The sequence below is a fragment of the Hordeum vulgare genome, chromosome 4H (assembly GCF_904849725.1).
Source record: "Hordeum vulgare subsp. vulgare chromosome 4H, MorexV3_pseudomolecules_assembly, whole genome shotgun sequence".
NCBI classification, from domain to species: domain Eukaryota; kingdom Viridiplantae; phylum Streptophyta; class Magnoliopsida; order Poales; family Poaceae; genus Hordeum; species Hordeum vulgare.
Window position 1 is genome coordinate 126700008 of NC_058521.1, and position 72089 is coordinate 126772096.

The 72089-nt window shown below is 44.8% G+C and overlaps 2 protein-coding genes across 3 annotated transcripts; one reads left to right on the plus strand and one right to left on the minus strand.

Annotated features, from left to right (window-relative positions):
• The first annotated feature begins 35833 nt into the window (after positions 1-35833).
• Positions 35834-36613, plus strand: LOC123448114. The gene has a single exon (XM_045124889.1). It carries the CDS (start codon positions 35996-35998, stop codon positions 36401-36403), a length of 408 nt encoding a protein of 135 aa, XP_044980824.1. The 5' UTR covers positions 35834-35995; the 3' UTR covers positions 36404-36613.
• Positions 36614-36880: 267 nt separating this feature from the next.
• On the minus strand, positions 36881-40454 carry LOC123448113 (bifunctional bis(5'-adenosyl)-triphosphatase/adenylylsulfatase FHIT). 2 transcript variants are annotated; one of them, XM_045124888.1, is made up of 4 exons: positions 40144-40454; positions 37779-37925; positions 37360-37446; positions 36881-37263 (listed from the first exon to the last, which is right to left on the minus strand). In XM_045124888.1, the coding sequence occupies exons 1-4, from the start codon at positions 40255-40257 to the stop codon at positions 37147-37149; spliced, it is 465 nt and encodes a 154-aa protein (XP_044980823.1). In that variant the 5' UTR covers positions 40258-40454; the 3' UTR covers positions 36881-37146. The 2 variants fall into 2 exon arrangements, with proteins under 2 accessions (XP_044980823.1, XP_044980822.1); XM_045124887.1 differs by having other exon boundaries at positions 37360-37458; positions 40144-40447.
• Between the last annotated feature and the right edge of the window lie 31635 nt (positions 40455-72089).

Genomic DNA, 72089 nt, shown 5'->3' on the forward strand with positions numbered 1-72089 from the left:
GTGTGTCCTAAAGAAGACACTCTGAAGACTTTGAAGCATGAAGATTTACTCTTTCTGTTTCATTCTCTTTACTCTTGAGTCATAGGAACACCGTACTCTTAAAGGGAGTCGAGGTAAAACTACGAAACGAATTTCCTCATGATGCTCAACCCAAGCCTAAATCTACCAAAGCCTCAAAGTGAGGAATATAAGAGACATGAGGACTTTCACAGTTGAAAGTTTCGACCTTTGCTGCACCAGGCGCCACCTGTCACAGATCTTATCCACCCAACGGTCATATTATTAAAGGTCATTTATGTCAAATCATGTCGGGATGCTCCCAGGCTAAAAATAGCCCCCCCCCCACAACCACTTGCTGGTTGGCTACTCAGAGAGAAACTAACACTTGTCATTTAGAGCAACCCAAATTCCTCGAAGCCTTTAAGAGAAAATCATCAAGTGAGGAAATACCCCAAACACAGAAACCCAATCCAAAACCCAAGTGATTGAGCATCACTGAAGAAATTTTTACTGTGTGGAACCGACGCTTGTTACCTTTGAGGATTGTGTTTCCTCCACACTACTAGGCGTCATGGTCTAGAGCATCTAACAGTCAATTGTGGATCGCCGGGTGACCAAGTTTGTGAGGGTTTGGAAGTCTGCCCTGAAGACTTACCACGAGTGTTGGCCGAGGACTGTGTGTTCTTAGCCCAAGGAGACTTACCACGAGTGTTGGGCGAGGATTTCCTGCGAAGTAAAAAAAGCAAAAAACAACAGTTGACACTGGGTACTATGTCAATAGGTTAGTCCCAAAAAAATGATATAAAGTTGCTATAAAATGATTCTAAAACATCCAAGAATTATAACATAATAGCGTGGAACAATCAAAAAATATAGATATGTTGGAGAGGTATCAGCATCCCCAAGCTGAATTCCTGCTCGTCCTCGAGTAGGTAAATGATAAAAACAGAATTTTGGATGTGCAATGTTGCCTAACATGTTCATCTCATAATCTCTTTTATGTAGCATGGACATATGGACTTCTATATTGTTCAGAGCAATAGTCTAGTTTTGACATGAAGACTTTAATACTCAAGCATATCAACAAGCAACCATGCCATTCAAAATATCAACACTAAAGAAAGTTATCCCTAGCCCATCATGATCGATCATTGATCTACTCATGAAACACACTCGCATATTAGCTACACCCAATGCCCCCTAGTTGGTGCTTGTAATGAGAAAACTAGAGACACAAAATAAATATTGCATAAAGTAAATAGAAAGGCCCTTCGCAAAGGGAAGTAGGGATTTGTAGAGGTGTCAGAGCTCAGAGCAAAAAATTGCGAGATAAAATATTTCGGGAGGTATTCTTTTCCCGTCAATGAGAACGACTTAGAGTTCCTCATACTTTCCATGCTAGATACATCATAGGCGGTTCCAACCAGAAAATGCAGTTTATTACTTTTCCATCAATCTTTTCACACTCCAGGCTAGCCGTATCCACGGGTACCGTCCATACCAACACTTTCCAAGGAGTTTATTATTTGACAACATAAAGTAAATATATTTTTTCTTTTCCCTTCAGGACTGGGAATCCCTATTACCGCCATACTCTCGTGCAGTGACAAGTGAATAAACACTCATCTTGAGAATAACATATCTAGCATGAAAATATATAAGCCAGCCGTCACCGCCTCCTGAGCTAGTACGGGTACACAAAACAGAAATTTATTTTGAAAATTAGAGATGGCACATACAAATTTTCTTGGAACGGCAAGGGAATACCACATATAGGTAGGTATGGTGGATTCATGTGGCAAAACTGGCTTACTGATTTTGGATGCACAAGTAGTATTTCTACTTAGTACAAGTGAAGGCTAGCAAAAGATTGGGAAGCGTCCAACTAAGAAACAAAAAATCACGTAAACAAGCATTGAGCATAACTAACACTGAATAATGCACCATAAGAAAGATGTAACTTCATTGCACAACTACTTACTTTCGTGCTTACATAGGGAATCACAAACCTTAACACCAATATTCTTACTAAGCATACTTAGTCATTAACATGACTCACATATCACTATCATCATGTCACAAAACTATTACAAGGAATCAAGTTTAATTTGTCCAATGATCTTCATGAAAGTTTTTCATTATCCCTCTTGAATATCTATCACTTTGGGGACTAGTTTGATATGTTGCTTTTGCTTTTGACAAGCTCAAATAATTGAAGTGAAGATCATGAAAATAAAGTTTTTCATCTCTCAAAATAATCTAAGTGGAGCATGATTTCTTCAAAATTACTAACTCTCAAATAGATCTAGGTGAAGCATGAGAGCATTTCTTCAAACATGATGAAGCACACCTTGCTAAAAATTTATAAGTGAAGCACTAGAGAAATTCCATAGCTCTAAAAAATTTAAGTGAAGCACATAGAGCAGTTCTAACAAAGCATATGTCACACCCTGTTTTCACTACCACTTTCTCTGTATGCAAAAATCTGAGCTTGTTAAAACTTTTTCAAAACTAATGGTGTGAGTGCCATGATTGTCATTGTATGCTTGTGTGTTTGATAATGTTGTGATAAAAACCCCATTTCACAATATTGAATTATTTCCAAAAACCTTTACTTGTTTCTGATCAAGGAAAAACCCTACTTTGAGTTGCACTACATGCCCTTGATGGCAAGGAGTGTTTCTACCCAAAGTTGGTGATATGGTTTTAACTTTATTTTAGTGCTCCAAAACCACAAAATAATTATTTTATGAATTATTTTCCTAATTTAATTGCATGTCCATTTTTGAGTCCAGAATTGGTATTCCTACATGGAAAAATACTTTTCTGCCTTAGAAAAATCTGATTAAATTTGGAGATAATCAAAATGACATATATTTGCCATACATAAGATTTTAAACCCTATTCATATTATAATTATTGGAGTAAAACCCTGAAAACCATTTCTAACTGTTTTGACCTTTTGAAAAATTTCCAAAGGAAATATTCTCAATAAAATCCTAGAAAATTTCAGTGGTATTCCTAAGCCATACATGGTGTCCACATAAAGTTTCACTTTGATCCAAGGTGATTAAGGACCCCAAATAACCCTAAAACCCCTTATGTCAAGATTGAAGTTAGAGCAACTCTACATAGCAAAGTTTGTCCAATGATGCTGAAACTTTGCAGGAGTGTCTAATACCTCAAATGAGGGTTCCACACCAAAAATAGGATTTTTGGGAGTTAGTTTGCCCACACTCTCTATGGAAGGGGTAGATCTGGTCAAATGGTGGTGTTTTCAAGTTTACAAAGCTAAACTTGTCCAATGGAGCTCAAACTTGGTGAAACCCCATGTTTTAGCACCAAACCCAAACTTGTTAAGTTGCAATACCAGTGGTGGGGTGCAACTACCCCAAACCACTGTCGAGCACCTTTTGGCAGATGGGTAAAAGCCCCTTTAACCCATAGCTAAACCCAACCCCTTTGCTCCAAACTCTCAGATTAGGTGGCCGGTATCATTGCCCAACCCCAGTCAACTGGCCCCTCTCTAGTTCAAAGTAGAAATGCCTAAAACCCCAATCTAAGCTTCAGTTCAAAGCTGACAGCACCAGTATTCCTTGTATCCCTTAACCAGCTGAAGCTCCCACGGGACCCCAACGGCTAGACTCACTCCTAGCCAGTGCCAGGACATGCTAGACACGACCAAAGTGCCCCAGAGGGCACCAGCATGCCGTGGCATGCCAAAACTGCGCTCTGGGCACGCTACAGGAAGCCACCTAGGTGGGGGCGACGCCCTCGGCCAGTTCCAGCCTCCCCCGAGGTGTCCAACCTCTTCCCCGACAACCCCTCTACATCGAGGGACCATCAGGGCCCCTCCTCTCCTGCGCTAGAGCTCGTGCGACGCGTGCCCGCGCGCACTAGAACCGGCCAAGGTTGCGTGGCCACTGATGCTCGACTCCTCTCTCTCTCTCTATCCCTCTGTTGCAGATGGTTCTGGCAGTCCAAAACCACGTCTTGATACCGTGGTTTCGACCGCAGCTCCTCTCTGCACCCCCATGCGCGCCACGGTGAGACACCGGCGCTCCCGAATCGGCTCACCGTCGCGGGCCTAAAAATAGCCTCCCCCTTGCTCTAGCACCCCTCAGATAGCCTCTCCACGACCACTAGCACCTCCCTAGCCACCCCAACAAGCCAGCAGAGCCCCGGTGCTCGAGATCGACTGAGGCACATCTGCCTCGTAGCTCCGATCATTCTCCGGCTACACGACGACTCTTGCGTCCCTCGACCCACCAAACTGGTCCCCTCGACCTTAGGAAGCTTTCCCCCAACTTTCCCAAGCATTTCCGTGCCCCTAGCTACCCTCTCGACCACCTCCTGAAACTCCTCCGCCGCGGCCTCCTCGTCGCTGGCGAACCCATGCCTCTCTGTCGTTGTTCCGACCATCAGGAGGTAGGCGCCGTCGAGCCAAACCCATTTCTGTCCTCGTTGGGGCTTGAGAACGTCCGCAACCTCGCCGACGTGCTCCTCCTCCTGTCTGGCCAGAGGTAGGAGACGACCCCGACAGGTGTGCCCCACCTGTCGGTGGCCCAGCTCTCTCCCCCTCGCTGCCCGCAGCCGCTAACCGCAGGGCCCCACAGGTCAGGTTCAAACCTGACGGCGCACGCGCGTGGGCAGGGTGTCGGCTGGCCTTGGGCCGGCCCAGTTCCAAGCCGAATCAGGCCAGGGACTTAGCCCATTTTTCTTTTGTTTTTAAAATCTGATTTCAAAGATTTTTATAAAAATATTTAACCAGTGTAAAAATATAATTTTTCCACTGATATTCTTCTAGAAAATATGTAGTATTTAATGAGGCCATTGGATGAATTCTTCAGCAACTATTCTATTTTACAATAATAAAAAGGACTAAATTGGAATAGTTTTGCTTCTGTTTGGTTGATTTTAAAAATGTTCCTTCATTCGAATCAGAGGCAAATATTTTTCAAAATAACCACTTAGATTTATCAGTAATAAAGAACATTTTTAAAAGGACTTTGTGATCTGTTTTTGAGTGAGCTATTTCTTATTTATTCTTTTGACGACGATAGAAAATCCATGTGACGAGGGAATCAGAGCGGTAGACCTCGAAGACCCCGGATACCTAGCTGACCAAGGCAAGCAGCCCTTTGACATTGGCTGAGCATATGTTATATTGCATGATAAGATAGCAAATATTTCCATTGCATATGATCATAAGTGTCGGTAAATCATTGATGTGATGTTACCGATGGCTCCTCTGGAGCACATGCATAGAGCTTGATCCTACCACCTATGAGGGTCATGCTAGTATCATGTTGACAAGTAAAGCTAGAGTAATATTAGCATGAGCATGTTGTTGGTATAAATCAAAGACTTAAGAAAACCCCATCGGGTGCCACTAATGCCCGAGGGTGATGATGAGTTAGGTGGCCACTTTCGGTGAAGTGGTGCACCGGTATTTGTGTGAGTATGGTTTTGGAAATGGGAATAGATTTATGATGTGTCGACCGTCCCAACCTTACATGTACGACCACGTTACCCCTTTATGGGACGGGGTTGTGTTGATTACTCTGGTTGGTGCTAGAAAAGAGCCACATTACTAGTGGTGGGAGTGATGTGTGGTCACTCTCGTGATGGGGTCATGCCAGGTAGGGCGACTATGCCATTTTTATGAGTTCCAGGCACACCGTTGGTCCCCGCATGGTTGATATTGTCCAGAGTCGGTGCTCGTAAGACGTACAACATGTGGGCTGGGTACCAATCGAGTGGACCTCTTTGTCTAGTATCGTCAGGGGAAAGGCATTGATCGGGTACTTACCTCGGGTATGTTATATACCGCGAGTCGTGGATGACACGGAAGTTTATCGGATCTCGTGGGTCCAGCGTACTACCTCTATAGAGTGTAAAACTATTCGAATAGACATGTCCACGGTCAAGGACAATTGGATGGTGCTGCTTAAACTACGTCCGGTTGTTTCCGCATAAACCAAGTGTGTGTGCATATGAGTTACATGGAATTATTATGAAAGTAATGATATGACCAAGTTTGGTGACTTGGCATATAGGGTGAACCCGGATGGTTCAGCCCTCAACAAATATATTGATATCTGTAACCTATTCTTCAAAAGTAGTTCTTAACTTATGATGCATACCTGTGATCATGTTTATTTACCACCAAGAGATATCCACCAAAGATGCATGTTATTGTTATCCTTCACTTTCATTGTTCATATCATGGGCTGTTTGCGGGTACATTCAAAGTACTCATTGGCTTGCCACTGGTTATATTATTGACCAGACATGGAAGGACCGGAGTTTGGAGATGAGTATGTCTTCGGAGACACCCCTGCGAACTAGGACGCTCCGAGTCAGAATGTCTGTCGGTGTAGGCTTGATGGTATGGGCACCCGCTTAGCATGATTTCCGCTATTAGTTGTATCAGTATGATTTGGCCTTAGGCCCAACCTTGTGAACTTGACCATTCGGTCATGTGATGTAATAACTCGATACTTGGATGTAAGCCTCTTATTATTCAGTATTTGTGTGTTCGGTGAGCATTGATCTCTGGGATCACTGAGCACGTACATTCGGCGATCTCGACTTGTCAGTCGGGGTCCCCACGGCATAGCATAATTTGAATCTCTCAAATAGGTGTGTCCAGAAAAGATACAAATGACAAACTAGGAAGAAAAATAAGCAAAGACACATATCATACAAGACTCTCCAAGTAAAACACATAATATGTGACGAATAAAAATATAGTTTCAAGTAGAATACCGATGGTCGTTAGAAGAAAGAGGGGATGGCACTCGGGGCATCTCCAAGCTTAGTTGCTTGATACTTCTTGAATATTATCTTGGGGTGGAGCAATCATCCCCGAGCTTAGGCTTTTGTACTCCTTATTCCTTCATCCATCATGATCTCACCCGAAACTCGGAAACTTCAATCACACAAAACTCAACAAAACCTTCGTGAGATCCGTTAGTATAACAAAACCAATCCTTACTATAAGTAATATTGAAAACCCATTATTATTTTATTATTTCATCATATCTACTGTACTCCAACTTTTCTATGGCAAAAACACATCAAAGAAAACCATAGATGCATCAGAACAAGCACATAACACAACGAAAACAGAATCTGTCGAAAACAGAACAGTCTGCAAAGATGCGAATTTTAGTCATACTTGTATAACTCTAAAAATTCTGAACAATTAGAACAATGTAGGCAACATATATATATATATATCAATATTATCAAAAAAATCAGAAGTTTTCGTTGCTTCTGTGAATTTTCAAAATTCTGCTACTGGACGCAAAAGATTCTGTTTTCAGACAAGATCAAATCAACAACCACCTAGCATGATCCTAAAGGCTTTACTTGGCACAAACACTAATCGAAACATAAAAACACAATCATAACATGAGTATAATTGTGTTAACACACAAAAATTGGAAGAAAAAGGCAAAAATAAATTTTATTCACTAGGTTGCCTCCCAACAAGCGCTATCGTTTCACGCCCCAAGCTAGGCATATAGCATGGATTTCAAGTGTTGTCATCCTTGGAGGGTGATCCATAGGTTGCCCTCTTTATAGATTCATATCTCAATTTTATCTTGGTTCGAGGGAAGTGTTCCATACCCTTTCTTAGTGGAAACTGAAATTTAATATTGCCTTCTTTCATATCAATCACGACACCTATAGTACGTAAAAACCGTCTACCAAGTATAATGGGACAAGACGGATTGCATTCGATATCAAGAAAAATAAAGTCAATGGGCACATAATTCGTATTTGCAAGAATAAGAACATAATTGATTCTTCCCAAAGGCTTTTTAATAGTGGAATCCGCCAAGTGCAAATTAAGAGAGCATTCTTCAATATCGGTAAGACAAAGCACATCACAAAGAGACTTAGGAATTGTGGAAACACTAGCACCCAAATCACATAAAGCATAGCAAATATAATTTTTTATCTTGCTTTTTATAGTAGGTTCCCATTCATCGTGCAACTTTCTAGGAATAGAGACTTCTAGATCCAACTTTTCTTGAAAAGCTTTCATCATGGCATCAATAATATGTTTAGTAAAAGCTTTATTTTGTTCATATGCATGAGGTGAATTTATCATGTATTGCAACAAAGAAATACAAACAATCAAAGAGAAACTATCATAATTAAAGTTTGTGTAATCCAAAATAGTTTGCACATCACTAGTTAAAATCTTGACCTCTCCAAACCCACTTTTATCAAAAATTTCAACAAGATTTTCACCCTCCGAGTTATTGGGACGCCTTCTAGCTAAAGTTGACTCATCTACAGTCCCTTTTTCATCAATCTTAAAATTATTAAACAAGGAATCAATAGAAAAACACCAATTGTTTTAAGATCTTCATCATTTATATTTTCTAGCGAGATTGGTTTTGCGGCCATTTGATTCACTAAAGTGGCTTGCGCATCGGATATTTTGTCCAACAAGTTTTCAGCGAAAGCATACTTAGATTGGAGTTTGCAAACTTACCTACTAATATCATCAAGTTGTCTCGTTATAGCATCTAGCACGACAGAGTGTTCTTTAAGTTCTTCAGTAAAATGTTTATTATGCTCAAATTGTGTATTCATATATTCCTTAGTAGTTTGTTCGCTATCAAGCAAGATGTTGTGGTAAGGAACATCATAAGATTTACGTTCATGCATCATGACCATGCAAACAAAATGGAAAAAAATTTGAAGTGGGGGAGATGAAAATGAGAGGCAAAAGGCAAATAATGTAAATTGAAAGGAGATGAGATTATGATTAGGAACTTGATATTGTTGATGATGTCTCCCTCGCAATGGTGCCAGAAATTCCTTTTGATGTCGCTTGAACTACGTCGGTATTTTCCCCAAAGAGGAAGGCATGATGCAGCACAACAACAATAGGTATTTCCCTCAGATGAGACCAAGGTTATCCAACCAGTAGGAGAATCACCCAAACACTATGTAGACGGCGCCTGCACACAAATCACGAAACACTTGCAACCCGACGTAAGAGAGGGGTTGTCAACCCTCACGGGTAAAAAGATAGATAGATTGATGATAGTGTTGATGTATAGATCTCTCGATAAATGCAAAATAAAAGAAGTAACAAAAAAGTGCAGCAAGTATTTTTGTGTTTTTGATAATATAGATCAGAAAATAAAAGTAGCAAGGAAAGGAAAAAAGCAAATAGCAATATAGATTTGAAAGTATATGATGATAAAATAGACCCGGGGGTCATAGATTTCACTAGTGGCTTCTCTCAAGAAAATAGCAACGGTGGGTAGACACATTACTATTGGGCAATTAATAGAACAACAAATAATCAAGACGATATCCAAGACAATGATCATGTATATGGGCATCACGTCCAAGATTAGTAGACCGACTCCTGCCTGCATCTACTACTATTACTCCACACATCGACCACTATCTAGCATGCATCTAGTATATTAAGTTCATGGACAAACGGAGTAATGCAATAAGAACGATGACATGATGTAGAAAAGATCTATTCATGTAGGAATACACCCCATCTTTTTATTCTTAATGGTAGCGATACATGTGTGCCTTGCTGCCCCTTCTGTCACTAGGAAAGGACACCGCAAGATCGAACCCATCACAAAGCACCTCTTCACAAGGAAAGATAAATACATCAAGATGGCCAATCAAAACCCAAATATCGAAGAAGAAATATGAGGCTATAATAATCAAGATTGGATATAAAACTCAAGGCAAAATCAGATCATAAACTCATTCTTCCTCATATCCCAACAAACACACCGCACAAAAGCATTACATCAAATAGATCTCCAAGAGACCATTGTATTGAGAAACATAGAGAAAAGAAGCCATCTAGATACTGCCTACGTGCCCGTAGGTCTTATATGAACTTCTCACGCATCATCGGAGAGGCGCCAATGAGGATGATAAACCCCTCGGTGATCGTGCTCCCCTCCGGTAGATTGACGGAATAGGGCTCTAGATTGGATCTCGTGGTTCTGGAACTTGCGGCGGCTAGAATTGTTTTTTGTCAACTCCCCTAGGGTTTCTAGAATTTGGGGGTATTTATAGAGCGAAGAGGCGGTGCAGGGGGCATCGAGGAGGGCACCAGGCACCAAGGCGCACCTGGGCCTCCAGGCGCGCCCTGGTGGCTGGTTCCCACCTCGGGCGGCCCCTCTGGTATATTTTTGGCCCATCGGATGTCTTTTGGGCTAGAAAAAATCACCAAAAAGTTTTGCTGCATTTGGACTCCATTTGGTACAGATTTCCTTCGAAGTAAAAAAACAAGCAAAAATAGCAACTGACACTGGCACTATATCAATAGGTTAGTCCCAGAAAATGATATAAAGATGTTATAAAATGATTCTAGAACATCCAAGAACGATAACATAACAGCATGGAACCACAAAAAATTATAGATACGTTGGAGACGTATCAATGTGCAAGAAGTTGATGATGATGAAGCTACACCATCCAACAAGAAGAAGTTGTCACGAGTTCGAGCAAGAGTGGACAAATATCACCCGCTGAATCAAATCTTCGATGACATACAAACCGGGAGAATCACTCGCTCTAAATCTTGTTTAGATAACTTTTGCAAGCATTATTCTTTCATCTCTAGAATTGAGCCTTTGAAGGTAGAAGAAGCCCTTCAAGACCCGGATTGGGTGAATGCCATGCACGAAGAGCTACACAACTTCGAGAGGAGTCAAGTGTGGACACTTGTTAAAAAGCCCGAAGGCGAGCAACTCATCGTTGGTACAAGATGGGTGTTTTTGAACAATCAAGATGAATATGGACAAGTTGTGTGCAACAAGGTGCGTCTCATAGCCCAAGGATACACGCAAGTCAAAGGTATGGACTATGGTGAGACTTATGCCCCCGTTGCTAGACTTGAAGCCGTTCGCATTCTTCTCGCTTATGCCAATCACCATGATATTACTCTTTACCAAATGGATACCAAAAGTGCCTTTCTAAATGGTGAAATTGAGGAGTATGTTTATGTAAAACAACCTCCAGGATTGGTCAACCCTAAAAAACCTAATCATGTTTACAAACTTTGTAAAGCTTTATATGGTCTTAAGCAAGCCCCTACAGCTTGGTACAAATGTCTAACGAAGTTTCTCATTGAAAAGGGTTTTGAAATTGGAAAAATTGATGCAACCTTATTGACTAAAAGAGTTAATGGCGAACTATTTGCATGACAAGTTTATGTGGATGATTTTATCTTTGGTTCTACTAACCCACATTTTAGTAAAAAGTTTGGAAAGTTGATGTGAGATAAATATGAGATGTCAATGATGTGCGAGCTGAAATTCTTCGTTGGATTGCAAATCAAACAATCGAGAGAAGGTATGTTTATCTCTCAAACCAAGTAAACCAATGACTTAAGCAGGAAATTCAATATGCAAGAGTGCAAAGGTATGAGAACCCCCATGCCTACTAGTGGAAACATTGACCTCACTAAGGAGGACATATCGATCACTGATTGGTTCATTGCTATATCTATGTGCTTCCCGTCCTGACATCATGTTGAGTGTTTGCATGTGTGCCCGATACCAAGCGGCACATAATGAGTGTCATCTATTGGCTGTTAAAAGAATGGTGAGATACCTACTACATACACCAAACTTTGGCATATGGTATCCCAAGGGGTCTTCTTTTAATCTTGTTGGCTATTCCGACTCAGAATATGCCGGAGACAAGGTTGATAGAAAATCCACCTCGGGTGCATGTCAATTTCTTGGGAGATCTCTTGTGTCTTGGTCATCCAAGAAACAAAACTCGGTATCTTTATGTACTGCCGAAGCTGAATATATAGCCGTCGGATCATGATGTGATTAATTACTGTGGATGACTCATACTCTTAAGTATTATGGCATTCATATTAGAAATGTTCCATTGTTGTGTGATAATGAAAGTTCTATTAAAATTGCCTATAATATTGTGCAACATTTCGAACAAAACATACTCAAGTGCGACATCATTTCATTCGTGATCAAGTTGGTAAAGGAGATATAGATCTTAAGCATGTTCGTACCGAGAAAACATTAGTTGATATCTTTACCAAACCACTTGATGAGAAAGTATTTTGTCATTTGAGGAGTGAGTTGAACATCATTGATGCTTAAAACTTGAGCTAGACTCACTCGGGTGCATGCAAGGGCATGAGCTTGATTGACTGTTCCTTGATGCTATTGATTTGACACTATCTTATATCTTGGAAAACCATGCTCCCTTGTATTGGATCTAACCTTTTGTAGGTACTTGGAAGCACTACACTTCACTAGATTGCCATCAACTCACATCAAAAGCAATATTAACATAGCCAAGTATCAACAATCCTTTCGTCGGAGACGGGGGAAGAAGACAACAAAATCATATCCTTGACAATAATATGATAGTGAAATTCACTCATGTCATTTGGATATATTATGTTCTTCTTTGCACGACTAACCGTTGCAGGCGGAAAGAGAACCAAAAAACAAGGATAGCTCCCAACTCAAGATAATCATCATCAACGTTGAGCATCCACGACAAGTTCACCTACATGTCATGTCATCAACATCATTCGAAGGTATGTACTCATATTCTTGATAAAGCTTTGCACCAAGTTATGAGTTAAAGCAAATCAAGTGATATGAAGACATTAAAAAGCTTAATCGAAAAATGGTCACCCAATTTTTGTGCTTAACGATGGTATGACCTATGATCAAGCATTCTCGCGTGACTCCTCAAGTAAAATACTCTAATATAGATGACCTAGTCACCGCCCCACATCTAGATGGAGACTCATGTATGGTTCACAATTTTCATTGCATATCTTCTTGGAACCATTCAACTCGCATCTAAATGTACGTGTGTGTGTGTGTGTCTATATATATATATATATATATATATATATAGTATTGTTTCTTGTCTTGATTTCATTTCTCAATTGGTATCTTATACCGATCCTTAGATTTTCTTTCTGTCATTTTTTCAGTTCACGAGTTGATTTTCTTTGCAACTCGGTCTCACCGATGTGGGAAACTCAGTCCAACCGATTTCTCCCACAAGCCTGATTTTCATTCTCGGTTCTACCGAACCACTTTGCCTTGGTGACTCCGATATTATCACTGCCTTTGGTTTTTCTGATATATTCTGGACTTTTGCCTTAGGGGGAGAAAGCTTATCAATGATCCCATGTTTCATTTCCTTCTAAGATCTTATTGAAAATTTTGAGAAACAAAATCAGTTTTACCATTATTCTTCTAGGGGAGAAAATTTCTCTAGGGGGAGAAAACCTCAGTGATCCCATACAATATAAGAGGGAGAATCATCTAGGATCCCAAAAAATAGGGGGAGATAGTTCAAGGAACTCTTATCCATATCAAAGGGGGAGAACATTCAATGAACCCTTACCTACCATCTAAGGGGGAGAAATTAAAATGAACTCTTATTTCATGTTCAAGGAACCCTTATCAAAGAGAGAAGTATCAAGGATCCCTTTCTCTCAATGAGCCCTAACCCTGTGACCTTTTTGGAAATTAATGCCAAAGGGGGAGAAATATCATACCTTCCAATGAACCTATATAAAGGGGGAGAAATATCACCAATAAGCTTATACAAAAGGGGGAGAAATATCAAATGGGGGAGATATATGTTCCAAAAGGAAGGTCTACCTAAGGGGAGATCTACCTCAGGGAAGATGTATCAAACCTTACACATTAATGGGGAGAGAGATAAAAATTGTTTCTATCATTTCTATACATAGTTGTTCGATCAAAAGATAAAATTGTTGAGAGATTTAACTTGTCTTTCCCTACCTACTCCCAATATCTACATGCTATGACTGAGGGGGAGAGGAAATTCTTATATATTCATCCTTAGGGGAGAAAGTTCTAAATTCTCTTGGAGTCATATTATCATCAAATCCTATTTTCAATATGTCTTCAATATCTTGGTATTTTTGAAGCTCTTTGAATCTTTACAATAGAGTACTCTTGTGTTATCTAACATTTTATTCCCAAGTGTACTTCTACTTCTAAGACGGTTAAGAACCACAAGGTAAGTATATGCATCATATACTTGTTCATGATGATCTCTTGTCTCTTGCACATATTGTTTGGAAGAGTGAGTCATTAACATGGAACTTTTTCATTCACATATGTTTGATGCATATAGCCAATATCTATGACGTGTCTTGTCCTTCTACCTTGCGTGTGCCCATGCAGTCCAAAGCAATTATCCTTTAAACGGTATTGCACACATTTAGGGGGAGCTTGCACTAGTCATGTTTCTTTCAAAGTTGTCATATTATAATGCCTATGTTTATTTGAAGCTTTGATTGTATGTTTGCATCAATTACCAAAAAGGGGGAGATTGAAAGCACATATGCTCCCTTGGTGGTTTTGATAATTCATGACAACATACATTGTCTCTTGGACTAACACTTTTACCTAGTATATTTCAGGTTTAGTCCACAGAGAGCTTTGGCTAAAGGACTGAGTGGAGATTCCCCTTGATGAAGGAAGGAAGAGGATTGGCTAAAGCTTCAAGCAAGAAGAATCTACATTTTATATTTGTGAGAAATCACTTTGAGTCCATAGGAAAGCAAATACTATTAAAAGGGGATGAGGTGTTATGATGAATTGGTTACTCAAGTGCTTAGAGTTCGCCACCAAAATACTGAGCCACTCTTCCACAAAATATATCTGTCTGAAGCCAAATATCCAAAATCGGTGCCACCAACAATTTCTACTCGACCCTATCAATTTCAGGCTTAGACAGATCCCAGCCAAACCCTACCACTTCGGTGCGTACAAAACTGCGTCGGTGCTACAGAGTTCATGTGACCAACTTTATGTTGCCTCGGTACACAAAATCAGAATTTTTGAGTTTGAGTATCCGTGTCACCGAGTTGTGTCATCGGACCGTTAGTCACCTTTTCGGTGCCACCGAATTGTGTATATCTGTTCCGCCGAGATTCAAAGTTACTACCTTTTGAGCAAGTCGGTACCATCGAGTTTGTAACTTCGGTGTCACCGAGTTGGTTAATCATGGTGTAACGGTTGGATTTTGTGTGCTGCCTATATATACCCCTCCACCTACCTCTCATTCATAGAGGAAGCACTCAGAACACACACTTCATTGACAAATTCATTTTCCTGAGAGAGAGCCACCTACTCATGTGTTGAGATCAAGAGATTCCATTCCAATAATTTGAACCTTGATTTCTAGCCTCCCCAAGTTGCATTCCACAAGATCAATCTCTCCTACCCCTGCCATATCTGAGAGAGAGTGATTGAGTGTTGAGGAGACTATCTTTAGAAGCACAAGAGCAAGGAGTTCATCATGCTACCACATCTATTATCTTTTGGAGGGCGGTGCCTCCTAGATTGGTTAGGTGTCGCTTGGGAGCTTCCTACTTTGTGTTTTTGAGTTGAACCAAGATGTTTGTAAGGTCAAGGAGATCGCCTACTTCGTGAAGATATACCGTGAGTGAGGCTAGTCCTGTGTCGACGGAAGCCGTGGTGGAATAGACAAGGCCGCTTCTTCGTGGACCCCTTGTGGGTGGAGCCCTCTATGGACCGAAGTCTCCACTAACATGGACGTACGATAGCGCCACCTATTGGAACCATGCCAAAAAAATTCGTGTCAACTTCTTCCCGTTTGATCTTCCTAAACTCTACTCCTTACTACATGTGCAAAGTATTTACTTTTCCGCTGCCATACTTGTTGACTAGCATGTGTAGGGTGCACTAGACTTGTTAGAGTTGCTAAAATCTGCCAACCATTAAATTGGGAAAATGCTAGGATTTTAATTATGCAAGTAGTCTATTCACCCCCCCCCCCTCTAGGCACCTCCTCTATCAATCTCACGGTGTTAGATTCATTACCTTGTAATACTAGTTACTGACTCTAGTGTAAGTGGGAGAATGTTGGAAATATGCCCTAGAGGCAATAATAAAGTGGTTATTATTATATTTACTTGTTCATGATAATCATTTATTATCCATTCTATAATTGTACTAATCAGAAACTCAAATACATGTGTGGATACATAGACAACAAAGTGTCCGTAATAAGCCTCCAATGGACTAGCTCATTGTTCAAAGATGGCTAAGGTTTCCTAGCCATAGACATGAATTGTCATTTGATAATGGCACCAGATCATTAGGAGAATTATGTGATGAACAAGACCCAAGCCGTAAGCACAGTGTTTGATCATATTAAGTTTAATGCTATTGTCACATCCCTGAATCCCTAATAGAGTTTAGCAAGATTGTGCTCTTGTCTTCTTCATTGCATCGAAGAAAATGAAATGAAATCAAAATCAAAGAAAGAAAACAAAAGAAAACCCTAGCAACTCCATATTCAAAAGCAATTCAAATTTGGTGGCAAATTAAAGAATCCAAAATGGCCATTAGAAAAGTTCATCATTCTGATAAATGTTGAAAACAAAACATCAGGGGTGAAATGTACTTTCAAAATGTTTTTGGCATTTTATTTTAAATTTAAAAGTTACTGAAATCAACTATACAATTGATTTCAAATATTCCAAACTTTCCAAAAATGTTGAAAACTTTATATGTGTTTGGAAATATTCTAACTAACACCCCAGCATGTCTCAAACTATTTTAGGAATAGTTTGGAGCCAAAAATAAAATGAAACAAAGTTAGAAATGCTTTAACAGAAAACAGAACTGAAAAAAATAGAAATAGCTTACCTGTCACTCACCCCTGGCCCGGCCCAGCTCCTAACTGTCGTCTTCCTCCTGCGAGTCGGCAGCAGGAAGTGGCTGCCGCTCCCTCCGGCACGACCACGCCCCTGCGTGCTTGCCTGGTCGCCGCTTCGCGCTCGCAAGGAGGGCATAAGCCTCCCGCAGCTGTCCCCGAGCTCATCCTCTCCTCATTCCTCCCCCTGTTCTCTCCTCTCTCGGCCGCTATTAGAGCCCGAGCCGAGCTCGAGCTCGCCATCGTTCTAGCCCCTCTCCCTCTCACTTGAGCTGCGCGAAAGTATCGCCATGGTCTCCTGAAGCTCTCCAGCTAGCTGCTCGATGCCGAGGACCCCTGAGACGTCGTGGCGCCGCCATCTTCCACCTCGGATCCCCGAAGCTCACCGCCGTCGTTCTCTCTCCTCAGATCGTCCCCAAGCCCACTCTCGTCACCTCTGCGCTCCCCGTAAGCCCAGGGTGTTTTCCCCATCATTTTCCCCTTTGACCCTGTGCTCTACGCCCCGATTCCACCGAAGCCCGACGAGATCCGCCGTGAGAGCTCGTTGCCGGCAGCTCTCCAGTGATCAGCTGGTCATTCTAACGCCACCAGCAGCATCAGTGCATCACGTAGAAGCTCTAGGAGCCCAATCCCGCGTGATTTGCCCTCGGATTCGATGACTTCGTCATAGCCCGAACTCTGGCAGCCACTGAGCTCGTCGCCGGCGTCATCTCCGGCCATCTTAGCCCCTGTTCCTGGCAAAAATGGAACCGCGCTCGAACAACCGTTCCTCTGGTGCCTTCCGCCTTGCGTTTGGTCGCCGGAATAGAAAATCTGAGGCCTCCGTCATTCTGGTGGTCAACGGAGCCTCGCCGCCGGTGGGTTTGACCCCATCGCCGGAGGGGTTGACTCCCCTGCATCACTGTCAAGTGGGGCCAGCCCCCTGGATAATTAAGTTTAATAAAAATAAAAATAAAGAATTTGTTAAACCCTAATCAGTTAGTGACATGTGGGTCCACATCTGTTAAATACCTAATTAAGTTTAAACTTAATCTAAAACTGGCCAGATTCACTGACCAGTGGGTCCCACTGGTTAGGTTTGACTTTCAAACGGTCAGCTCGCCTGCTCATCTCATGCTGTTGCAATAAGTCCAATTCTGGTTTTAAAATAATTCCTGAATAATTGCAAAACTTTGGAAATTCATAGAAAATTGATTATAACTCCAAATCAGACAAATAATATATGCAAATTGATCAAAAAAATTCAATAAACACAATGGTGCTATTTTCATGCATGAAAAAAAAGTTATGAAACAGCATCAGGTCAAATCAATTAAACGATTAAGATAAATATGCCATTTCAAATGATATTTGAATTGGATTTCAAACCAGATGCAAACTAAGGTTTCACCAACCACATTGAATCATATCACCCTTCATTTCATGCCATGTTCATGCATCATGATTGTTGCAAATGATTGTTATTAATTGTATGTTGTTAAGCGGTAGGCCCCGCCCCTCCGGATACGACTGATTATCCGACTGACGGATATCACCCCTCTGCCGAGCAACAAGGCAAGCAACAATTTTGATCATCCCGATAAATCCCATGTTCTCGCTCCTACTCTTATTTATTGCATTAGGTCAAAATGCCTCAAATTCTTTTACCACGTTAGTCGAACCCACTCCTTTGCATGACATGTCTTTGTCACAGTAATTAGCTAAACCTTGCAACCTAGCATACCTGGTAGATGCTTGAGCCATGATGTGTCTTATCCTGCTATGCATGCTATGCTTAGAGTTGTGTTTGGTCTCTCATCTGGGTGACGAATAGGATCATGACAATGTGTTCTATTAATAAAGGTCGTGTGTTGAACCTGATTTGGTAAAGGTACCGATGAAAGGCTATGTAGGAGTACATGGCGGGTTGTTTCATTGGAACCGTCCTTAGGAACTGAGTTCCGTGTATGTAATCCAAGACTAGATACTACCACACGTTGGGATACTTAATTGACCCTCTCGGCTTATTAATCACCTAGTACTCGATCCAGGAGTTGCAAGTAGTTTCTGGTGTTTATAGTCATGCTGCAGGCCGTGCATAGTGCTGACCTTAGAGGTGGGCTATGATGTGGTAGGCAGTGGCACTCGGATGGTGATCTTGGGAACCCTTTGCACATCGTTTGGGGCCGTGGCGAAAACCTCGGCCGGACTTCCATGCGGGTTACTCTCAAATAGGCGATAAACCTGGACTGGGTATTAGCATGGTTAACGGTCATGGCCGACTCCCTCGCTAGGCTTCCGCTTGAAGGTTGCCGAGGTGCATGACGTGCACATGGCAATAAGTGGAGAGAGCGTGTGTGAAGAAGTACACCCCTGCAGGGTTATGATCTATTCGAATAGCCGCGTCCGCGGATATGGACTACTTGGAGACATATGTTGTTCATAGATAACTTTAATGGCTACTCATAAAAGTATCAAGATAAGTGTGAGTGTCATGGATGGCATTTCCGTTGGAAGACGGGAATGATTCCACGATGGTGTATTATTGTGGTGATAGTGGACTCGTGTGCGAGAAAACAAAGTTGTCAAAACTATTTTAAAACATAGTTTTGTCTAGCCAAGAGTCAGAGCTAGCTTTCTGCGTGAAACCCCACAACCCCTTGTTGATACATTGCATGAGTAGATAGATTTGTTATAAAGTCTTGGTGAGTACTTTTGTACTCACGTTTGCCTAATAAATTGTTGCAGAGGATGTTAACGACCCTAATGGTGGGTTCTATCTAGACGTTGACGACGACGAGTAGCTGGTGTCCCAGCTACGATCTGGCCCTAGGTTGGGTCTGTAGATAGTCTCGCCATGTGCCTTTTACCTTTCCATTTGTCTGTACTCAGATAGTTTTAATCTTCCGCTGGCTTGTAAGACTTGTTTGAATGACCTGTGATGATGGGTCGTGAAACCCCTATCTGTGTAATATTATGTGTGAGGCTCTTCCGAGCCTTCTAAATAAAGTTTGTATGTTTATGGTTATGTTGTGATGCCATCGATGTATCTATGCATATCGGGTATGCCATCCGTACGTGTGTTGTACTTGATATGTATGGGGTTCGAACACCTAGTCGTATGCCTTAGTAACACTCCTTATGGGGAAATGCCCCTTTGTGTTTCCACCGAGCCATGGTAGTTCGCTACTGCTCCGGACACATCGGTTGACCGGCATGTGTCCTTCTTAGCTATTGTGTCTGTCCCTTTGGGGAATAGTCATGCGGTGTAATGGTGTCCTTGTAGCTTGCTACGACTCGTCTACACTCGCTGATGACCGACACCTGCTTTGCTGGGTCATGTATGTTTGTCCCTGTACGGTACTGCCACTTGGGTTTATGACTAGACATGTCGACCCGGGTTCTTTGACATCGGAATGCTAGCGACACAGTTACATACGCGAGTCAAAAGGCGCAAACGGTCCCGGCTAAGGTAAGGCAGCAGCCGTGGGGTTAACCGTGCGTGAGACCGCAAAGGGATGTGATGTGTTACAGGCTAGATTCCTATGGCTTAGGATCGGGGTCCTGACAGCGTTGGTATCAGAGCCTGACTGACTGTAGGATTACCAAGCCAAAGTGGTCAAAGTTGAGTCTACAGTTGCTTTAGTTATATATAAGGGAATTCATTGTGGAAGGGAACGTTAGATTCTTGCTCTCTTCTTAAGTTATTCTATTCTGGTCATCCTCGTCTTTCTGCGGGGATTAAGAACTAGATTACTTATCTTTCTCTTATGATCGTGTATTATTAATCGGTAGATTATAGGACAACGAGTCGAGAGTTACTCCGAGTTTCTTTTATTTCAAGGAAAGGAAAGTAAGTTTTGATGACCATGGAATTGAACTTGATAGTTGAGTGGTTATGCTATCCTATCTTTTTTGGGTTGTCTCAAAATTGTTTTGAGCATTTACAGCCGTTATGCTGCACAATTTTGTCTCCAGAGCACTAATGCCTTTTGCGTTACTCTCTATTTCAGATGCCTGGCCGTCCTTCTCATCAGGTGGTCCATCTGACTAGGTGCATTGATGTGTCGGGTCACACGGCCATGCTAGTTAGGATGATGTTAGTAGTCGGTTACCGCTGGTACCCAAAGTATACACTGGAGGAGCAGTACCGGGATTTTAACCAGAGTTAGTACCTGTGCACTGTTAGGGTATTCCCGGATTACCCTGGAGCCGAGGAGCCGATCCATTGGTCTTATGGATTGGGGGTTATCGTTGACATGGAGGTACAAGATGCTGCCTATTCAATGTTGACTATCATGAGAGCCAGACATGCGCTGCTGCAGAATTCAGAGTTCTGCTATGTTCCCGCCTCTCAGTCAGGAAAACAAGGATATCTTAGTGGGGTCTACTTTGATTCCTCTATGGAGGATCCGCTGCTGCAGTCCACCGCTGAGATGTTAGAGAATAGAGACAGGGATGCTCGTGCCCTTCGCATGGAGCTCTATGCTACATGTGCCCGTCTGTGGACGGCTTTGACACAGCTGGCACCTATAGTCCAGACAGGGTATGGAGATATGGAGATGTTGAACCCTGTTAGGAACCATCTTCCAGCTCATGTTGACTGGCCTGCTATAGGAGGAGTTACACCTCTTTGGGGACCTCTACTACCACCAGTCAGGGGACCAAGTCCACACCCGTGTCCTTACGGTTCCCAGGGGTCGCAGGCTCAAGTATTTCCTGATCCGCAGGTTGAGCTCCCAGGCCATCGAGGCAACCTTTATGAGATGTTTTATGCGGATGCCTGAACCCGTGAGCGGAAGAGTAGTATGGTAGTAGTTGTACTTCCACAATCCTGTGTGTCTAGTGGAGTATGCTTATGTCATAAGATGAGTTCCGGAGGCTTAGAAAAATAATGTATAGGAAGCTTGGAAAGCCTGTGATGAGTAGTATCATCTTTTCAGTAGTTTGCTCTTCAGGTTGAGGTTGTACTGAACTATGTAATGGTGTGTATGAACCATGGTGTATATATAGCAGTTGCTTGTTACCATGTTGCTCGGATCTTCATTTCCACATTCCATGTGTTCAGTGCATTCTTAATCCATAGCTAGTATTGATGTTGATATTAGTCTAAGCTGTGAGTTTGTTTGCCAGGATGGTGTTCACCAGGCTGAACCGTGCCCCTGCCCATGAGCAGGGAGAAGGTAGTCAAGCATCGCAGGAGGAATTGCCTCACCCGCCTTCTCTGGCGGAAGTTATGCTTGAGGCGGAAAGAAACAAAAGAGAGACAAACCGTCTGCTAGAGCGTATTAAGCAAAATACGGCTCGCCAGCCGAGGAATGATGCAGTGTCCCTCAATGACTTCGTGAAGCTGAATCCTCCGAAGTTCCATCACTCCATCGATCCTCTCGACGCTGGTGAATGGTTGTGCAGTATATTACGCAAGATTAGCTCTCCAAATGTTTCTGAGGCCGACAAGGTGACCTTTGCGGCGTACTTTCTGGAAGGACCCGCCAATCTGTGGTGGGAGAACTTTGAAGCTATGCGTCCTGCCGGACAAGCAGCCACATGGCCAGACTTCAGTGCAGCCTTCCGTCTGCACCATATTCCACAGGGTCTGATGGACCGTAAGAGAGAGGAATTCTGTGCCTTCACCCAGGGAAAATTGACCGTGGATGCTTATAGCCGCAAGTTCGGTAACCACGCTCGCTATGCAACTGAAGAGGTGTCAACTGATGCCAAGAAGCAAGCAAGATTCCGCAAGGGTCTGAGCCCCGAACTTCGTCGTGACCTGCACCTCCACGAATGTACAAGCTTTCAAGATCTTGTCAACAAGGCGATCAGTGCCGAGACGGGTCATGCCAACTATGAAGCCACGAAGAAGCACTCCCGCGACTCTGGCTCCTCATCTGGTTCCGCGTTTCCAAAACGCACGCTGTGGGTTCCAAATAGCTCTCCGTCGCCAAGATATACCCCGAGGCCATCCTATGTGGCGCCTCAGGCGAACCTGACCAACCCTCCAGCAAAAACCTATGGTGGTCCAGCTAGCAATGCTGCACCACGTGCCAATCAGGTGATCTGTTACAAGTGCGGAGAACCAAGGCACTATTCATGAGATTGTCCCTAGAATATAGGTGCCAAGCAACCTGGAAAGTCTGTGAGGCAAGGCAAGTCGGGCAAAGATTACTATGTGAAGACAACTCCTGCACGTGGTCGCGTGAATTATGTTTCAGCAGAAGAAGCTGCAGAGGATCCCGACGTCATATTGGTTACATTCCTTGTTAATCATCACCCAGCGTATGTTCTTTTTGACACTGGGTCATCTCATTCCTTCATTTCAGACAGTTATGCACAGTTGCATAACATGTCCTTTTGTGATATGCCAATCCCATTGGTTGTCCAAACCTCTGGTAGTAAGTGGCAGACCTCCAGGATAACCTATGACAATGAAATCCTAGTAGACAGGCTAGTTTTTCTAGCATCTTTGGTAGCTCTGAAATCTTCGGATATCAATATCATCTTGCGTATGGACTGGATGTCAACTCAGTATGCCAAGATTGATACTAATTCTAGAAATGTTTAGCTTACCCATCCCTCGGGTCAGATATTTAATGTCTATACTCGAGTTGCCAAATGTCAACTCTATTCCCTCAATGCCAACCCTCTTCCAGAACTTGAAGACATCCCGGTAGTCCGTGACTTTCCGGATGTTTTTCCAAAAGAACTGCCAGGAATTCCACCTGACACGGATGTAGAGTTTGTGATAGACCTTGTTCCGGGAGCTGTTCCAATAGCCAGAAGACCTTATAAGATGGCACCCTTGGAGCTAGCCGAACTTAAGAAGCAACTAGATGAGGCCTTGAATAAAGGTTGCATTCGTCCTAGCTCTTCTCCTTGGGCTTGTCCCGTCCTCTTCGTCAAGAAGAAAGATGGAACGGATCGGATGGTTATAGATTATCGACCATTTAACCTGGTCACCATAAAGAACAAGTATCCGCTCCCCGGGATCAACGATCTGTATGATCAGCTCGCTGGATCCTCAGTCTTCTCCAAAATGGATTTGAGATGGGGTTACCATCAAATCAAGATCAAGAACGGGGACATTCCAAAAACGGCTTTTGTCACTCGTTATGGCCAATACGAGTACACTGTCATGTCCTTCGGTTTAACCAATGCCCCAGCCACCTTCTCTCGTTTGATGAATTCAATCTTCATGGAGTATTTGGATAAATTCGTCATGGTATACCTCTATGATATTCTCATCTACTCGAAGAATGAACAAGAACATGTCGAGCATCTAAGGCTGGCATTGATGGAACTTTGAGAGCATCGCCTTTATGCCAAGTTTTCAATATGTGAATTTTGGTTACCAGAACTGACCTATCTAGGCCATGTAATCTCTGGTAAGGGTATTGCTGTCAATCCCGAGAGAGTTCAAGCCATCCTTGATTGGACACAACCTGAATCGGTTAAGCAAGTTAGGAGTTTTCTTGGACTAGCGAGCTATTGTCACCGCTTTGTCGAGAATTTCTCCAAGGTTGCAAAGCCTCTAACTGAACTCCTCAAGAAAGATAAAATGTTCGAGTGGACACCACAGTGTGAGCATAGTTTTCAGGAACTGAAAAGATGTCTGACTTCCGCACTTGTGTTGCTACCACCAGATTTTTCTAAGGACTTTGTTATCTATTGCGACGCCTCGCGACAAGGATTAGGTTGCATTCTCATGCAGGATCGTCATGTGATTGCATACGCATCTCGACAGTTGCGTCCACATGAGAATAATTATCCCACACATGATCTCGAGCTTGCAGCTGTAGTCCATGCACTTAAAACTTGGCGACATTACCTTCTTGGTAATTGATACGTCCATTTTGCATATTGTTTTCATGTTGATATTTATCGCTTCTTTGGCTGTTATTTCACTTCACGGTACAATTCTTATGCATTTTCTCTCTTATTTTGCAAGGTTTACATGAAGAGAGAGAATCCCGGCAACTGGAATTCTGGCCTGAAACTAGAGCAAAGTTGAGATACCTATTCTGCACAACTCCAAACACCGTGAAAATCAACGAGGATTTTTTTCGGATTTATAAAAAATACTGGGCCGAAGAAGTGCCAGAGGGGCGCCAGGGGTTGGCCACAAGCCTGCACGGCGCGGCCACCCCCCCCCCCCCCAGGCCGCGCCATGAGGGCTTGTGGGCAGCCTGCTGGCCCACTGCCCCCCCCCCCTCTTTTGCTAAATCAAGGGTTTCATCCAGAAAAAAATCAAGGAGGAGCTTTTTCATGGATTCACCGCCACCACGAGGCGGAACTTGAGCAGAACCAATCTAGAGCTCCGGCAGGACGATCCTGTCGGGGAAACTTCCCTCCCGGAGGGGGAAATCGTCGCCATCGTCATCACCAACACTCCTCTCATCGGAGGGGACTCGTCACCATCAACATCTTCATCAGCACCATCTCAACTCCAAACCCTAGTTCATCACTTGTAACCAATCTCCGTCTTGCGACTCCGATTGGAACTTGTAAGGTTGCTAGTAGTGTTGATTACTCTTTGTAGTTGATGCTAGTTGGATTACTTGGTGGAAGAGTTTATGTTCAGATCCTTGATGCTACTCATTACCTCTCTAGTCATGAATATGATTATGCTTTGTGAGTAGTTACTTTTGTTCCTGAGGACATGGGATAAGTCATGATAATAGTAGTCATGTGAATTTGGTATTCGTTCGGTAATTTGATATGTTGTATGTTGTTTTTCCTCTAGTGGTGTTATGTGAACATCGAATACATAACACTACACCATTATTTGGGCCTAGAGGAAGGAATTGGGAAGTAGTAAGTAGATGATGGGTTGCTAGAGTGACAGAAGCTTAAACCCTAGTTTATGTGTTGCTTCTTAAGGGGCTGATTTGGATCCACTAGTTTAATGCTATGGTTAGACTTTGTCTTAATTCTTCTTTTGTAGTTGCGGATGTTTGCGAGAGGGGTTAATCGTAAGTGGGATGCTTGTCCAAGTAAGGGCAGTACCCAAGCGCTGGTCCACCCACATATCAAACTATCAAAGTAACAAACGTGAATCATATGAACATGATGAAACTAGCATGACAGAAATTCCCGTGTGTCCTCGGGAGCGTTTTTCCTCCTATAAGACTTTGTCCGGGCTTGTCCCTTGATACAAAAGGGATTGGGCCACTTTGCTGCACCGTTGCTAGTTTTTTTACTTGTTGCTCGCTACGAATCATCTCACCACACAATCACTTGTTACCGACAATTTCAGTGCCTGCAGATTTTACCTTGCTGAAAACCACTTGTCAGATCCTTCTGCTCCTCGTTGGGTTCGACACTCTTACTTATTGAAAGGACTACGATTGATCCCCTATACTTGTGGGTCATCATTAATCGTTGTGAAATATTCACTGATCACCAAAGTCTGTAATATATCTTCACCCAGCCGGATTTGAATCTCAGGCAAAGACGGTGGGTTGAGTTGATCACAGATTACGACTTAGGGATAACTTACACCCCAGGGAAGGCCAATGTTATGGCTGATTCACTAAGTCGTAAGTCTTATTGTAACAATCCGGTGTTACAATGAGGTCAACCACATCTCTATGACGAATTTCAGAAGTTAAACCTCCACATTGTTCCTCAAGGATTCCTTTCTAACCTGGTGGCGAAACCTACTCTTGGGGATCAAATCATAGTTGTGCAGACATATTATAAGGGTATATCCCGGATCAAGGAGAATATTGCTAGCGGAAACACTAGGGATTTCTCTATCAATGAGCAAGGTGTCGTGTTCTTTCAGAACCGTCTAGTGGTTCCTAAGAGCAAACGTATGCCGTAGTTGATCCTTAAGGAGGCTCATGATTCTCCTCTCACTATTCATCCTGGTAGTACTAAGATGTATCAGGACCTACGCCAGAGGTTTTGGTGGACTAGGATGAAGAGAGAAATTGCTGAGTCCGTTGCTAACTGTGACGTATGTCGTCGAGTTAAGGCAGAACATCAAAGGCATGCTGGCACCCTTCAACCTTTAGCTATTCCTGAATGGAAATGGGATAAAGTCAGTATGGATTTCATCACTGGATTGCCCCAGACCAAGAAAGGAAATAATTATATCCTTGTGGTCATTGAACGTCTTTCCAAAGTAGCTCATTTTCTTCCAGTTCGTGAGAGTATAACAGCTAGCCAGCTAGCAGAGTTATATGTCTCTCGAATAGTGTCTCTTCATGGTGTTCCTATGGAGATTAACTCAGACCGTGGAAGTATTTTTACTTCTCGCTTCTGGGAGAGTTTTCAGAATGCCACGGGGACTCACCTATCTTTTAGCACTGCTTTCCATCCTCAATCAAGCGGTCAAGTAGAAAGAGTGAATCAAATCCTAGAAGATATGCTCCGAGCTTGTGTTATATTGTTCGGTATGAATTGGAAGAAGTGCCTTCCATTCGCCGAATTTGCTTATAACATTAGTTATTAATCAAGCTTGGGCAAAGCCCCTTTTGAAGTTCTCTATGGACGAAGATGTCGAACCACTCTTAATTGGTCAGAAACCGGAGAGAGGCAACTCTTTGGTCCGGATATGATCCAGGAAGCAGAAGAGCAAGTTCGCATTATTCGTGAAAAGTTGAAAACAGCCCAGTCTCGTCAAAAGAGCCAATATGATTGTCGTCATAAGGTTGTGACCTTTGAAGTTGACGAGAAGGCTTGCCTTCGGGTTACACCTCTGAAAGGTACCCATCGTTTCGGTATCAAGGGCAAGTTGGCTCCTCGTTACATCGGTCCTTTTCGCATTCTGGCCAAACGAGGAGAAGTTGCCTACCAATTGGAACTTCCTCCGCATATTTCCAAGGTTCATGATGTATTCCACATCTCGCAACTCAGGGGTTTCTTTTCCGATCCTATTCGCGAAGTGGACCACGAAACGCTTGATCTCCAAGATAACCTTTCATACCAAGAATACCCTGTTCGTATTCTTGATCAAGCTGAGTGTACCACTCGACGTCGAAACCTCAAGTTTCTTAAAGTTCAATGGTCAAATCATTCTGAAAAAGAGGCAACATGGGAAAGAGAGGATCGTCTACGACTTGAGTATCCTGCGCTATTCCCGACGACTTCCAAATCTTGGGACGAGATTCTTTTGAGTGGGGGTGAGTTATCACATCCCTGAATCCCTAATAGAGTTTAGCAAGATTGTGCTCATGTCTTCTTCATTGCATCCAAGAAAATGAAATGAAATCAAAAGCAAAGAAAGAAAACAAAAGCAAACCCTAGCAACTCTATATTCAAAAGCAATTCAAATTTGGTGGCAAATTAAAGAATCCAAAATGGCCATTAGAAAAGTTCATCATTTCTGATAAATGTTGGAAACAAAACATCAGGGGTGAAATATATTTTCAAAATGCTTTTGGCATTTTATTTTAAATTTAGAAGTTACTAAAATCAACTATATAATTGATTTCAAATAATCCAAAGTTTCCAGAAATGTTGAAAACTTTATATGTGTTTGGAAATATTCCAAATAACACCCCAGCATGTCTCAAACTATTTTAGGAATAGTTTGGAGCCAAAATAAAATGAAACAAAGTGAGAAATGCTTTAACAGAAAATAAAATGAAAAAAAATAGAAAATAGCTTACTTGTCGCTCACCCCTGGCCTGGGCCAGCTCCTCCCTATCATCTTCCTCCTGCCAATCTGCAGTAGGAGGTGGCCGTCGCTCCCTCCGGTGCGGCCACGCACCTGCGTGCCTGCCTGGCCGCCGCTTCGCGCTGGTAAGGAGGGGATAAGCTTCCCGCAGCTATCCTCGAGCTCATCCTTTCCTCATTCCTCCCCCTGTTCTCTCCTCTCTCGGCCGCCATTAGAGCCCGAGCTGAGCTCGAGCTCGCCGTTGTTCCAGCCCCTCTCCCTCTCACCTGAGCTGCGCAAAAGTATCGCCATGGTCTCCTGAAGCTCTCCAGTTAGCTGCTCGATGCCGAGGACCCCTGAGACGCCATGACGCCATCATCTTCCACCTCGGATCCTCGAAGCTCGCCGCCGTCGTTCTCTCTCCTCAAATCGTCCCCGAGCCCGCTCTCGTCGCCTCTGCACTCCCCGTGAGCCCACGGTGTTTTCCCCCTCATTTTCCCCTTTGATCCCGTGCTCTACGCCCCCATTCCACTGGAGCCCGACGAGATCCACCGTGGGAGTTTGTCGACGGTAGCTCTCCGGTGATCAGCTGGTCATTCTAAGGCCACCGGCAGCATCAGTGCATCGCGTAGAAGCTCTAGGAGCCCAATCCCACGTGATTTGCCCTCGCATTTGATGATTTCGTCATAGCCCAAACTCCTGCAGCCGCAGAGCTTGTCGCCGGCGTCATCTCCGGCCATCTTAGCCCCTATTCTTGGCAAAAATGGAACCGCGCTCGAACAACCGTTTCATCTGGTGCCTTCCGCCTTCCGTTTGGTCGCCGGAATAGAAAATCTGAGGCCCTTCGCCGTTCTGGTGGTCGCCGGAGCCTCGCCGCCGGTGGGTTTGACCCCATCGCCGGTGGGGTTGACTCCCTGAGTCATTGGCAAGTGGGGCCAGCCCCTGGACAATTAAGTTTAATAAAAATAAAAATAAAGAATTTGTTAAACCCTAATCAGTCAGTGACATGTGGGTCCAGATCTGTTAAATACCTAATTAAGTTTAAACTTAATCTAAAACTGGCCAGAGTCACTAACCAGTGGGTCCCACTGGTCAGCTTTGACTTTCAAACGGCCAGCTGACCTGCTGATGTCATGCTAATGCAATAAGTCCAATTCTGGTTTTAAAATAATTCCTGAATAATTGCAAAACTTTGGAAATTCATAGAAAATTGATTATAACTCCAAATCAGACAAATAATATATGCAAATTGATCAGAAAAATTCAATGAACACAATGGTGATATTTTCATGCATGAAAACAAAGTTACGAAACAGCATCAAGTCAAATCAATTAAATGATTAAGATAAATACGACATTTCAAATGATATTTGAATTGGATTTCAAACCAGATGCAAACTAAGGTTTCATCAACCACATTGAATCATATCACCCTTCATTTCATGCCATGTTCATGCATCATGATGGTTGCATATGATTGTTATTAATTGTATGTTGTTATTCGGTAGGCCCCGCCCCTCCGGATACGACTGATTATCCGACTGACGGATATCACCCCTCTGCTGAGCAACAAGGCAAGCAACAATTTTGATCATCCCGATAAATCCCATGTTCTCGCTCCTGCTCTTATTTATTGCATTAGGTCAAAATGCCTCAAATGCTTTTACCACGTTAGTTGAACCCATTCCTTTGCATGACCTGTCTTTGTCACAGTAATTAGCTAAACCTTGCAACCTAGCATACCTGGTAGATGGTTGAGTGATGATGTGTCTTATCCTTCTATGCATGCTATGCTTAGAGTTGTGTTTGGTCTGTCATCTGGGTGATGAACAGGATCGTGAGAATGTGTTCTGTTAATAAAGGTCGTGTGTTGAACCTGATTTGGTCAAGGTACCGGTGAAAGGATATGTAGGAGTACATGGCGGGTTGTTTCATTGGAACCGTCCTTAGGAACTAAGTTCCGTGTATGTAATCCAAGACTAGATACTACCACACGTTGGGATACTTAATTGACCCTCTCGACTTATTAATCGCCTAGTACTCGGTCTAGGAGTTGCAAGTAGTTTCGGGTGTTTATAGTCATGTTGGAGGCCGTGCATAGTGCTGACCTTAGAGGTGGGCTATGATGCGGTACGCAGTGGCACGGTGTACCAAGTGGCACCCGGATGGTGAGCTTGGGAACCTTGCGCACATCGTTTGGGGCCGTGGCGGAAACCTCGGCCGGACTTCCATGCGGGTTACTCTCAAATAGGCGATAAACCTGGACTAGGTATTAGCGTGGTTAACGGTCGTGGCCGACCCCGTCGCTGGGCTTCCGCTTGAAGGTTGCCTAGGTGCATGACGTGCACCTGGCGATAAGTGGCAAGAGCGTGTGTGAAGAAGTACACCCCTGCAGGGTTATGATCTATTCGAATAGCCGCGTCCGCGGATATGGACTACTTGGAGACATATATTGTTCATAGATAACTTTAATGGCTACTCATAAAAGTATCAAGATAAGTGTGAGTGTCATGGATGGCATTTTCGTAGGAAGACGGGAATGATTCCATGATGGTGTATTTTTGTGGATATAGTGGACTCGTGTGCGAGAAAACAAAGTTGTCAAAACTATTTTAAAACATAGTTTTGTCTAGCCAAGAGTCAAAGTTGGCTTTCTACATGAAATCCCACAACCCCTTGTTGATACATTGCATGAGTAGATAGATTTGTTCTAAAGTCTTGCTCAGTACTTCTGTACTCACGTTTGCTTAATAAATTGTTGCAGAGGATGTTAATGGCCCTAATGGTGGGTTCTATCTAGACGTTGACGACGACGAGTAGCTGGTGTCCCAGCTGCGATCTGGCCCTAGGTTGGGATTGTAGATAGTCAGGCCATGTGCCTTTTACCTTTCCATCTGTCTGTACTGAGACAGTTTTAATCTTCCGCTGGCTTGTAAGACTTGTTTGAATGATCTGTGATTATGGGTCATGAGACCCCTATCTGTGTAATGTTATGTGTGAGGCTCTTCCGAGCCTTCTAAATAAAGTTTGTATGTTTATGGTTATGTTGTCATGCCATTGATGTATCTATGCATATCGGGTATGCCATGTGTACGTGTGTTGTACTTGATATGTACGGGGTTCGAACACCTAGTCGTATGCCTTAGTAGCACTCCTTACGGGGAAATGCCCCTTTGTGTTTCCACCGAGCCATGGTAGTTCGCCACTGCTCCGGACACATCGGTTGACCGGCATGTGTCCTTCTTAGCTGTTGTGTCTGTCCCTTTGGGGAAATGTCACGCGGTGTAATGGAGTCCTTATAGCTTGCTACGACTCGTCTACACTCGCTGATGACCGACACCTGCTTTGCTGGGTCATGTAGGCATGTCCCTGTACGGTACTGCCACTTGGGTTTATGACTAGACATGTCAACCCGGGTTCTTTGACATCGGAATGCTAGCGACACAATTGCATACGCGAGTCAAAAGGCGCAAACGGTCCCGGCTAAGGTAAGGCAGCAGCCGTGGGGTTAAACGTGTGTGAGACCACAAAGGGATGTGATGTGTTACAGGCTGGATTCCTATGGCTTAGGATCGAGGTCCCGACGGCTATTGCTTTCTGCATGTCAATGTATATATTCCTATGACCATGAGATCATGCAACTCACGGACACTAGAGGAATGCCTTGTGTGTATCAAACGTCACAACGTAACTGGGTGATTATAAAGATGCTCTATAGGTATCTCCGAGGGTGTCTGTTGAGTTGGCATGGATCAAGATTGGGATTTGACACTTCGTATGACAGAGAGGTGTCTTGGGGCCCATTCGGTAATACAACATCACAATATGCTTTCAAGCAATGTGACTAAGGAGTTATTCATGAGATATTGTATTACATAACGAGTAAAGAGACTTGTCGGTAATGAGATTGAACTAGGTATGGAGATACCGACGGCCGAATCTCGGTCAAGTAACATACCGATGGACAATGGGAACTACATACTGGATTAGCTGAATCCTTGACATCGTAGTTCAACCAATATAGATATTCGTAGAATATGTAGAAACCAATATGGGTATTCAGGTCCCGCTATTGGTTATTTTCCGTAGAGGTGTCTCGTTCATGTCTGCATAGTTGTCAAACTCGTAGGGTTTGCACACTAAACGTTCGGTGACGATATAGATATAGTTGAGTTAATGTGTTGGTGGCCGAAGGTTGTTTGGAGTCCCGGATGATATCCCGGACATGACGAGTATCTTCAGATGGCCCGGAGGTAAGTATTGATATATGGGAAGTTGCTATTCAAGTTCCGAAAGAGTTTCGGAATGTTACCAGTTTTGTGATGGAGGTTCCGGAAGAATTCCTAGGGGTCCACGTGCCTCGGAGGGCCCCAGTGCCCCACCCAACTTGGGGGCCAAGCCACCTAGGTGGCTGCCGCCCCACCCTAAAAGGAAATACTAGGGCGCCACCCCTCCTCCCTTCCTTCTATATATACTATAGGAGAGGGAGGGCAACCGCACCTGAAAACACCCACGTCAGTGCCCTCCTCTCTCCCTTGTAGTTCCTCTCTCTCGTTCTATCGCGGCACCGCTTGGCGAATCCCTGTCGGTACAGCTCCACCACCATCTCCACCACGTCGTCGTGCTGCCGGAGAACTCAAGCTACTACTTCACCATCGCTCACTGGATGAAGGATTTTAAGGCGTCATCGAGCTGTATGTGTGTCGAACTCGGAGGTGCCGTCCGTTCGGCACTTGATCGGGACGTTCGTGACTGGATCGTGGGACGGATCGTGATTGGGTCGCGAAGACATTCGACTACATCAACCGCTTTTCTTAACACTTTCGCCTAGCGATCTACAAGGGTATGTAGATATACTCCCCCTCTCGTAGATGTTGATCCTCATAGATTGATCTTTGTGAGCGTAGGAACATTTTTGTTTCCCATGCGACGTTCCCCGACATGGGTATCTCAGATCCTACGTAGTGACATGACCAGTGTCAAAATTAATGATGAATTGGGTCCATAGATTCAAAGTTCCAAAGTGGTCTGGCAAGGGGACCAGGTTTCCCCTTTCTTGTTTAATTTGGATGTTTAATGCCGAACAAAAATGGTCCTAGCTGCCCAAAGAAAATTCTTATTCAAGGTTTAGCTCCTGATGTAATTTATGAGGGCGTGTGCGTTATTCAATATGCAGATGATATCGTGTTTTGCTTCTCTCATGATGTGGAGAAGGCACTAAATGTTAACCTGCTCCTCAACCTATTTGAGTTAATGTCGGGCCTAAAACTTAACTTTGATAAAAGTGATGTTTTTACTATTGGGGAGGGGGATAATAATATTGATCAAATTTATGTTGATATGTTTGGTTGTCAAGTTAGTAAACTTCCAATGGAATATTTGGGAGTCCATGTGACATATGCAATGCTGAAAACGGTGGACTAGGACTTCCTTGATGCAAGATTGCTAAAAAGGTTGGCAGCTTGGATTAGTTATATCGCCTCCTCGGGAGCTAGGGTTACTCTTATTAATTCTACCCTTGATGGGATTCCTTCGTACTTTATGTCTATGTTATTTCTTAACAAGACTTCCATAGAAAAAATGAATGTTTGTCATAGACGTTTTTTTGGAGGAAGGGAAAGAAAAAACGGGCTTACCATATGGTCAAGTGGACCAGGGTCTGTCATTCTAAGAACATTGGTGGATTGGGTATTAAAGAACTCCACAAACAGAATGTTAGCCTCCTAGTCAAATGGTGATGGAGACCGAAGTATGGAGATGGCATATGGCAACGCATTGTGCATGCTAGATACTTTAAGCGTAAGACTGTGTCTAATGTTCAAACTAGATTCAATGACTCCCCCTGCTAGAAAGCAGTTATGATGGTAGGATGATCAATATAAATAAGGGGGATCTAGCTAGGGTCTGGCATGATCCATGGACGAGTAATGTTCCCTTGAAAACAACCTATCATGTATTGTTTGAGATTTGTCGTGATCAGGATTGTACTTTGGCAGAATTTGCTAGGAAAAGAAATTGCTTTACAATTCAGACGTGTTCTGTTTTCTCATTTAGATGAACAGTGGGCCAATATTGTCATGACCATCATTTGCTCTAAAAACTTCGTGTGGCAAGGTAGCCTGGAAATTTGAAAAAAAGGGAATTCACCACAAATCAGTATATGAGTGGCTCGAGAGAGATCTGTCGGGGCCTGATTACAAATGGGTATGTAAAGCCGAGGTTCCTTTAAAAATCAAAGTCTTCTTGTGGGAATTGTTCAAAATGTCATCCCTACTACATATAATATGCAGAAAAGAGAATGGCCTGGGAACCCTCTGTGCTCATTCTCTAATGACATGGAACAACTAATCACTTGTTCTTTTGGTGTGCCTTTGCTAGATCAGTTTCGGGTGCCTTTAGGCTAGCACTGAGCGCGCCTTGTTGCCCCTGATACTTGTGGCAAAGTTGGGTTTGTCTCTATAGATACTTACCTGGTGGTAAACAACATTACATGACCATTATTGCTGCTATTTGCCGGGGGATCTGATGCACTCGTAACAAAGTGACATTTGATAATCATGTTGCGCATTTGATAATCATGTTGTGCGATCTCCTCTTGGGGCAGTGTTTACCGAATGTTCTTTTCTCATGTATTGGTCAGGTTTGTTGAAGGGAGTGGAGAGAGAAAATTTCGAGGCTAGGGTTCAGAGGATGGTCCATGTCGCGGTTTCGCTTGCAGATCGTTTGACCTCGCGAGGCAGGCTGGCCCTAGGGGCAAAGCTGGGCGTGAGGGGCCGAACCCTATTCTTTCGATGGTTAATAGATGTCCTCACACGGGTTCGATGCCCGCTAAGTTACTTGCAGTCTCCTTTTGTTGTTGGTTGTTTCCTTATTTGCTAGATGATGTCGTTAAAGCTTTTGAGGCCACGTAGTAGTGTCAATAGGTTTTCGCCTCAGAGTGGATGGTTTGTTTTAGAATCGTTCACAGTGGGGTTCCTATTGATGCTCCAACTCACTCTTCCCTTTCAGTTCCATTTTTTATTGTTAGCTTCTCGGATATAACTGAGACCGGTGTATTTCCGTTAAGCAATTAATAGAAAGGGGTATGAGCCCGGTTGAAGAAAAAAAGGTGCTCATTCTCATACTACACTACGGTGATGTGAGGGATGAGTTCTTTTTTTTGTCAAATTTTGCGAGGTGTTGAAGCAGTGGAGACCGCCTTGCCTTGGTACCACCTCTCGGTGTTTTTGTTTCTAGGTGTTAACTCCGTGTGCTTTATTTTTATTTTCCAACACATAATATGGGACCCAAAAGCTATTGAACGCTCACTGTGGGGCATAACAATTGCGAATGTTTTTTTTATGGAATTCTTTGGAAGTATGTGCCAATTTCTTCAAAAACACATGAAAACTGATGGCAAGGAGAGGATTTTGCTGTGAGAATTGTCGTGTTCGTTTTAAAGAATTGCCATGTTTGAAACACATAAACTACCACGAAAAATGTTCGTTTTACCATGTACACCCAGTGAATGTTCGCTGAATAACATTACCCTATAACTAGCCGAAATGATCTCGTTATACATGAGGAGTTGCTGTCCATTCCTGCCAAACCCATTGTCCCCTTGTCTAACCTCAAAAGGGGTGCAGCTTGCTTAATTGCCTCTTCTTCTGTAGTTCCATCCTCCCCAAGCCCAAGGCAAGCATGGCGCACAACGCGCCGTCCAACTCTCTCATATTCCTCCTGGTCCTAGTCATCATCCAAGCTGCCAGAGGCGCGACGTCGCGTCCATCGCCGGCGCCGGCGGGGTACGTGCCGGTGCGCGCCGTGGTGTACCGATCGGTGGCGCTCCCGGCCGCGACGGTAGCCGCCGCCGGGGACGAGGCGCCGGGCGGCGGAGGAAGGTACGAGCCGTTCCAGCTGTGCATGGGGTGCCGGTGCTGCGCGGCGGCGGCAGGGAGCAGCAGCAGCGCCAGCTCGAGCAGCTCATGCGTGGACACGCGGTGTTGCTACGCCATCGACTGCAACGTCCCCGGCAAGCCCTTCGGCGTCTGCGCCTTCTCCCCCCGCACATGCGGCTGCGGCGCCGGCAGCAACTGCACCACCACCTAGGGCGATCCCCGTCGCTGCCGACCGCCGTTCAGCTAATGACCGGCCTCGTGAGTCGTGAATGATCACCTGCTAGCTGTTTTTGACATACTATTATTTTTACTTCAATTTGGATGGAAAAAGGTTACATCTCACGATTTATTTTTCATTTCCTTGTACCCATTTCAATTCTTTTGAGCACTGTCGAAATATATATTTTTACTCGTTCGTTGAGGGTTGGCAGCTGTCGTGTTTGACTCATTTCACCTGCCTTTTCTGCCGAAGCAAAAATTCCCGTGCTGACTCTGTGGAAAGCATCGCAAGATAGACAGGTACAAGTACCTAACCTTCACTTTCCAAAGCACTGACTCTTGCACGCACCCAAGAAAAAAAAAATGCACTGACTATGACTGTACTTAGGTGCCAACAATAATTGTGCATTTGTCATTTGACGCCAAGTGGCAGAACATATGCACCACATCTCCATCAACCAAATGCCAATAAGCTCAAATCTTTTCCTTTCCTCCCCTTTCCAAAAGGAAGATCAGTGGGGAACAAGAAAATAAGTTCGGTAGTCACGCAACGAAGAATAACCAGCGCGATGAACAAGCGGTCTTGCAATATCACTACATCAGATTTGGACTGGTGCTGCCAGGTCCGTGGACAATACGAACCACACCGCGCAATCAAGGACAAACAATCGTAAGGCTAGTTTTAGGCAAGAGTGGCAGAAAATTAGAGAGTTCATCAGAGATACATTTGTCTGGCTAGAAGAAAAGAGCGCGGTACTCGGTGGCCTCATGAGCCATTTCTTCCATGCTTCTATCTTTTCTTTCGACGTCTAGGTCAAGCTTCTCCTTCATTTCCTTCTCTTTCACCTCAATCTGTTACAAAGCAAAATGGCAAGCTTTACGTGAAAATCAACAAGAAAATAAAACCAGATGGGACAATAATATCAACAGAACACCAACGTCATGTACCGCATCATATATTTCATCGTTCTTCTCAAAATCTCCTTTCTTCCTGGGGATGACGTGGATGTGTACATGGGCAACTGTTTGGCCAGCCTGAGGACCATCCTGACAAGTACAAATAGATGTAATTCAGCAAGCCCTCCTTCTTCCGCCATCGATTATTGTAACTTTGTAAGGTAAAGGTAAACACAGTAACCAAAGGCAAAACCAGAGTGAATGATTCGAGAGCAACTAGCAAACTTCGAGTCTAACATTATATGTCTATCAAATTTAACTTTGTTGTCTACGGGGTGCATGGTGTAATCAAAGGCTAACCCATTCTATTTTGTTGTGTACAGTGTACCACAACAGAAAATCAATAAGGTACACACCAACTAAATAAAATTTGGATACTGAGTTATTCACGAAATAGATATAGACTTCACCTGAATCGCGAATGTGATGGAGGAAGCTTTGTGGTACTGCTCGAGCTTTGCACCAACTTCCTTTGCAATTACCCACAAATCACCAGTCTCATCAGAACTTAGATCAGCAAATCGTTTCACCTCGCGCTTGGGGCACACAAGGACATGTGTGTATTGTTAAGGAAAATGATATATACAATAAAACATGTGTTCTCATCATATGAAACTTTAAACCGTAATAGATGCTGAACTCCAAATGATAAAGGTTGTGAACAGCTGAACAACATGACAAAAACTAAAGCCAATGAGGTACTACCTCAAGTAAAAGTTATATACCATAAGTGCATACTCCCTCCCTCCGGTGAAGAGTCTACGTTTGGCTTTAAAATTTATCCACAAAAGAGTGTACTTTTACCTTCCCAATGCACTTTAAAGTAGAAAAAAATGCTTCTCTCTCATCACACGGTAAACAAGACCAATTCATTCTACACATAGTCTCCTTAATTGTACATGCACTTAGAGGGTGCTTGGATACGTTTTAGTCCCATGACTAAAAGTAGTGGGACTAAAACTTGCTAGCCTCACCCATGCTTGGATCCAAATACTAAAGAGACTAAAATCAAGTTAATGAGCATTTATTATCCTCCAAACCCTCCAATCCAGAACTCGACTGTGTTAAGGGAGAGGAGTTAAATGAGGAGAGAGAGGACTAATCCACATTTTAGTAGGGGTACCCCTGACTAAAAAAAAAATTAGTCTCAATTTTAGCCCCTCTTTAGTCAGGGGTGCTTGGAACTTTGGCCTCTTAAAGAGACTATTTTTAGTCAGACTAAAATAATTCCCTTGGATCCAAGCACCCTCTTAGCTCACTGGGGGTTGGGTAATTAAAGAGATCGAGAGAAGGGGGCTTGCACCTTTCCAATGCATTTTTTACTCCACTTCATAATTTGTCCTAAAATGTCCTATATGTACACTTTTCACCGGACGGAGGGAGTATATTAGTATGAATAGGTTGCCCACTTGAACTAACTGCTGCATAAAATTCTGCGATATTTTCATAAGAAGATGAAGATCAATTAATTGCATGACATGACATTTAATATTATTATTTCTAAAGAATTATTAATGGCAGTTGTGTCAACCACTTTTTATAAGCCACTCACATGAAACCAAATTCTAGCATCGACATCCTTGATATCTGGATTCTATTTACATATCAATGCAAAAGACTAGGAAAATATGCATACAATATATTCTTAAAAAGGAATCAGTCATCCTTTTCTGTTGGAAGTGTCTGGACTGTATCCATGAGTTTTAGTAGGCATAATAAACAAGCAAGTGAATCAAAGTTATTGATGGTATGACAAAACGAGGAGACCCCATCCAGGCATGTCCTCATTAGCATTCTCATAAAGTCTAAATATCGTCTTTGCCAAATCAAAGGATATGACCTGCAGAGTAAGATTGACATAGGTAAATACAAAATAGCAGCCAGAAGTACAAAAGATACAAATCTAAAATTACAAATAGCTGTTGTAGAAAATGGAAACAAAAATAAATCGACCGTTCATGAACATGGTGATTTGTTCAAACAGATAATTTAAACGGCTTATATGTCTAAGAACTACTCCCTCCGCCCCGAAATGTAAGACGTGTTTTTATACTACCATAGTATCAAAAAATGTCTTGCATTTCGGGACAGAGGGAGTACATAGGATGGCATAAATGGGTAGCTAAGAACTATAAAGGAAATCATGCATTGCAGGATCAAGAAGATGGGGTCTAGGAACCATGTACGGATAAAACAAAACAAGCCACTCCAGCTCGATGGTGTTTTTCCTTGTCTTTTGGCAAATGAAGTGTGGGAGGGAAGCATGGCATTCTCTTAAGCAAATAAAAAAGCTTGACTGCAGAGTAGTACTTAGACATATTTCTCCCAGGTTAACGTTGAAGCTGGCAAATAAAAGAATGAAACCCGTTCGCCTACTTATTTCTCCCAGGTTAACGTTGAAGCTAAAGCACAGCAGAAGATCTCCATTCTCGAAGCTGGGCATAACTTCCCGAAATAAACGAAATTGGGATCTAATCTGTCTATCAATAGTTAACACGGTCCAGTGTGTTTAAATTATTTCCATAATGGTCTGAAGAGTGAATTTCTTATCTATCATCTGGTCTAAACAAATCTTATGTGTCATCAGCTGCATCCGCAAGGGCGGGCTAATTTTTCTAAGCATGTGTCGCATGCCCACATGCGATTCATCATCGAGATATATACCTACCGTGATTCTAGGTCAGGAGCCGCAGACTGGCATTAAATTTTCTAAGAATGTGTCGCATGCTCACAAGAGGCGAGGCAGGGGAAAGGGGCGAAGAAGGCGCCGAGATTACCAGGGAGGAGGGGGCGGAGGTTGACCATGGCGTACGAGAGGGGCGTGGCGTGGAAGACCTCCCTCGCGTCGATCTTATACGGCCCGAACTTGTACCGCGGCGGCTCCTCCATCCTCGGAGCGGGGAAGACGAGGAGGAGACGGAGGACGAAAGCGGACGCAGGCAGCAAGGAGGCCGCGGCGGCGGGGCGACTGGGGAGAGGGCGGAGAGCTCAAGCTGCCTGCAGATAGCGAAAACAGCGACTTGGAGACAGCTTTTTGTGAAGTTCGTCCCCCAACCCGAAAGCGTCGACCGACTGATTTCGTGCAGAAATCACTAGCGGTCGGACCCGTCCCTCCTGGTCCCGTTAACAGCGTCTCTAACAGACCCCGTATCTATATGTTCCTGATTTTTTAATTGCGGGATCGTATAAAATTAATTTGCAGAAACGCATAAGCTCACACACAACATGATTGATATGTTTGAGGGCGGCTGGCCAGCAAATGAAGACGGTAAGGCGCGGGCAACCGTTTGTTCGGAACGACAGTGAAGGTAGGATTGACGCCGGAGAGAGGGTATACGGTTGGGTTCAGCATGACGACGTCGAAAAGGATTCTGGTGTGGATCTGGGGGTGAGGAGAGCTGATGATGGATTTTGGATATAATATGAGACTGTTGAGTGAAACGGGGGCGGACAATGGGGGTGTTGGCAGCTTCAGTAAAAAGGGTAAAAAGAGAACATCGGTCGCCCCGCGGAAAGCATGTGCAAACGATTGCATCTATGAATCTGTGTGCACAAAAACCATAAATTTGTTTGAAATGAAGACATGATCTCACCATTTCGCCTTGAATTTTTTTTCACGATACACAATCATCATTATACCCTAGTATTAATTTTCTCATGCATTTCGGGACTCGTTTGCTATTTTTAAGTTTTTTTTGTATTTGTTATGCATTTAGTGCATATAAATCAAATATCAACTATAGCTACATGTGGATGTTGGTAAAGAATGCTCTATAAAATCATTTATGTGTCATTTTGCGTGTTTTCATTCATTGCACAAGGTATTGAAAGAATTTTCAAACGTTTCGGTTACGAGATGCGCGCACCAGCGTAGTGCTTGTTGGTGCACTAATTGCAAGAAATGCAAATGGACTCCCCAAATCACAGAAGTCGGTGATTCACCGTGGCGTGATCTCAAGACACCGTATAATTTTTTGGTAAAGTTTGGCACATGTGTGATGACCGCTCCTTGAAAACCAGAGCATCTCACAAGAAGAATCATAGTTTTCGAAAGGAGACATGGCAATTCGAACTCCAATCGACGGTGACTTCATCGCTTCGCCTTGAAATTACTCCCACGACGGGCAATCACCATTGTACGCTAGGTTTGATTTTCTAGCACATTTCAGGGCTCATTTGCTATATTTAAGCTCTTTTAGCTTTTATCGGTCATTTAGTCATACAAATGAAATCACAATTACAACTACATGTGTTGACGCGAGGGATAAGAACATCTGTAGCAAACCCCTTATATTGCGTTGAACTACAAAATAACCGTCAGTTTACAATTTTGCGCCGAAAAAATGGACCGAAGAGACACCTTATACGCCCCTAGTAAATTGCGCCCCCCCGAGTCGCAAAAACAAAGGTTGTCCCCCTACCCCGTCGACGCTATTGATAACCCACAAATGTAGAGGATCGTTTGTAGCCTTTTTGATAAGTAAGAGTGTCGAATCTAACGAGGAACTAAAGGTAGAATTATTACCATCGATACAACTCTACGCATACTAATGCTTACTTTACCTAGAACAAGTATGCAACTATTTGGCGGGAATAAAACTAGAAGTGCTTTGTGTTGGGGATATTATCCTGTTGTAAGACCCGCCCTGTGGGCCGGGTCAAGATAATGGCGGCTCTATCCCTATGGTCAAGATGGGCCGTTATTAAAGAAGCAGAAGGCGTCCGATGAGACGGTTGGCCCAAGACTCAACAAAGGCGACTTGCAGTCCATGTAAGGAAAAAGACACCAGAAGTTTCCTTGCGTGGGAGACAAAGCAAGTTAGAGATAAACCAGCTTACTGATTGTAATGAGAGTTGGGCTCTTGTAAGACCTAGAGCCTCGACCTGTATATAAAGGCGAGTCTCTAGGGCAGATAGGGTTAAGTTAACATCAATAGAGAGGTAGGTCATGCGAATCCGCAACCTTGTAATCGATTCCCACATCAATATACACAAAGCAGGACGTAGGCTTTTACCTCAATCTGAGGGGCCGAACCTGGGTAAACTTGCCTCACATTTCCCAGTCAATCCCTTTGAGTCGCCACATAGCTGCAATGGCCTCATCACTAAGTCATTTCACGAGGACATCTGCGATGACAAAACCACGACAGTTGGCGCCCACCATGGGGCCTGCGCACGGTGAAGTTGAGTTCTCAAAGGGAGCCCTTCCAGGGTTCGGGAGCTATGCGGACGGCCTTATGACGCAGAGCCGCCGCGGAAAGTACTAAATCGACAACTCGGGCTGGGGTCCCGAGGCCGAATCGATCGAATCCGGGTACCGGGTCCCCTTCGGCAAGATCCACGTCTTCATCGGCAAGGTTGGAACGCCGGTTCCCGAGCCGGACATCTGCGCCGACATCGTCGAGCCGGCTTGGCTCGCCCAACCCGCCGCGCGTCAGCTCAGACGAAGTCGTGCCTTCGTCGGCTTCACGCAAGGAGTCACCCTCCTAGAGGAGCCGAAAGCTGACGGAGACACCCCTGTCAATTCCGATGGTGAGTCATCGATTGGAGACACCGATTCAATCTGCCCTCTCCACGAGGGAAGGCTGAGCGGTTTCCCTGAGGCGGTGATTTCTGAAGAACCACAGGAGCGCTCCCACCAGATCGCCATCTATATGGCAGGGGCTACGGCGGCTCAGGATCAGCCAAGCGCCGCAAACGCCAATGGAGCCAACAGATCAGGCAAAACTCCAGCTCAGGCTATGTCAGATCTGATGGTAGAGATGGCAAAACTCATGGAGGTGGTTGTGACGGCTGACAATCAGGCGAAGGTTAACGCCGAATTAGCTAAACTCCATGAAGAGATGGCCTAGATACAACGCCAGATCGATGCGGAGAAGACCCGGATGACGGATCAACGAGCCCAGATGGACGAGGAGGAGGAACGTCTAAAGCTGGAGGCGTGGCGACTTGAGCGCCGGCGAGTTGGGTCGAAAGCGGTGTACGAGCGGAGGCGCCAGGGTCGCACCCCCGCCCAACCTTAATCCAACCCGCTTGTTTAACAGCCCGCAAACGCGCGGGACAGATCGCAACCCGCCAGGACAAGGTGTGACAGCCCGATGCCGACGTTCCAGAAGATTCCCCCTTCTTTCCGTTTTCGTCGTGTGTCTTTTTTTGTTTTGTCGCATCATCATCGCATCATGCGCATCATCTGCATTGCATCGGCATCTCCGTGCCGCCAGTTTTCAAACTTTCGTCCGTTGTTAGTTGCCGGTTCGCGTCGTTGTCCGCTCTGAGACCGACCGCACACGCACGCGCCCGCGGCATCGTCAAAACCCTGTTTTAGAAGTGTGCGTAAAACTTTCTCTAATCAAGGTGAAACTTGGCATGCGGTCGTGATTAGTTATAGCCAGGCCACCTGTCGAATTTCGTCGCGATCGGAGACCGTCTGGTACCCGAACGGTCGATCGTAGAGGCACCGTATTCGGTCTACCGTCGAACGGTCATCGGTGTTCTAAAAATTCTTGCCGTGCCGCCCGTTTCCCCTCTCATCTCCGGATATCCCCTCTACACGGACGTGTACCCGTACCCGCGTTCGGAATCGTCCGAATCCGACCGCACGGTTGGATCCGGAACGAAATTTCGCTAAACCTAGAACCCCCATTTGCCTATAAATAGACCCCCTCCTATTTTTTAGGCAGCCAACCCCCTCTCTCCTCGAAATTCGTGCAAACCCTAGCCTCCACCTTCTCCAACTAATCCTCAGATTCGATCTGAGCGATCTGGACCGTCGGATCAAAGATCCAACGGCCCAGACACACCCATGCCCGAAATACTCCTCCTGCCCGAGCTCCTCAGCTCCCAAGGCCCTGCTCCAGCGCCTCCATGGTTCCTGCCGCAGTGCGTGCCTCGCCGCGCCGCCCCTGCCTGCCATGGCCGCGCCGCCTGGCCCCTTCTTCCCCGCTGGCCGAGCCCTTGCCTCCCAGCCTCATCGCCCCGCTGCATTCCGCCGTACGCAGCCCCGCTGCCAGCTCCAGCGAGCAGCGACCCTGCATCGGAGTCCTCGACGTCGCCCAAGCTCTGTTCGCTGCAGGAACGGCTTCCCGGGGGCCAGATCCGCCCGAATCCGGCGAGCCCCCACAGGATCCAGTCTCCTGCGTCCCGCTAGCCTCGCGAGTCCTCCTGCAGTGCCGCCAGGTCCCTGGCCTCGCCCGACGGGAGGAACGACGAGCCCGTCGCGTGCAGCTCCTCGGCCTCCAGCCACCGCGTCGAGCAGGCCCAGTACCGGGCGCCAACCGCGGCCCAGCTCCGCCGCTGGTCAGGCGGCCCACCGCCTCGCCTCTCCCGCGGCCCAGGAACTCCGCCGGCCCAGCTCCTCCTCCCTCCAGGCCGGCCCGAGGTGAGCCCCTATGTAGCCTTTAGAAATGATTTCGGCTCGGTTAGTTAATTTAGGTTATTTTCGGAATTAATTAAATTCCAGAAAATTGACGATATTAAAACGCCCGTAGTTTACTAACCGTAAGTCGGATCGCGAAGATTTAGATATGTATCTCGTGTAGAATTTCGCGTAGATTACGAATTTACAACTTGCATTTTTGTTTGATGTAGTTTTGCGTGCCGAATGCCTAGATATGTGTGCTGTTTATATTGTCTTGGTCCGTGTTATTTTTCCGCGCGTGTTCAAATAGCCCGTATACCGTAGATGAAATGTCCATGTTTTAGGTACCATTTTTTATGTAATTTAGAGTGGTCATTGTTATTTTTGCGCGTAGGGATTGCCGGTAGTTTATTTTCCCGAGTATAGGTTATTTTTCCCGCATTTTCGTGTGGCATTATTTTGTTGCGCAACCCCACATATTTTATATGTTATCGGGGTAGAAAAATCCATTGGATTTTTCTGTGAAGTTAGTTTTAGCTTTTGAGTAAGTTAGTTCGCGCGATATTTTGCCGTGATGCCCTTTTGTTTAATTCGTAGGATTTATTCCGTGCTCCGTTTGATTAAGTTGTCAACTAGGGAATTGTTCTTGGGTGTTTAGACTAGCCCCTGGTATGTCTGGTTGCAATAGAAATGCATGTTTAGGTGTGGTTTGATTGCCCTCAAGTTGCTAGAAATAGTGTTGATTTGGAGGTGCTGAAATATTTCTAAGTCTGGAATCTGTTATATTTTGTTGCTGTCTTGTCTTGCTTGTATCTTGTGATTTGTAGCTCTTTTGAGGTTGGTCCAATGGAGTTAGTTGTAGCCCTTGTGTTTCTATAGCATGCTGTGAATTTTCATGCCATTTGGAGTCCTGTAGCTATAGGTTTTGCTGCTGTCAATATGGCTTCAGATCGAAAACTGCACTTTCATGAAGTGTAATTTTCACTAAGTCTGAAATAGTGTGTGGGAAGCCATTTTGTGACTTCTTTTCCTAGTGTTCCTTGCTGCCATGCTAGTTGTTGTTAGTTGTTTGTAGTAGTGCTTCTTGCCCTCTTCCGTTTCATGCCTTTCTTGAGTTTATCGGAGTAGTGTAGCCCGTAGTTGTGGGGCGTAGAAGATGCTATGTGGCTGATTTTGGCAGATTGTAGTGATTTCTTGTTTTGCTCATAGTTTTTGAACCGTAGCTCCAATTTGATCGTGTCCTACATGAAACTTGTTTAGAATCTCGTGTAGTTTCATTTTACCTTGCTGGTTGTATGTTTTGAAGTGCTCGTGACCATCGTTGTACACATATTGCATTCATGTCATCATATCTTGCGGTGTCCGTATCTTTTGATCCGTAGCTCCGTTGGAGATGTTCTTTATGTGTAGATTGCTTGAAATGGCGCGTAGAATCACGTGAACCTATTTGTTTTGCTGTTTAACAACTAATTAAATGTGTTAGTTCAGATCTGGACAGAATTGTAAATTAACATGTGAGGTCATCTCGGAGGTGCTATATGTCATTTTCGACCTCATTTAAAATGCCTAGATAGGTAGTTTAATTACGCTTCACCTCTTGCCATGTTTAACCACATTTAATATTATTGTGTATCTAATCGGGATAGAACTAAATAAATAAACGTGGAGTTTCGTCAATATGAAACTCGGTGCATATTGAACTTCACATAATGTGTAGTGTTTGATTGTGTGAATGGTCATGTCATGACTTGCATGTATTCAGCTACTCATGCATCATATGTGTTGAGCATCGTGTGGTGAATTTCATGTGTTGATTCTTGTTTCCTGTTTGCTTCGTCTCGATAGAGTTCCGCAAGCGTGTCGGGTGTGAGGACCCGTTCGTCTACGTCGGTTTGTCTGCTTCACGGAGTCATTCTTCTTCCAAGCGGGATCTCAGGCAAGATGATCATTTCCCCAGATACCACTACTATCATTGCCATGCTAGTTTTATCGCTTCTATCGATTATGTCTCGTTACCTACCATGTCGGGACCCCGATCCTAAGCCATAGGAATCCAGCCTGTAACACATCGCATCCCTTTGTGGTCTCACGCACGGTTAACTCCACGGCTGCAGCCTTACCTTAGCAGGGACCGTTTGCGTCTTTTGACTCACGTATGCGAAGGTGTCGCTAGCAATCCAATGTCAAAGAACCCGGATCGACATGTCTAGTCATAAACCAAAGTGGCAGTACCGCACAAGGACAGGCATACATGACCCAACAAAGCAGGTGTCGTTCATCAGCGAATGTAGACGAGTCGTAGCAAGCTACAAGGGCTCCTTACATCGCGTGACATTTCCCCAAAGAGGACAGACACAGCAGCTAAGAAGGACACATGCCGGTCAACCAATGTGTCCGGAGCAGTAGCGAACTACCAAGGCTAATTGGATCACAAAGGGGCGTTTCCTCGTAAGGAGTGCTACTAAAGTTCACGACTAGGTAATCGAACCCCATACATATCAAGTACGACACACGTACGCATGGCATACCGATATGTATAGATACATCGATGGCATCACAACATAACCATAAACATACAAGCTTTATTTAGGAGGCTCGGAAGAGCCACACACATAATATTACACATTAAGGGTCTCACGACCCATAATAGCAGTCATTCAGTTACAAGCCAGCGGAAGAGTTTAAATTGTCTGAGTACAGACAAGGCAACTAGAAGGCACATGGCCTGACTATACTACAGATCCAACGTAGGGCCAGATCGTAGCTGGGACACCAGCTACTCGTCGTCGTCGATGTCTACGAAGAACCCTCCATTAGGGTCATTAGTAACCTCTGCAACATGTATTAAGCAAACATGAGTACGAAGGTACTCAGCAAGACTTTAGGATAACTAACTACTCATGCAAGGTATCAAAAGGTATTGTGGGGTTTCATGCAGAAAGCCAGCATTTGACTCGTGGCTAGACAACTTGCATTTTTAAATAATTTTGACAACTTGATTTCTCGCACACGAGTCCACTAACACCACAACTACACTATCGTGGAATCATTCCGTCTCCGTACGGAAATGCCGTCCACGACACTCACGCTTATCTTGGTAATTTTATGAGTAGCCATTGAAGTTATCTATGAACAACATATGTCTCCAAGTAGTCCATATCTGCGGACGCGGCTATTCGAATAGATCATAACCCTGCAGGGGTGTACTTCGTCACACACGCAATCGCCACTTATCGCCATGTGCACGTCATGCACCTCGGCAACCTTCAAGCGGAAGCCCAGCGAGGGAGTCGGCCACGACCGTTAACCACACTAGTACCTAGTCCAGGTTTATCGCGTATCTGAGAGTAACCCGTACGGAAGTCCGGCCGAGGTTTTCGCCACGGCCTCACACGATGTGCGCAGGGTTCCCAAGCCCACCATCCGGGTGCCACTTGGTACACCGTGCCACTGCCTACCGCATCATGGTCCACCTCTCAGGTCAGCACCATGCACGGCCTCCAGCATGACTATAAACACCAGTAACTACTTGCAACTCCTGGACCGAGTACTACGCGATTAATAGGCCGAGCGGGGTCATATTTCAGGGCCCGGCATGTGGTAGTATCTAGTCTTGGATTACATACACGGAACTCATTTTCTAAGGACGGTTCCAATGAAACAACCCGCCATGTACTCCTACACAGCCTTTCACCGGTACCTTTACCAAATCATGTTCAACACACAACCTTTGCTCACCGAACGCATCCTCACAATTCTGTTCATCTCCCAGATGACAGACCATACACAACTCTAAGCATAGCATGCATAGCAGGATAAGGCACATCATAGCTCAAGCAACTATCAGGTATGCTAGGTTGCAAGGTTCGGCTATTTACTGTGACAAGGTTAGGTCATGCAAAGGAAGTGGGTCAACTAACGTGGCAAAAGCAGTTAAAGCATTTGATCCTAATGCAATAAATAGGTGCAGGAGCAAGAATAGGGGATTTATCGGGATGATCAAAAGGGTTGCTTGCCTTGTTGCTCAGAGGAGGGACGATATCCGTCAGACGGATATTCGGTGGAATCCGAGGGTGCGGAGCCTACCGAAATGAATGGCAACATTCAATAACAATCACATGCAAACAAGATGATGCATGAGCATGGCATGAGAATGCAAAGTGATAGGTTATTACAATCAACACGTATTAGGTTTAGAGTTCATTTGAATCACATTCGAATATCAATTCAAACGGGGTATTCACGGTTACCGGTTTAATTGATTCGACCTGATGCTCAGATCAACTTGATGTTAGCATGCATAGGATTTCATGTTAATGTACTGATTTGTAACTAGGACAGTGTGTGATCATTGCATTCATAATGAAATTTGAATAATTTTCCAAATTCCATTTAAAAAGTAATTATAAGAATTGAATTATTCCTTATTCCACATTTTAGGGTTCTGTAACTTTTTTCAAACATGGTTGAAAATAGCATAATCAGAATCCTTGAATTTTTCTGATACTTTTTCATATATAAATTATTTTCATTGGAGTTACAGATTAATTTCTATGATTTTTACAAGTTTTAGCAATTTCCTGGAATTAGTTTTATACTGGAAATTCTATTTATTGCATCAGACTGACGTCAGCAGGTCAGCCGACCTGTTCAGGTCAAACCTGACAGGGGGGACCCACTGGTCAGCCTCTCTGGGACTAATCCCGCGCTGACCAGTCCTAATTGGGGTTTGACTTGGCCTTGGGCCCACTTGTCAGCGAGTGATTAAGCCCTGAGCTGCTGGGTTAGCTTTGCCACGTCGACCCCCACCGGAGGGTGGTCGCCGGCGACCAGGCCCGCGGCGGAGGGCTCGCCGGAGGCGACCTAAACGGCGCTGCACAGCACCAACTCGAACGCGGTTTGCAGCTACGGCACGCTGGCGAAGTGGCCGATCTGGCAGGGGCATCAGGGGAGGCTAGGGTCGCCGTAAGAGGCGCCGACGACGAGCCAAAGCGGCGGCCGAAGCTCGGCATTCTACGAGCGATGGCTCTAGGGCACGGGGAGGGCGGCTGAGAGGCTCATCACGCTCCTGGAGGCTCCAGGAGGTCGAACCCTAGCTCGAGCGTGTGGATCGGACACCACAGCGACGGCGACGACATGACCGGCGGCGAGGAGCTCTCGGCCTTGGTGGGGAACGAGGCTACGATGCACGGGAGAGCGTGGGGCGAGAGGGGAAACGAAGACGAGCTCACGGCGGTTCCGATGGTGCTGTTGAGGGGCTCGGGGATGCGCCGGAGGGAGCGAATCGACGGGAGAGGTCCGGCGGCCGGAGGTGGAAGACGACGGCGTTGGGGGCGATGCAGAGCTTGGGGAAGCTTCGGCTTCTGCAGAGATGACCAGGGCGACGAGGCGGAGCTAACGGACTACTCGGAGGAGGGTTCCCATGGCTAGAGGTGCTGTGGCTCGAGTTCGAGCTCGGCTCTAATGGCGGCAGGAGGAGGGAGGGCAAGATCCGAGAGGAGAGGGAAAACGGTGCTGGGGAATGGATAGAGGAGATCCTGGGGAGCTTATCCCCGTCGTCGCGCTGGCACGGAGGCTCTGGAGCTCGCCACGACGAAGCAGGAGGTGGAGAGGGCCGCCGTGGTCGATCTCCCCTCTGCCAGAAGGCAGAAGAAGAAGACGACCCTGCCCCTGGTGGGCTGGGCCTCCTCACGCGTCACGTAAGGATTTCCCATTTTTTTTTCTGTTTTTGTTTTTCTGTTTTTGCTAACTATTGTTTTGCTATTTATTTCAGCTCCAAAACAAAAAGTAAAAAACTATTTTAGACCTCCTGAAATATTGTTATAATATTCCCAACCATTTCCAAAGTTTTCAACATTTTTGAAAATTTATAGTTTCTGATTTCAAATTTAAAGTTTGAAACCAGGGGCTTTTGCATTAATTTAAAATGCTTAAAGTGTCAAGAAAATAGTTTTCTCCAATGCTCATTTACTTTCATGATTTATTAGAAAGTTTGAACATTTCTTGAGGCCATTTTGGGTTCATTGATTTTAACTAGTTTGAGAAATCCTTTATTTGAAATAGTGGCTAGGGTTTTGAGTTTTTCCTTTGCCACTTTGTTGTTCTTGTTGAAAAAATCTTAGATGCAAATGCAAAGAAGACATGAGCACAAGGCTAACTTGCTTAAGGGTTAGGGATGTGACATACCACATGTTAAATATCAGCCTCCCAACAATGCCATGAAAACCTTCAACCTGTTCGACCTAGCAAACCACTGATTGCTATGTTACCGCTTGCTTAACCCTGTGTAGCGTTGCTAGTTGGAGGTGCAGTTGCTTCCATGTGTTTACATGGGTTCCTTGTCATATCGCCATATTAAATGCTATCTATTTTAATGCACCTATATACTTGGTAAAAGGTGGAAGGCTCGGCCTTTCTAGCCTGGTGTTTTGTTCCACCTTTGCCCCCTTAGTTTCGGCTACCGGTGTTATGTTCCATAATTGAGCGCTCCTAACACGATCGGGGTTGTTATGGGGTCCCCCTTAATAATTCATTTTAGATTAAAGATGGTCTGGTAAGGCCCAACATTGGTACTACATTTGCCCAACATAATAACTTGATAATATTGAAATGCATAGGGAGTTAGCGCTACCCGAGGAGTAATTCTACATAATACAGGGGGGCCAGTGTTGTTGGTGCTGGTCCAAAACTAGAGCCATTTGCGGGGCCAACCTCGGGCAACTCGGGAGATTTCTATCAAGCCACTGCACGCTGTGCTTATCCGTCGTGTCCTGAGAACGAGATACGCGGCTCCTATCGGGATCGTCGACACGCCGGGCGGCCTTGCTGGATTAGTTTTACCTTTGACGAGATTTAGAAGTCGTCGGGAATAACGTAGGATATTCAAGTCGGAGACGATCCTCTCTTTCCCAAGTTACCTCCTTTTCAGAATGATTTTACCATTGAACTTTAAGAAACTTGAGGTTTCGACGTCGAGTGGTACGCTCAGCTTGATCAAGAATACGCACGGGGTATTCTCGGTATGAAAGGTTATCTTGTAGATCAAGCGTTTCGTGGTCCACTTCACGGATAGGATCCGAAAAGCAACGCCTGAGTTGCGAGACGTGGAAAACATCATGAACCTTGGAAAGATGCGGAGGAAGTTCCAACTGGTAGGCAACTTCTCCTCGTTTGGCAAGAATGCGAAAAGGACCAATGTAAGGAGGAGCCAACTTGCCCTTGATACCGAAACGATGGGTACCCTTCAAAGGTGTAACCCGAAGGTAAGCCTTCTCGTCAACTTCAAAGGTCACAGCCTTATGATGACGATCATATTGGCTCTTTTGACGAGACTGGGCTGTTTTCAACTTTTCACGAATAATGCGAACCTGCTCTTCTGCATCTTGGATCATATCCGGACCAAAGAGTTGCCTCTCTCCGGTTTCTGACCAATTAAGAGGTGTTCGACATCTTCGTCCATAGAGAACTTCAAAAGGGTCTTTGCCCAAACTTGATTGGTAACTATTGTTATAAGCGAATTCGGCGAATGGAAGACACTTCTCCCAATTCATACCGAACGATATAACACAAGCTCGGAGCATATCTTCTAGGATTTGATTCACTCTTTCTACTTGACCACTTGACTGGGGATGGAAAGCAGTGCTAAAAGATAGGTGAGTCCCCATGGCATTCTGAAAACTTTCCCAGAAGCGAGAAGTAAAGATACTTCCACGGTCCGAGTTAATCTCCAGGAGAACACCATGAAGAGACACTATTCGAGAGATATATAACTCTGCTAGCTGGCTAGCTGTTATACTCTCACGAACAGGAAGAAAATGAGCCACTTTGGAAAGACGGTCAATGACCACAAAAATAGCATTATTCCCCTTCTTGGTCTTGGGAAATCCGGTAATGAAATCCATGCTAACTTTATCCCATTTCCATTCAGGAATAGCTAGAGGCTGAAGGGTGCCAGCAGGCCTTTGATGTTCTGCCTTAACTCGACGACAAACGTCGCAGTTAGCAACGAACTCAGCAATTTCTCTCTTCATCTTAGTCCACCAGAACCTCCGGCGTAGGTCCTGATACATCTTAGTACTACCGGGATGAATGGTGAGAGGAGAATCATGAGCCTCCTTAAGGATTAACTGCCTTAGATGTGGGTTCTTAGGAACCACTAAACGATTCTGGAAGAACACAACACCTTGATCGTTCATGGAAAATTCTTTAGCGTTTCCGCTAGAAATATTCTCCTTGATCCGTGATATACCCTTGTCACGCTTTTGGCCAGCTATAATTTGATCCTTAAGAGTAGGCTTCGCCACCAGGGTTGAAAGGAATCCTTGGGGAACAATATGAAGATTCAACTTCCGAAAGTCCTCATGGAGATGTGGTTGACCTTGTTGTAGCATCAAATTGTTACAATAAGAATTACGACTTAGCGCATCGGCCATAACATTGGCCTTCCCCGGGGTGTAAGTTATCCCTAAGTCGTAATCCGAGATCAACTCAACCCACCGTCTTTGCCTGAGATTCAAATCCGGCTGGGTGAAAATATATTTCAGACTTTGGTGATCAGTGAATATTTTGCAACGATTACCCAGAAGGTAATGTCGCCAGGTTTTTAGTGCATGGACCACAACTGCAAGCTCAAGGTCATGTGTGGGATAATTATCCTCATGTGGACGCAACTGACGAGATGCGTATGCGATCACATGACGATCTTGCATGAGAATGCAACCTAATCCTTGTCGCGAGGCCTCGCAATAGATAACAAAGTCCTTAGAAAAATCTGGTGGTAGCAACACAGGTGCAGAAGTCAGGCGTCTTTTCAGTTCCTGAAAACTATGCTCACACTGTGGTGTCCACTCGAACTTTTTATCCTTCTTGAGGAGTTCAGTCAGAGGCTTTGCAACCTTGGAGAAATTCTCGACAAAGCGGCGACAATAGCTCGCTAGACCAAGAAAACTCCTAACTTGCTTAACCGATTCAGGTTGAGTCCAATCAAGGACAACTTGGAACTCTCTCGGGATTGACAGGAATACCCTTACCAGAGATTACGTGTCCTAGATAGGTCACTTCTGGTAACCAGAATTCACATTTTGAAAATTTGGCATAAAGGCGATGCTCTCGAAGTTTCATCAATACCAGCCTTAGATGCTCGGCATGTTCTTGTTCATTCTTCGAGTAGATGAGAATATCATCGAGGTATACTACGACGAATTTATCCAAATACTCCATGAAGATTGAATTCATCAGCCGAGAGAAGGTGGATGGGGCATTGGTTAAACCGAAGGACATCACGGTGTACTCATATTGGCCATAACGAGTAACAAAAGCCGTTTTTGGAATGTCCCCGTTCTTAATCTTGATTTTATGGTATCCCAACCTCAAATCCATTTTGGAGAAGACTGAGGATCTAGCGAGCTGATCGTACAAGTCGTTGATCCTGGGGAGCGGATACTTGTTCTTAATGGTGACCAGATTAACTGGTCGGTAATCTACAACCATCCGATCTGTTCCGTCTTTCTTCTTGACGAAGAGGATGGGACAAGCCCAAGGAGAAGAGCTAGGACGAATGAAACCTTTGTTCAAAGCCTCATCTAATTGCTTCTTAAGTTCGGCTAGCTCCAGGGGTGCCATCTTATATGGTCTTCTGGATATTGGGACAGTTCCCGGAACAAGATCTATCACAAACTCTACATCTCTGTCAGGTGGAATTCCTGGCAGTTCCTCTGGAAAACATCCGGGAAGTCATGGACTACCGGAAAGTCTTCAAGTTCCGGAAGTGGGTTGGCATTTAGGGAATAGAGTTGGCATTTGGCAACTCGAGTAGAGACATTTACTATCTCACCCGAGGGATGGGTAAGTTGGACATTTCTAGAATGAGTATCAATCTTGCCATAGTGGGCTGACATCCAGTCCATGCCCAAGATGATATTAATATCCGAAGATTTCAAGGCTATCAAAGAGGCTAGAAAAACTAGCCTATCTACTAGAATTTCATTGTCATAGGTTATCCTAGAGGTTTGCCATTTACTACCAGGGGTTTGGACAACCAATGGGATTGGCATATCATGAAATGACATGTTATGCAACTGTGCATAACTTTCTGAAATGAAGGAATGAGAAGACCCAGTGTCAAAGAGAACAGACGCTGGGTGAAGATTAACAAGAAGCGTACCCAGCATGACGTCGGGATCCTCTGCAGCTTCTTCTGCTGACACATAGTTCACACGGCCACGTGCAGGAGTTGGCTTCACATAGAACGCTTTGCCCGACTTGGCCTGCCCGACGGACTTTCCGGGTTGCTTGGCACCCACATTCTGAGGACACTCACGGGAATAGTGCCCTGGTTCTCCACACTTATAACATATCACCTGGTTGGCACGTGGTGCAGCATTGCTAGCTGGACCACCATAAGCTTTTGCTGGAGGGTTGGCCTGATTCGTCTGAGGCGCCACGTAGGATGGCCTCGGAGTGTATCTTGGCGGCAGAGAACTATTCGGAACCCACAGCCTGCATTTTGGAAACGCGGAACCAGAAGACGAGGCAAAGTCACGGGAGTGCTTCCTTGTGGCTTCGAAGTCAGTATGACCAGTCTCGGCACTGATCGCTTTGTTGATTAGGGCTTGAAAACTTGCACACTCATGGAGGCGCAGATCACGACGGAGCTCAGGGCTCAGACCCTTACGGAATCTTGCTTGCTTCTTGGCGTCAGTAGACACCTCCTGTGTTGCATAGCGGGCGAGGTTACCGAACTCGCGGCTATAGTCATCCACAGACAACTTGCCCTGAGTGAAGGTACATAACTCCTCTCTCTTTCTGTCCATCAGGCCCTTTGGAATATGGTGCAGACGAAAAGCTGCACTGAAGTCTGCCCATATGGCCACTGGTTCAGCGGGACGCATAGCTTCAAAATTCTCCCACCACAGATTGGCGGGTCCTTCGAGGAAATACGCCGCAAAGGTCACCTTGTCGGCCTCAGACACATTCGCAGAGCGAATCTTGCGTGAGATGCTGCACAGCCAGTCATCAGCGTCGAGGGGATCGACGGAATGATGAAACTTTGGAGGATTCAGCTTCACAAAGTCATTGAGGGACACTGCAGCATTCCTAGGCTGTCGAGCCGTATTCTGCTCAATACGCTCTAGCAGTCGGTTGGTCTCTCTTTTATTTCTTTCTGCCTCAAGCATCACTTCTACCAGAGAAGGTGGGTGAGGCAGGTCTTCCTGCGACGCTTGACTACCCTCACCTTGCTCATGAGCAGGGGCACGGTACAACCTGGTGAACACCATCCTGACAAACAAACTCATAGCTTAGACCAACATCATATCAATACTAGCTATGGATTAAGAATGTACTAAACACATGGAATGCGGAAATTAATATCCGAACAGCATGGTAACAAGCAACTGCTATATATACACCATGGTTCATACACACCCTTACATAGTTCAGTACACCCTTAACCGAAGAGCAAACTACTGAAATTGTGAAACTACTCATCAGAGGCTTACAAGTTGCCTATACATTATTTATCTAGGCCTCCGGAATTCATTTCACATTACAACCATACTTCACAAGTCACGCAGGACTGTGAACGTACGGCTACTACCATACTATCCTTCCGCTCACAGCTCAGGCATCCGCATAGCACATCTCATAGAGATTACCTCCATGGCCTGGAAGCTCAACCTGCGGATCAGGAAACACTCTAGCCTGAGATCCCTGGGATCCATAAGGACATGGATGTGGCCTTGGTCCCCTGACTGGTGGTAAGAGGGGTCCCCGAAGAGGTGTAGCTCCTCCTATAGCTGGCCAGTCAACGTGGGCCGGAAGATGGGTCTTAACAGGGTTCAGCATCTCCATCTCTCCATACCCTGTCTGGACTACCGGTGCCAGCTGCGTCAAAGCTGTCCACGGACGGGCACGGGTAGCATAAAGCTCCATGCGGAGAGCACGAGCATCCCTGTCTCTGTTCTCTAGCATCTCAACAGTGGACTGCAGTAGTGGATCCTCCATAGAAGAATCAAAATAGACTCCACTGAGGTATCCCTCTTCACCAGGCTAAGAGGCCAGAACATAGCAGAACTCTGAATTCTGCAGCAGTGCATGTCTCGCTCTCATAATGGTCAGCATTGAGTAGGCAGCATCCTGTACTGCCATGTCAACAGTGACCCCCAACCCATAGGACCAATGGATTGGCTTCTCCGCTCTAGGGCAGTCTGGAAATACCCTAACAGTGCAGATGTACTGGCTCTGGTTGAAGTCTCGGTACTGTTCCTCCACTGTGTACTCGGGGACCAACGGTAACCGCACACCGACATCACCCTGACCAGCATGGCTGTATGACCCGGCACATCAATGCACCTGGTCAGACGTACCACCTGACGAGAAGGACGGCCAGGCATCTGTAAATAGAGAGTAATGCAAAAGCATTAGAGCTCTGAATGAGAAATTGGGCAGCATAACGGCTGTAAATGCTCAAAAACAAATTTTGAGACAACCCAAATTGGAATAGCGTAACCACTCAACTATCAAGTTCAACTCTCTGATCATCAACTTACTTCCTTTTTCCTAGGAATAGAAGAAACCCAATGTCTCTTGACCCGTAGTCCTATAATCTACCGATCAGAACATGAGCCTAGAGAAAGATGAGTAACCTAGTCCTTAATTCCCGCAGAGAGATGAGGATGACCAGAATAGAATAACTTGAGAAGAGAACAAGAGTCTTACGTTCCCTTCCACAAACAATTCCCTTATATATAACTAAAGCAATTCTAGACTCAACTTCGACCAGTTTGGCTTAGTAATCCTACAGTCAGTCAGGCTCTGATACCAATGCTGTCGGGACCCCGATCCTAAGCCATAGGAATCCAGCCTGTAACACATCGCATCCCTTTGTGGTCTCACGCACGGTTAACTCCACGGTTGCAGCCTTACCTTAGCCGGGACCGTTTGCGTCTTTTGACTCACGTATGCGAAGGTGTCGCTAGCAATCCAATGTCAAAGAACCCGGATCGACATGTCTAGTCATAAACCAAAGTGGCAGTACCGCGCAAGGACAGGCATACATGACCCAACAAAGCAGGTGTCGGTCATCAGCGAATGTAGACGAGTCGTAGCAAGCTACAAGGACTCCTTACATCGCGTGACATTTCCCCAAAGAGGACAGACACAGCAGCTAAGAAGGACACATGCCGGTCAACCAATGTGTCCGGAGCAGTAGCGAACTACAAAGGCTCATTGGATCACAAAGGGCCATTTCCTCATAAGGAGTGCTACTAAAGTTCACGACTAGGTAATCGAACCCCATACATATCAAGTACGACACACGTACGCATGGCATACCGATATGTATAGATACATCGATGGCATCACAACATAACCATAAACATACAAGCTTTATTTAGGAGGCTCGGAAGAGCCACACACATAATATTACACATTAAGGGTCTCACGACCCATAATAGCAGTCATTCAGTTACAAGCTAGCGGAAGAGTTTAAACTGTCTGAGTACAGACAGGGCAACTAGAAGGCACATGGCCTGACTATACTACAGATCCAACGTAGGGCCAGATCGTAGCTGGGACACCAGCTACTCGTTGTCGTCGATGTCTACGAAGAACCCTCCATTAGGGTCATTAGTAACCTCTGCACCATGTATTAAGCAAACATGAGTACGAAGGTACTCAGCAAGACTTTAGGATAACTAACTACTCATGCAAGGTATCAAAAGGTATTGTGGGGTTTCATGCGGAAAGCCAGCATTTGACTCGTGGCTAGACAACTTGCATTTTTAAATAATTTTGACAACTTGATTTCTCGCACACGAGTCCACTAACACCACAACAATACACTATCGTGGAATCATTCCGTCTCCGTACGGAAATGCCGTCCACGACACTCACGCTTATCTTGGCAATTTTATAAGTAGCCATTGAAGTTATCTATGAACAACATATGTCTCCAAGTAGTCCATATCCGCGGACGCGGCTATTCGAATAGATCATAACCCTGCAGGGGTGTACTTCGTCACACACACTCTCGCCACTTATCGCCATGTGCACGTCATGCACCTCGGCAACCTTCAAGCGGAAGCCCAGCGAGGAAGTCGGCCACGACCGTTAACCACACTAGTACCTAGTCCAGGTTTATCGCCTATCTTCGAGTAACCCGTATGGAAGTCCGGCCGAGGTTTCCGCCGCGGCCTCAAACGATGTGCGCAGGGTTCCCAAGCCCACCATCCGGGTGCCACTTGGTACACCGTGCCACTGCCTACCGCATCACGGTCCACCTCTCAGGTCAGCACCATGCACGGCCTCCAGCATTACTATAAACACCAGAAACTACTTGCAACTCCTGGACCGAGTACTACGCGATTAATAGGCCGAGCGGGGTCATATTTCAGGGCCCAACATGTGGTAGTATCTAGTCTTGGATTACATACACGGAACTCAGTTCCTAAGGACGGTTCCAATGAAACAACCCGCCATGTACTCCTACACAGCCTTTCACCGGTACCTTTACCAAAACATGTTCAACACACAACCTTTGCTCACCGAACGCATGCTCACAATTCTGTTCATCTCCCAGATGACAGACCATACACAACTCTAAGCATAGCATGCATAGCAGGATAAGGCACATCATAGCTCAAGCAACTATCAGGTATGCTAGGTTGCAAGGTTCGGCTATTTACTGTGACAAGGTTAGGTCATGCAAAGGAAGTGGGTCAACTAACGTGGCAAAAGCAGTTAAAGCATTTGATCCTAATGCAATAAATAGGTGCAGGAGCAAGAATAGGGGATTTATCGGGATGATCAAAAGGGTTGCTTGCCTTGTTGCTCAGAGGAGGGACGATATCCGTCAGACGGATATTCGGTGGAATCCGAGGGTGCGGAGCCTACCGAAATGAATGGCAACATTCAATAACAATCACATGCAAACAAGATGATGCATGAGCATAGCATGAGAATGCAAAGTGATAGGTTATAACAATCAACACGTATTAGGTTTAGAGTTGATTTGAATCACATTCGAATATCAATTCAAACTGGGTATTCACGGTTACCGGTTTAATTGATTCGACCTGATGCTCAGATCAACTTGATGTTAGCATGCATAGGATGTCATGTTAATGTACTGATTTGTAACTAGGACAGTGTGTGATCATTGCATTCATAATGAAATTTGAATAATTTTCCAAATTCCATTTAAAAAGTAATTATAAGAATTGAATTATTCCTTATTCCACATTTTAGGGTTTTGTAACTTTTTCAAACATGGTTGAAAATAGCATAATCAGAATCCTTGAATTTTTCTGATACTTTTTCATATATAAATTATTTTCATTGGAGTTACAGATTAATTTCTATGATTTTTACAAGTTTTAGCAATTTCCTGGAATTAGTTTTATACTGGAAATTCTATTTATTGCATCAGACTGACGTCAGCAGGTCAGCCGACCTGTTCAGGTCAAACCTGACAGGGGGGACCCACTGGTCAGCCTCTCTCGGACTAATCCCGCGCTGACCAATCCTAATTGGGGTTTGACTTGGCCTTGGGCCCACTTGTGAGCGAGTGATTAAGCCCTGAGCTGCTGGGTTAGCTTTGCCACGTCGACCCCCACCGGAGGGTGGTCGCCGGCGACCAGGCCCGTGGCAGAGGGCTCGCCGGAGGCGACATAAACGGCGCTGCACAACACCAATTCGAACACGGTTTGCAGCTACGGCACGCTGGCGAAGTGGACAATCTGGCAAAGGCATCAGGGGAGGCTAGGGTCGCTGGAAGAGGCGCTGGCGACGAGCCGAAGCGGCGGCCAAAGCTCGGCCTTCTATGAGTGATGGCTCTAGGGCAAGGGGAGGGCGGCTGAGGGGCTCATCACGCTCCTGGAGGCTCTAGGAGCTCGAACCCTAGCTCGAGCGTGTGGATCGGACACCACAGCGATGGCGACGACATGGCCGGCGGCGAGGAGCTCTCGGCCTTGGTGGGGAACGAGGCTACGATGCACGGGAGAGCGTGGGGCAAGAGGGGAAACGACGACGAGCTCACGACGGTTCCGATGGTGCTGTTGAGGGGCTCGGGGATGCGCCGGAGGGAGCGAATCGACGGGAGAGGTCCGGGGGCCGGAGGTGGAAGACGACGGCGTTGGGGGCGATGCAGAGCTTGGGGAAGCTTCGGCTTCTGCAGAGATGACCAGGGCGACGAGGCGGAGCTAACGGACTACTCGGAGGAGGTTTCCCATGGCTAGAGGTGCTGCGGCTCGAGCTCGAGCTCGGCTCTAGTGGCGGCAGCAGGAGGGAGGGCAAGATCCGAGAGGAGAGGGAAAACGGTGCTGGGGAATGGACAGAGGAGATCCTGGGGAGCTTATCCCCGTCGTCGCGCTGGCACGGAGGCTCTGGAGCTCGCCACGGCGAAGCAGGAGGTGGAGGGGGCTGCCGTGGTCGATCTCCCCTCTGCCAGAAGGCAGAGGAAGAAGACGACCCTGCCCCTGGTGGGCTGGGCCTCCTCAGGCGTCAGGTAAGGATTTCCCATTTTTTTTTTCTGTTTTTGTTTTTCTGTTTTTGCTAACTATTATTTTGCTATTTATTTCAGCTCCAAAACAAAAAGTAAAAACTATTTTAGACCTCCTGAAATATTGTTATAATATTCCCAACCATTTCCAAAGTTTTCAACATTTTTGAAAATTTATAGTTTCTGATTTCAAATTTAAAGTTTGAAACCAGGGGCTTTTGCATTAATTTAAAATGCTTAAAGTGTCAAGAAAATAGTTTTCTCCAATGCTCATTTACTTTCATGATTTATTAGAAAGTTTGAACATTTCTTGAGGCCATTTTGGGTTCATTGATTTTAACTAGTTTGAGAAATCCTTTATTTGAAATAGTGGCTAGGGTTTTGAGTTTTTCCTTTGCCACTTTGTTGTTCTTGTTGAAAAAATCTTAGATGCAAATGCAAAGAAGACATGAGCACAAGGCTAACTTGCTTAAGGGTTAGGGATGTGACATACCACATGTTAAATATCAGCCTCCCAACAATGCCATGAAAACCTTCAACCTGTTCGACCTAGCAAACCACTGATTGCTATGTTACCGCTTGCTTAACCCTGTGTAGCGTTGCTAGTTGGAGGTGCAGTTGCTTCCATGTGTTTACATGGGTTCCTTGTCATATCGCCATATTAAATGCTATCTATTTTAATGCACCTATATACTTGGTAAAAGGTGGAAGGCTCGGCCTTTCTAGCCTGGTGTTTTGTTCCACCTTTGCCCCCTTAGTTTCGGCTACCGGTGTTATGTTCCATAATTGAGCGCTCCTAACACGATCGGGGTTGTTATGGGGTCCCCCTTAATAATTCATTTTAGATTAAAGATGGTCTGGTAAGGCCCAACATTGGTACTACATTTGCCCAACATAATAACTTGATAATATTGAAATGCATAGGGAGTTAGCGCTACCCGAGGAGTAATTCTACATAATACAGGGGGGCCAGTGTTGTTGGTGCTGGTCCAAAACTAGAGCCATTTGCGGGGCCAACCTCGGGCAACTCGGGAGATTTCTATCAAGCCACCGTACGCTGTGCTTATCCGTCGTGTCCTGAGAACGAGATACGCGGCTCCTATCGGGATCGTCGACACGCCGGGCGGCCTTGCTGGATTAGTTTTACCTTTGACGAGATATCTTGTGCATCGGGATTCCGGTGATGCTTTGGGTAATCTCAGAGTTGAGGTTTTCCACTAGGCAATCCGACGAGATCGCGAGCTTCGTGGTTGAGGATTTCTATGCGGCTTGTGGTAATTTGTGATGGACTAGTTAGAGCACCCCTGTAGGGTTAAATCCTTTTTCGGAAAGCCGTGCCCGTGGTTATGTGGCAATGTGGAAGCTTTTTTTAACACTGGTTCTAGATAACTTGAAGTTAACTTAATTAAAACTTGCCAACTGTGTGCGTAACCGTGACTGTCTCTTTCGTGAGTTCCTTCTCCGATCGAGGACACGGTGGGGTTATGTCTGACGTAGGTAGCTGTTCAGGATCATTCATTTGATCATCAGTAGTTCATGTCCGCTATGCGTAGATCTTCCCCCTCTTATTTCTGGTACTCGTAAGTTAGCCACCAAATATATGCTTAGGCGATGCTGCAACCTCACCACTTAACCATGCCTCACCCATTAAGCTTTGCTAGTCTTGATACCTTTGGAAATGAGATTGCCGAGTCCCCTGTGGCTCACAGATTACTACAACACCAGTTGCAGGTACAGGTAAAGGTTACTTGACGCGAGCGCGTTGATTGTTCATTTGGAGTTGCTTCTTCTTCTTCTTCTTCATCGATCGGGGATGGGTTCCAGGCCGACAGCCTGGGATAGCAAGGATGGATGTCGATCTTCTTTTGTCGTTTTTTTTCGTCCGTAGTCGGACCCTGAACTTACTCTTGATGAATATGTAATGTACTGATGTGACTCTGATGTAGCTTGTGGCTGTGTAAGCCAATTATATATATGTCTCTTCTTTTCAGTACATGTACTTGTAACGATATCCATTCTTGCGACACGACGACATGCGCTTCTATCCCTGACAAGGCCTTCGTGCCAAATTGAGGATAGGTTCGCATCTTGGGCGTGACAAGTTGGTATCAAAGCAGTACCGACCTTGGAGCCCCCTTGATTGATCGAACTTGGCCGAGTCGAGTCTAGTGAAAAACTGCTTTGAGTCTAGTTATATATCGGAGAGTAGGATTCTTTTTTCTCCTCTTCTATGCTCTGGTGAGGAATCTTGACGTAATAATTTATTCTACTCCTCTTCCCACTCAAATTTTTTTAGTATCACGTGGATATTCTTGGAATCTATATGATGCCGATGTGACGGAGTTATGTCTTCATGCCTCCTATCTGCTTTAAGTTTCAGGGGAGTTGAGCTCCAGGGGATTCTCGAGCACATCGTTATCATTCAGATTTCTTAGTATCTAAGAACGAAGGATGTTTGTAATTGCTTCAATACTAGTAGTGGCGAGATAACCCCGATGTCCCCAGTACTGGTGCAGATTGTTCGGGAGTACTGCCATACTTTGTATCGTTGTGATCACGAGGGTCTGTTGTAGATGAAGTTCCGAGATTCTGGTCGTGTATTGACGGATGTGATACATGTGACGAGTTAGTATAGGAGTTGTGTGTTATTACTCCTTGTATCAGTGTACCAGATTGCATGACCAGAAATTTCGGGAATTCATAGGTGGGAATTCAAGTAGTTGCTTATAGGACAATCTTCCAACAAATGCATGATGTTAGGTTGGGGTTCGACATCTAGTGGATTCCTGTCCACGAAAATATCGGACGAAATCTTTCTCATGAGTTTGTTCTGGCTTGATTCATAAGCCTTTCCCTTTGTCTTGTTGATTATGGTAATGCGAGTTGCTTCGATGTCAATGGTGATTTCAGATCTTTCCTAATCTGTGCTCTCATATTTTTATGTGAATGCAATTCTTTGCTCAATCAGATTGTCTTATCATTTCTTGTCAACCGGAGTCGTCGTGCTAATTATTTTTCAACCGGTGTGTTTCTCTTCAAGTAATCCTATCCTCTCCAATTTTGCAAGATCATTCTCTCATTTTATTCCGGAGTTCATCTCATCCGTCCCAAGTTGTCTTTGTTTTTCCCCGCCCTCCCGCCCTTTTTCTTCAGTCATTGGATTTCATCCAACTGCATTTCATTTTTGTGATGCTTCCGCTATCTCTTCTTTTTTTCGTAACCGGTGATTCATCGTGAAGATTCTCAGGAGCTTCGTGTCATATTTGTTCATTCTTGTCATCCTTACCGGTGAATTTAATTCAGTTATCCAGGGTCATCATATCCTTTTCAAACATTAAATTCTTTCCTATGTTGGGAATTCTTATGAGCCTATCTTGTTATTCATTCCTCTCTCTTTCTATCCGTAGTGTTGAAGATATTTCAGAAGTCCTGATTCTTGATCCTTCAGTTATTTCGAGGTGCTAACCTCATCTAGTTCTCTTATACCGGTGCAATTTCTCTCCCTCTGAGCAATCTTTTCAATGGTGGTTTCTTTGAGTGGGCCCATAACCCACAGGTTTTTCCCAGGATCTTATATGTCTCTTTTATTTTTCCAGAGGTCTTTAATTCTTTTCAACTATGACGTAAGTATGATTTTCAACAGTCATATTCCTTCTTCAAGATCAATTTGAATTAATTCTCATAGTTGGCTCAACCTTTCATTCTTCATTATTCCGGAGTGTCTCATTAATTCTTGGTGGTGTTGTTCTCGTCATCATTCTCAGCTTGCAATTTGAAGGAGTGTTTCCCTCAAATCTTGCTCCATTCTTGTGAAGATTGTCATCTCAGCTCCGTGTTATCCTCTCAATTGTTTCTATCATGAGTATCCCTTTCGTGCTATTCGGTGCATTTCTGAATTGTTTTCATTCTCGATCCTCCGAAGGCCATCATTTCAGAGGATTCTTCGTTCTCAGCTTTCAGCTTTCATCCTCAATTCTTCTCCATTGTTGTCTCTTCGTTCGTCTCTCAATTATTCCGGTGCCTTGTTCTAGTTTTCTCTCAGGTGGCTCATGATCTCTTCATTCTCTTGTATCTCCATTCATTCATGGTTGCCTCGTTCATTTCAATTCTCACCGGTGTTTCTTGCAACATTTCTTCTAGTTTGTGCTCATATATCTGCTCTATCTCTTAAAGTAGAATAAGTGATATGCTAAATCCGTTGTTTGTCATCAATTAAACTTGATGAAGGATGAGCATAACATAATTCTTATTCTTGTTCTTCCTTCTTCCAAGAGATTTCAATTCTTCTTCCAGAGGACTCATGATATCAATTCTTTTCTCAAGTGCCTATATTTCTTTTCCGGAGTTCTAAGTTTTATTAGGTATCTCTTTGTGAAGCTTCATCTAAATCTTGGCAAGGTCATAATCTTATTCCTTTCTACCTTCATATATTTGCATCATTCATTCGTATACGGAGGCCCTTCTTGGTGGTTCATCAAGGTTTCAATCCATTCTCAAGTGTTCTTCAAGATCCTTGTTGGAGAACCTCAAGTATCCTTTCTCTTGCATTTATATGTGAAATTGTTCTTCCTTTATCCTTTGAGGTGGTATTATATCATTCTTGTTAGTGTTGGAGCCTCGAAGAGATTTCCTCTCAAGAATGAGATAATTAAACCCACCAATTCTTTGACCATGAGATATTTCAACCCATGATTTCTTCATTGAGCTATCTTGGTTTGGATTTCACCTAAAGCTTTTCCTATGGATTGTTGCTATCATGGTGCTTGTCATTAATCTAAGTTCTCAATGTATCCTCTTGGTGTAAGAATTGCTCATATCTTGTTTCTCCCAATCAATCCTTGTTTCTGTTAGTGGCTGGTTGTCACTTCATTAGTTTGAAAAGGTTTCCATAAGACCACTACTATCTTGTTCTTTTCGTTGTTGTTTTTCCAACAACTCCGTCCAATTCTTCTCGCAAGGGTGCTTGCCAAGTTCATTTGAGTTAGTAGTTGTCATTCTTTCTTCATTCTCTTCTTCCGCTTGAGCTAGTTCATATTCTCTTGTTCCGGAGTCTTTGTGGTGTTGCTCTTTTGGGTCAATATTGTGTTCTATCAAGATCATGGTGTTCCCTTGCTCTATTTAGTTGTTTGTTATGTATATTGTGTAATTCTCTCTTCCTATCGAATTTTTTATCCCATTTTCCTACCGAAGTGCTGCCAAACTTTTCCGTGAATTCTTGCTTCTATCTCATATCATTCCTCATCTCTTTGCAACCTTCAAGGATCCTTGGTTTCACTCGTTTGTCAAAGAAGCGACTAAGTCTTTACCTCTTGCTTTCTCATCCTCTCCCCCTTTCATTCTTGGATCTTGGGGCGAGATCCTCTTGTAGTGTAGGAGAGTTGTAACAGCCCGATGCCGACGTTCCAGAAGATTCCCCCTTATTTCCATTTTCGTCGTGTGTCTTTTTTTTTCTTTTGTCGCATCATCATTGCATCATGCGCATCATCTGCATTGCATCGGCATCTCCGTGCCGCCAGTTTTCAAACTTGCGTCCGTTGTTAGTTGCCGGTTCGCGTCGTTGTCCGTTCTGAGCCCGACCGCACACGCACGCGCCCGCGGCGTCGTCAAAACCCTGTTTTAAAAGTGTGCGTAAAACTTTCTCTGATCAAGGTGAAACTTGGCATGCGGTCGTGATTAGTTATAGCCAGGCCTCCTGTCGAATTTCGTCGCGATCGGAGACCGTCTGGTACCCGAACGGTCGACCGTAGCGACACCGTATTCGGTCTACCGTCGGACGGTCATCAGTGTTTTAAAAATTGTTGCCGTGCCACCCGTTTCCCCTGTTATCTCCGGATATCCCCCCTACACGGCCGTGTACCCGTACCCGCGGTCGGAATCGTCCGAATCCGACCGCACGGTTGGATCCGGAACGAAATTTCGCTAAACCTAGAACCCCCATTTGCCTATAAATAGACCCCCTCCTATTTTTTAGGCAGCCAACCCCCTCTCTCCTCGAAATTCGTGCAAACCCTAGCCTCCACCTTCTCCAACTAATCCTCAGATCCGATCTGAGCGATCTGGACCGTCGGATCGAAGATCCAACAGCCCAGACACACCCATGCCCGAAATACTCCTCCTGCCCGAGCCCCTCACCTCCCGAGGCCCTGCTCCAGCGCCTCCATGGTTCGTGCCGTAGTGCGTGCCTCGCCGCGCCGCCCCTGCCTGCCATGGCCGCGCCGCCTGGCCCCTTCTTCCCCGCTGGCCGAACCCTTGCCTCCCAGCCTCATCCCCCGCTGCATCCCGCCGTCCGTAGCCCCGCTGCCAGCTCCAGCGAGCAGTGACCCCGCACCAGAGTCCTCGACGTCGCCCAAGTTCCGTTCGCTGCGGGAACGGCTTCCCGGGGGCCAGATCCGCCCGGATCCGGCGAGCCCCCACCGGATCCAGTCTCCTGCGTCCCGCTAGCCTCGCGAGTCCTCCTACAGCGCCGCCAGGTCCCTGGCCTCGCCCGATGGGAGGAACGACGAGCCCGTCGCGTGCAGCTCCTCGGCCTCCAGCCACCGCGTCGAGCAGGCCCAGTACCGGGCGCCAACCGCGGCCGAGCTCCGCCCCTGGTCAGGCGGCCCACCGCCTCGCCTCTCCCGCGGCCCAGGAACCCCACCGGCCCAGCTCCTCTTCCCTCCAGGCCGGCCCGAGGTGAGCCCCTATGTAGCCTTTAGAAATGATTTCGGCCCGGTTAATTAATTTAGGTTATTTTCGGAATTAATTAAATTCCAGAAAATTGACGATATTAAAACGCCCGTAGTTTATTAACCGTAAAAGTCGGATCGCGAAGATTTAGATATGTATCTCGTGTAGAATTTCGCGTAGATTACGAATTTACAACTTCCATTTTTGTTTGATGTAGTTTTGCGTGCCGAATGCCTAGATATGTGTGCTGTTTATATTGTCTTGGTCCGTGTTATTTTTCCGCGCGTGTTCAAATAGCCCGTATACCGTAGATTAAATGTCCATGTTTTAGGTACCATTTTTTATGTAATTTAGAGCGGTCATTGTTATTTTTGCGCGTAGGGATTGCCGGTAGTTTATTTTCCCGAGTATAGGTTATTTTCCCACATTTTCGTGTGGCATTATTTTGTTGCGCAACCCCACATATTTTATATGTTATCGGGGTACAAAAATCCATTGGATTTTTCTGTGAAGTTAGTTTTAGCTTTTGAGTAAGTTCGTTCGCGCGATATTTTGCCGTGATGCCCTTTTTTTTAATTCGTAGGATTTATTCCGTGCTCCGTTTGATTAAGTTGTCAACTAGGGAATTGTTCTTGGGTGTTTAGACTAGCCCCTGTGATTTTTGGTTGCAATATAAATGCATGTTTAGGTGTGGTTTGATTGCCCTCAAGTTGCTAGAAATAGTGCTGATTTGGAGGTGCTGAAATATTTCTAAGTCTGGAATCTGTTATATTTTGTTGTTGTCTTGTCTTGCTTGTATCTTGTGATCTGTAGCTCTTTTGAGGTTGGTCCAATGGAGTTAGTTGTAGCCCTTGTGTTTATCTAGCATGCTGTGAATTTTCATGCCATTTGGAGTCCTATAGCTATAGCTTTTGCTTCTGTCAATATGGCTTCAGATCGAAAATTGCACTTTCATGAAGTGTAATTTTCACTAAGTCTGAAATAGTGTGTGGGAAGCCATTTTGTGACTTCTTTTCCTAGTGTTCCTTGCTGCCATGCTAGTTGTTGTTAGTTGTTTGTAGTAGTGCTTCTTGCCCTCTTCCGTGTCATGCCTTGCTTGAGTTTATCGGAGTAGTGTAGCCCATAGTTGTGGGGCGTAGAAAATGCTATGTGGCTGATTTTGGTAGATTGTAGTGATTTCTTGTTTTGCTCCTAGTTTTTGAACCATAGCTCCGATTTGATCGTGTGCTACATGAAACTTGCTTAGAATCTCGTGTAGTTTCATTTTATCTTGCTGGTTGTATGTTTTGAAGTGCTCGTGACCGTCGTTGCACACATATTGCATTCATGCCATCATATCTTGCGGTTCCGTATATTTTGATCCGTAGCTCCGTTGGAGATGTTCTATATGTGTAGATTGCTTGAAATGATGCGTAGAATCACGTGAACCTATTTGTTTTGCTGTTTAACAACTAATTAAATGTGCTAGTTCACATCTGGACAGAATTGTAAATTAACATGTGAGGTCGTCTCGGAGGTGCTATATGTCATTTCCGACCTCATTAAAAATGCCTAGATAGGTAGTTTAATTACGCTTCACCTCTTGCCATGTTTAACCACATTTAATATTGTCGTGTATCTAATCGGGATAGAACTAAATAAATAAACGTGGAGTTTCGTCAATATGCAAGTCGGTGCATATTGAACTTCACATAATGTGTAGTGTTTGATTGTGTGAATGGTCATGTCGTGACTTGCATGTATTCAACTACTCATGCATCATATGTGTTGAGCATCATGTGGTGAATTTCGTGTGTTGATTCTTGTTTCGGTTTGCTTCGTCTCGATAGAGTTCTGCAAGCGTGTCGAATGTGAGGACCCGTTCGACTACGTCGGTTCGTCTGCTTCATGGAGTCATTCTTCTTCCAAGCGGGATCTCAGGCAAGATGATAATTTCCCCAGATACCATTACTATCATTGCCATGCTAGTTTTATCGCTTATATCGATTATGTCTCGTTGCCTACCACATGTTAAATATCAGCCTCCCAACAATGCCCTGAAAACCTTCGACCTGTTCGACCTAGCAAACCACTGATTGGCTATGTTACCGCTTGCTTAACCCTGTGTAGCGTTGCTAGTTGCAGGTGCAGTTGCTTCCATGTGTTTACATGGGTTCCTTGTCATATCGCCATATAAAATGCTATCTATTTTAATGCACCTATATACTTGGTAAAAGGTGGAAGGCTCGGCCTTTCTAGCCTGGTGTTTTGTTCCACCTTTGCCCCCTTAGTTTCGGCTACCGGTGTTATGTTCTATAATTGAGCGCTCCTAACACGATCGGGGTTGTTATGGGGACCCCCTTGATAATTCGTTTTAGATTAAAGCTGGTCTGGCAAGGCCCAACATTGGTACTACATTTGCCCAACATAACAACTTGATAATATTGAAATCCATAGGGAGTTAGCGCTACCCGAGGAGTAATTCTACATAATACAGGGGGGCAGTGCTGTTGGTGCTCGTCCAAAACTAGAGCCGTTTGCGGGGCCAACCCGGGGCAACTCGGGAGATTTCTATGAGGCCACCTCCACCTCATTTAAAATGCCTAGATAGGTAGTTTAATTACGCTTCACCTCTTGCCATGTTTAACCACATTTAATATTGTCGTGTATCTAATCGGGATAGAACTAAATAAATAAACGTGGAGTTTCGTCAATATGCAAGTCGGTGCATATTGAACTTCACATAATGTGTAGTGTTTGATTGTGTGAATGGTCATGTCGTGACTTGCATGTATTCAACTACTCATGCATCATATGTGTTGAGCATCATGTGGTGAATTTCGTGTGTTGATTCTTGTTTCCGGTTTGCTTCGTCTCGATAGAGTTCCGCAAGCGTGTCGGATGTGAGGACCCGTTCGACTACGTCGGTTCGTCTGCTTCATGGAGTCATTCTTCTTCCAAGCGGGATCTCAGGCAAGATGATCATTTCCCCAGATACCATTACTATCATTGCCATGCTAGTTTTATCGCTTATATCGATTATGTCTCGTTGCCTACCACATGTTAAATATCAGCCTCCCAACAATGCCATGAAAACCTTCAACCTGTTCGACCTAGCAAACCACTGATTGGCTATGTTACCGCTTGCTTAACCCTGTGTAGCATTGCTAGTTGCAGGTGCAGTTGCTTCCATGTGTTTACATGGGTTCCTTGTCATACCGCCATATAAAATGCTATCTATTTTAATGCACCTATATACTTGGTAAAAGGTGGAAGGCTCGGCCTTTCTAGCCTGGTGTTTTGTTCCACCTTTGCCCCCTTAGTTTCGGCTACCGGTGTTATGTTCCATAATTGAGCGCTCCTAACACGATCGGGGTTGTTATGGGGACCCCCTTGATAATTCGTTTTAGATTAAAGCTGGTCTGGCAAGGCCCAACATTGGTACTACATTTGCCCAACATAATAACTTGATAATATTGAAATCCATAGGGAGTTAGCGCTACCCGAGGAGTAATTCTACATAATACAGGGGGGGCGGTGCTGTTGGTGCTCGTCCAAAACTAGAGCCGTTTGCGGGGCCAACCCGGGGCAACTCGGGAGATTTCTATGAGGCCACCTCCACCTCATTTAAAATGCCTAGATAGGTAGTTTAATTACGCTTCACCTCTTGCCATGTTTAACCACATTTAATATTGTCGTGTATCTAATCGGGATAGAACTAAATAAATAAACGTGGAGTTTCGTCAATATGCAACTCGGTGCATATTGAACTTCACATATTGTGTAGTGTTTGATTGTGTGAATGGTCATGTCGTGACTTGCATGTATTCAACTACTCATGCATCATATGTGTTGAGCATCATGTGGTGAATTTCGTGTGTTGATTCTTGTTTCCGGTTTGCTTTGTCTCGATAGAGTTCCGCAAGCGTGTCGGATGTGAGGACCCGTTCGACTACGTCGGTTCGTCTGCTTCATGGAGTCATTCTTCTTCCAAGAGGGATCTCAGGCAAGATGATCATTTCCCCAGATACCATTACTATCATTGCCATGCTAGTTTTATCGCTTATATCGATTATGTCTCGTTGCCTACCACATGTTAAATATCAGCCTCCCAACAATGCCATGAAAACCTTCAACCTGTTCGACCTAGCAAACCACTGATTGGCTATGTTACCGCTTGCTTAACCCTGTGTAGCATTGCTAGTTGCAGGTGCAGTTGCT

What these genes read in the sequence shown, in the direction of transcription:
- LOC123448113 (XM_045124887.1), bottom strand. Translation starts at nt 40,257, where the DNA reads ATGGAGGAGCCGCCGCGGTACAAGTTCGGGCCGTATAAGATCGACGCG. An exon ending in TCCGCCCCCTCCTCCCTGGT is followed by an intron (nt 37,926 to 40,143) that starts AATCTCGGCGCC and finishes TAACAATACACA; the next exon opens with CATGTCCTTGTGTGCCCCAA. An exon ending in ACGATGAAATATATGATGCG is followed by an intron (nt 37,264 to 37,359) that starts GTACATGACGTT and finishes GCTTTGTAACAG; the next exon opens with ATTGAGGTGAAAGAGAAGGA.
- LOC123448114 (XM_045124889.1), top strand. Translation starts at nt 35,996, where the DNA reads ATGGCGCACAACGCGCCGTCCAACTCTCTCATATTCCTCCTGGTCCTA.